General features: G+C 41.8%; 1 protein-coding gene across 1 annotated transcript; it reads left to right on the top strand.

The window, feature by feature from the left end:
• Positions 1–16,121: 16,121 nt before the first annotated feature.
• Itprid1 (ITPR interacting domain containing 1) lies at positions 16,122–71,738 on the top strand. The gene is made up of 14 exons (XM_090332277.1): positions 16,122–16,314; positions 17,469–17,517; positions 17,801–17,844; positions 28,181–28,232; positions 29,878–29,964; positions 31,759–31,961; positions 35,568–36,127; positions 37,983–38,040; positions 62,190–62,287; positions 63,384–64,547; positions 67,547–67,674; positions 69,161–69,272; positions 69,566–69,817; positions 70,672–71,738. Exons 1-14 carry the CDS (start codon positions 16,152–16,154, stop codon positions 70,717–70,719), a joined length of 3,018 nt encoding a protein of 1,005 aa, XP_090188403.1. The 5' UTR covers positions 16,122–16,151; the 3' UTR covers positions 70,720–71,738.
• The last annotated feature ends 351 nt before the right edge of the window (positions 71,739–72,089 follow it).

The following is a 72,089-nucleotide window of genomic DNA, read 5'->3' as shown; positions in this document are numbered from 1 at the left end:
AGAGATGGAGACACTTGGAGTTGGTGAAGGATAATGGGAACAAGTCTTTTCCTTCTACCTTCGAGGATACATCTGTGCTCTGTGTCACACTAAAGTGGGCGCTCTGAGGTCTCCCCTGACTTCCTTAGTGCCTGTAAGTTTTCTCTGGCATGTGAATAGCTTGTTCAGTTTGGGGTTGATAAATGACCAGGGCATCTTACACAGTGCCATCTTGCTCCTTCCTTCTGTTTTCTTAAAATATCTTGTTCAGCTTTCAGTAGAGAGCTATGCTCTCTATTCCAGGAACTAATAACAGTTCCTTTGCTTTCAGAAGTAGTTTGTTCTTAAACCTTTGGAAAGTTTACCAGCAAAAAAGTCTGACCCAAGACTTCTCTGTATGAAAGATTTTAATTACAAATTCAAGCTTCTCTAATAGATATAAAACTACTGGGTTGCTGTATTATTTTTTTTCTTCTGATAGCTTTTTGCAATAGCATTTTCTAAGAAATTTGTATTGAATTTATTTTTAAAATCAAACTATTTGGGCAAAATGTTCAATAATATAACTAACATTTTAAAAAAATCTATTAAATCTAATGTGAAATCTCTACTCTTATAAGCTCTCCGAAAATACCTGGCCATTATGTGTTGAAAGAGTGCTTTAGCCTCAGTTTCCTTCTTTATCTTCTGAGACACTGGAAGATCTTTTTCCCCCTCAGATATCAGTGCTAAGTTCTATTTTTAATTTTTTACTCCTTGCATTTGAGTTTTGATTATGTTGGTTTAGTCATCCTGAAGCTCACTTGTATTCTTCTGTGCTCTGTCCAGTTTACTGCTAAACCCATCTGAGAATTCTTCAATGACGAAACTATTCGTGTTCTTCCATGATTTTCACTGGATTATGTAGCATATTTGCTACAGATATTTTCAGATTCTTGCCTGATGATTCTGCCATCTGGTCCACGTCTTGTTCCAGTTGCATTGCCAGTTTTCTTGCTTAATGATGGGTTTCATTTTTGTGTCCTGTAATCTTCTATTAAATTATAAATGTTGCATGCAAAATAAAAAAAGAGGAAAACCTGGAGTAGATAATCTGTATGCTCTGAAAAAGAAGCATGCTTTTTCCCATCTTGCCATTTATACAGTGTTGACTCAACATAGTCTGTATATTGCTGTGTCTGGGGATTTGTGTTAGGTTTTTGTGTTTTTGTTTTTGTTTTGTGTTTGGTTTACTACTGGCTTAAAAGGATTGGAAGGTAAGATCAAAATATCCTCTTTCCTAAGAGTTTGAGGCCAGGAGTTTGGCCTAATGGTAGTGTCATTGCCTAGCATACATGAAGGCTGGGATTCAGTTACTCGGTACCACATACATAGAAAAAGCCCAAAATGTTGCTGTGGCTCAAGTGGTAGAGCTCTAAACTTGAGAAAGCCCAAGGATAGTGCTCAGGCCCTGAGTTCAAGCTAGGGCTGGCAAAAAAAGAAGAGTTTGGAGTTAAATGGTTATAGGGCTTATATCATCTTTTTTTGCCTTTATTCTTAAGAAGGCTGCATCCATTAGCATCTCAATTCTTCTTGAAATCTGGTCATAGATGGCTGCTACCTTTTATTCAAAGTATATCCTAGAAAATGGATGGATTGACTCTCTCATTCAATCGACATCTTAGCAACTTCCAGTAGGTTCTGAATGGGTGGGCCTAACACTTTTCTTAATATTTTGTTCTTCCCACAGATTAGAGTAGACCTACACCTTTCAGAGAAGCAGATCACTTACCTTGTCTCCAACCCTTCCTGAGAGCCATCATTAAAGACCTACAGAAAGCAATTACAGGTGGTAGCTCAGCAGCTTACCATTGCTCCCTTTTTCTGTTGATTTTGTTTACATATTTTGTGCAGCTTGTTCATTCATGCAACTTATTTCTTTATGCTTTTCCTACCACTTATATACAGCACCTTGTTATTCAGAAGCATATTTTAATATATTTTGTTTTAGTTGTTCTTAAATTTTTTTTGAAAGAGTAGACCGAGTGCAGAGTTTCACCCCTGTAATCCAGCTATGTGGGAGGCTGAGTTCAAAAGGATCTTGGTTCAAGGTCAGCCCAGGAAAAGCTAGCAAGATACCAGGTCTGTCAATAAACTGGGAATGGTGGCATGCACCTGCAGGCCCAGCTATGCTGGAGGACATTGACTGATGTTAGAATTGCAGCCCCAGGTAAAAATGCAAAAACATGAGGTTCTAGCTGGAAAGTTACAAATGCAGAAACTGACTGAGAGCATGGCTCAAGTGGAAAATCTTCTACCAACAAGTACAACTTCTGAGGACAAATCTTAATATCACCAAAAGAAACAACTAAATACAAAGGTCTCTCTAAATTATAGGCATCCTCTTCTACGTCTCTCATAATTTTTGTTTGTTTTGAAGGATATCAGAATATTTCATTTGGAATTTGTTTTGGTTATTAATGTGAGGTAGAGATGTTTTCCTTAATGCCCATATAAGTGTCATCCTGTCCTCAGACAAAAAGACTTAAAATTTTATCTTTGTCATATTTTATATTAATTGTGGACTTAAACCTGATTTCTTGCTGACAGGCTTTCCTAGGAAAGATAATTATCCTCTATGTATGAGGTTAATACATACCTACATCCATTTTCCAAAAGGATAAAATATGTTCCTAAAATACACAAGATTTGTATTCATTCTCTTTTTTTTCCTATCAATTTGCCAATTATGGGAGAATTGTTTTAAAATCTCTCATTGGGGTTGAAATTCCCTATTTTTACTCTGCTTCCACCTTCTGTTTTGCTTCATGTGTTCAGGAAATATGCACTAAGTGAATGCAGAACTCTGGTTCTTCACTCTTTCAGAACGTGTTCGTGTAAGTATGCTCTAAGATGTATGCATAAAGGCACACTCACCTAACGAGGTGTTTCTTGTTGAGCAGTGACAGGGATGCAGGCTATATTCCTGTAATATGATGTATAGAGCTGTCATTTTTAATACATCCTACCTAGAACTCAATTTCGCCTTAAATTAATATTGATACAGCCAGTTTTGAAAACAGTTCTCTGGGGTGTATTTTTCTTCATATTCAGCCTTATCCTGCTGTTATTTTTTTCATGAGTTTTGTCTTATGTAAATGCTACCAGCTGTACTTGAAAAAATTTCCATCTGAGCTTGTCATTTACTATATGAACAAAGCTCATGTATATTTATTATTATTATTATTATAAACATATAATGACGCCTGTTACTGTCTTCTTGTGAAGTTTTCGTTTTCTTCAGCCGGACCTTTCCCCATTTCTTCCCTATATTTGCGTGCGTGCGTGTGTGCGTGCGTGTGTGTGTGTGTGTGCGTGTGTGTGTGTGTGTGTTGTATTTAATTTTGTTATTCTATCTTTTCAAGTTTTCCTTGCATTTGAAAGGTTGAAATAAGTAAATATGTTTCTATCTTTCTAATGGATAACTTTAGTTTAAAACAGTTCACTTAAAAAATTTCTAAACTCATTTGGACCATTCTTACCCCTTTCAAAACATAAATGTCCAATTTCAGGGATAATAGTAAAATATTAAGCACCACTGGCAATCTTCATAATAATAAGGTAATAGTAAAAGGATGGTCTAAAGTAATATGAACATTTTGAGTTTAGTATTTGAAAATTTAGGTGAAATAAAATCAAGATGAGCGGGGGGGAGAAGGGGAGGGAAATGGGGACCATGAGAAAGGGTATCAATGTTTGTGAAGTCATGCACCTTCTATCTAGTGAATATAATGTAACCCTTCTATTAATTACAATAAAAAAGATAAAGAAAAATGCTTGGAAAAAATACACTGTAACAAAACTAGTAATAGCGCTATAATTAAGCAGCGTTATAACTAAGAAAAATGGAGTTGATCATTGTAAGATTTCCAAGTCTAAATATGGACATAATACTTTTAAGCATTTCAGAAGTAAACCCCCAAAACTTAAACCCGGTCTGAAAGTAGAAAAAGAGGGATCCCTTCCCAAAACAAGTTATGAGGCGAATACCTTGCTATTAAAAGCTGACAAAGACATTGTAAAAAAAGATAAATGCTTGCCACTTATTGACCAGAAATTTTTATAAACTCTAAGCAAAACATTAGCACATTAAAATCTAATGGGCTTATTAAAGGGATGGTACAACATGACCTAGCTGATTTTATTTTAGGACTGCCAGATCTGTTTGACATTGGGAAAACTGGCTACACTAAAATCATAAAATAGAACTATAATCAGGTAGGTAGGTAAGAAAAATGTTTCATATGGATTAACATGTTCTTATGATTTTTGAAACACTTTGCAAGCTAGAAATAAAAAAATCTCAGATTGGATAATATTTTCAGTATCTTGTTCATGATAAAACATAAATGCTCCCCATGTTCTTTGAAATGAGACAATGCTGTCTACTCTTTGTTTATCCTTTGTGCTTATAAAACAGATACCCCATGACCCCCAAATATCTTATTAATTCTATACTACATACCTCAAAGCCATCTCCAAGGCCATCCAGCAAGAATCCTCTTTTTGGAAACTTCCAAACCTAAAAAACACACCTAGACTGAGACTTCACATGGACATACATATGGACACTGATGCATGTGTGGTTAGTATCATCTTGGCTTAAAGTCTCTGTGCCATGCTCCAAGCCCTTTCTTAGTGGACCATCCCTGCCTGGTTCCCTGCTCTGGTCTTGTTGACATCCACTGTCTCCTGCAACAAACAGCAAACTGACTTTGAATATGCTCTTACAGATGGATGAGCATCGCTCGTGCCACCCTGGGAAACACTGGCTGGAAGAAGGTGCTGAGGGCTCCTGACAAATGATCAGAGGTGCAAAGGTATGCTAAACAAGGAAGCAACTGCAACTACAACTTACTTCTTTGCTTTTAACTGTGTTCTGTAACTGAGTTGGTGGCTTTCAGTTGTAAATTTTACTAACATAAAGCAAGCTTGTATTTAACAAATGATGTTTCTTTTTTTTTTTTTGCCAGTCCTGGGCCTTGAACTCAGGGCCTGAGCACTGTCCTTGGGCTTTCTCAAGGCCAGAGCTCTACCACTTGAGCCACAGCACCACTTCAGGTTTTTTCTATGAATATGGTGTGGAGGAATTGAACCTGGGTCTTTGTGCATGCTAGGCAAGCACTCTACCACTGCGCCAAACTCCCCACCCCACAAATGATGTTTCTATTCAACAAATGATGGGGATTTTTTTTTTTGCTGGTCATGGGGCTTGAACTCTGGGCTAGTGCTCTAGAATCACAGAACCTATGATGGGGATTTTTAAAGGCAGAATCTCATTGTTGGAAGACACACCCTAACATGACTCAAGTCCACCTAACTTAGTGTAGGAATAGCCTTAACAATAGATCTCTGCTACCTCCCACCTTTGGATTTTCTCTAGGACATGCTTTGTTTTCCCAATGTAATCATTAAAGTAAAATGTTGTCATACCATTCAAGTTTCATATGGCTAAGATTTCCTCCCTTCTCTCTCTTTCTTGAAAATTTTATGGTTAGAATAGGGTGTGGAAAGATGGAGAATTCTCTGATTAATGAGGAGCAGAGCACACTGGTGGAAATTAAAGCCATTTTGTACAACTACTTAAAGATAACAATAATTTTTTAATGCCTCTGCAAATAATACAGGTAGAAAAAGTGTGTGTAGACATGGCAGCTGCTGTGAATCATAGTCTCTTCTCACTCTCAGCTATTTGTTGTTGCTGTTTTCTTGGACAGAGCACTTTCTCATCACAAAGGGACTGAAATAGGGCACAAGTTTTATGGTGGAACAATGTAAATCTAAGCCTGAGGCACATTTACCTAGTCACCATAAAATCATAAAATGAATTACTTAACTAGCTCTCTTGTTCTCTATGTATATATGCTATGACTTTATTTTAGCATATAATACCTACTTTCTTAAAGCCAGTTTTAGGTACACAAGAAAATCTAGTGGAGAGCACAGAGTTGCCATGTCTGCTTGCCTCTGTACACGTGTGGCTCTCCTACAATTCACACACCTACATTAACTCATCATCATTATCATCATCATCATCACCACCACCACCACCACCCAGAGTTCATACCTCTCATTCGGGTTCTTTCTTGATTCGGTACACTCTCTGGGACTCAACAAATACATAACATCGTGTATCAAGCATCACAGTATCACACAGAAGAGTTTCTGTGTCCTAAAACACTCACTCTGTGTGCCCTCAATTCATCTTTCCCTGTCCCCTAAGACCCTGTCAACTACTGACATCTTCCTGTTTGATATTTACATTTTTTACTGGATGGAAGTTTTTTTCCCCCTAGAATGCCACAGTTTTAATCTTGTATTTAGCCTTGTCAGCCTTTCATTTAACATTATGCGCTCAAAGCCCCTCCATATTCATGGCTTGGTGGCTCATATTGTTTTAGTTCTGTATATTAGTATTGATTGCCTGGATGACCCACAGTTTATCCATTCACTGAATGAAGGGCATCTTGGTTGTTTCTAAGGCTCTTTGAACAATATGTTAGTAACTATATTAATAACTATATCAGTTATAAACATCCATATGTAATTTTTTGTCTGGACACTAGTTTTCAGCTCCCTTTGGTAAATATCAAGAAACATAATGGTGGAATCCTATGATAGGAGATCATTTAATGTTGTGAGAAACTGCTAAAGTGTCTTTTGATTTTGTAAGAAACTGCCAGGCTGTCCTCTAAAGTGGCTGGGCCATTTTGCAGGTCAACAGAGAGCAAGCTAAAGATCCTATGCTTAGGTTTTTGTCATCATGAAAATGTTTTTGATAATCATGTGGTAGATGTATGGCACAATGTTCTGGTCTGTATCTCTGTGGTGATATGTAATGTTTAACATCAAATGCTTGTTTTTCATCCAAATGTCTTTCTGGTGGACTTTTTCTTAAAGTTTATAGGAGATTTGTTAGTCTGTTTATTGAGCTTTCAGAGTTCTTTGATATTTTGGATGACAGTCTTTTATCAGCCATATCTTTGGCAAGTGTTTTCTCCCAATCTGTGGCATCTCTTCAGTCTCTTGACAGTATCTGTCTCAGAACATAGATTTAAATTGCAATGAAATCTAGGTTGCAAACTTCTTTCAAGGACTGTCTTTGGTATATCATACATAAAACCAGCACTAAATCTGGAACATCTAAGTTTTCTTAGTTGTTATTCCATATAAATTTTGTGGTTTTTGCATTTACATTTAAAGGTAGAAAGTTCGTTCTTTTGCATGTGGGTGTTCAATTTTCCTAGCACCATTGGTTGAGAAGACATCTTTCCTCCATTGGATATTCCTTGTTTCTTGTTTTAAAAAAGTCAACCAATTATACCATCTATCTATGGGCTATTTCCTCCAATTGATCACTTTTACTTCCAGTACAACAGAGAGGTAGGAGAAGAAATTTCTTCCATGCTTGTTGTCTTGGTGAAACAATTTCTCATCACTGAGTATGATCTTACCAGTAGGGATTTTGTTGATCAAACTGAGAATTACTAATTGACCAATGAAGTCTGAAAGATACAAATTATGATAAGGAATTGTGATAAATCCCAACCATCAGATAAGATGACTTGTGATTTCCTTAAGTCAACATTAGAGAACATGCTAGTCACAAAGCCATGTGACATGGAGTTGGGAGTGTGGCCTATTGGTAGAGTGGTAGAGTGCTTTCCTAGCATGCGTGAAGCCCTGGCTTCAATTCCTTGGTACCACATACACAGAAAAAGAAGGAAGTGATACTATGGCTCAAATGTAAAGGGCTAGCCTTGAGAAAGCTCAAAGACAGTGCTCAGGCCCTGAGTTCAAGCCCCAAGACTGGCAAAAAAAGCTATGTCTTAGCAGTCTTTTATTAAAATTTTGTTCACTTTTAAAACTCCCTTTATCTGGAAAGTTTACCTATCCATTTCCCCCACATCAGAAACCAGAACCAGATTTTTCCCTTCCAAGAAGCCTTTGCACATTCCCTAATGACTAATTTTCTTCTTTAATATTTCAGAACAGCAGTTGTTTTGTGCTTCTGTTCAAATGCTCCCCGTGTAGTTTCTAAGTACTGATTCTCATCATCAGTGATAAATGCAAAAAGTGATACTCGGATACTCAAATATTTAATTGAATTAAATTGGTAGATGCTATTATTTAATTTTCACCAGTTAATTTATACAGTTTAATTTATGACCAACTTATGGATAATGCTGTGCCTGGCATAATAAAGACTTTAAATTCTAGAAAGTCTCAATTTCCATCAACGGAGAACACAGAATCTAAGGTCATTAGACAGAGTCACTGGTTGAGTCATTAGACTGTCACTGTGGACCTCTTAAGACGATCTTTATCTTAGATTAAGTTCTGCTGATAAATGAATGATTAAATCATGCCCCTTGCCTTTGAGGATCTCACATAGTTGGTGGCAGAAAACTGGGGTACAGTGAGTCATCTGACCAGAGTCCAAAGAGTACTGTAGCCTCGTTGTTCACAGGTTGCTATGAGAGCCAGAAGAAGCTGAGAAGGTGGGGAGTGAGAAGGACAGTGGGTCCTGCAGAACAAGTTTTGTTATAGTTCAGCCAAACAGGGAAGAGAAGAATAGGGCTTACAGAGGGCTCTGCCAGGAGGCGGAGGCTGAGGGGGGAAGGTGTCTTGGGGGCTGAGAGGGGAAGGTGTCTAGAGGGGTGGGGCTGAGAAGAGGTGCTCTTCTGTGGATATTCATCATTGGCGTGTGAAATGGGTTGCACACCGAGGAACTCGAATTTCAGTGATGCTGCTCTAATAGATGTGTTCTAAATGTATCCTCATCCCTTTGCTCCTCCTTGTCAGGATGGGGCAGTAAAGGAGAAGAGCAGACACCATGGGAAAAAGAGGGGAACCATTTGCAGGAGAAAAATGTGTTTAAAACCCAAAGGGACTGGAATAGAGCTACCAGGCACGGGGGAGTCGGTGAAGGTCACAGGAGTCGGTGGTAAAGGTCACAGGAGTGGGTGGCAAAGGCAGGTCATTGAGCATGAGAGATTTTGTTTCCAGAAGCAGGTTAGTTTGCTATCAGGGAAAGCATCTGCTAAAATAAAAGAAGGAACAAAAGAGGTTTTCTTCACCAAGGAGCTCCTGACCCTTGTGAGGCCAGGCTTGAAGCCATTTCCAGTTTCCTGGAAGCCGTTTATTCCTAATACTTCTCCAGCAGACAAGAAAGCTCCAAGTTCAGAAGTCAGCTTTGGGTCCTGGCTTGGGCATGAGCTAGCACCCAGTGGCAAGAGAAGCTCTAGTCCCATATTTCATGGTGGGAGGAAGCCACCCCCGAACAAGTCATCACAGACGGCATGTTCCTCCCTGAAGTGTTCACAGAACACACTCTTCCCTGGGTCTGCCTCTACTTCACTGACTCACTTAGAAACTTTTCTAGGAGTTTGTGGAACTTCGATACTTGGACAGGAAGGGAGAGCAGAAGGGCATTCCTGGCTTGACGTCCGTGCTTCTGTATCTGAGTCTTCCAAATCAATGAGTAATTGGAACAATGGTTCATTCTTCCTATTTTTATAATTGTGATGAAGATAACTTTAAAGTATTTTAAAATGTGAGCTTTCATGTCTAAATATTAAATAGTCTATGCAGAAGTTGGAAATAGAATAATGAACCACTGGAATGATCTCAGCTCATCCAATTCTCTCATATTATGCAGAAGGAACTTACATTCCCAGAGAACTTGCAGCTGCATGCTTAGTGTTGAACGGCCAACTGATAACTATTTGTTGATTAATTAAACTTGAAACTACATGTTGTTATGTTTCCCTAGTGATAGATAAACATCTTTAATTTGCTTATTAACTGTTTGAAAAGGTCATAAGAGAAGGTACTTATCACCTCTTTTTTTTTTAAGATGGCATTTATCTTTAGGTAGACTTATACAGCTAAGAATATTGTGTGGTGGGGCTGGGAGTTTGGCCTAGTGGTAGAGTGCTTGCCTAGCATGTATGAGGACCTGGGTTTGATTCCCCAGTACCACAGACACAGAAAAAAGCCAGAAATGGTTCTAGGGCTCAAGTGGTAGAGCACTAGCCTTGAGAAAGCCCAAGGACAGTGCTCAAGCCCCAAGGACTGGCAAGAAAAAAAAGAATATTGTGGGGTTGGAGGCTGGGAATTTGCCCTAGTGGTAGAGTGCTTGCCTAGCATGAAGACCCACGTTCAATTCTTTTTTTTTTTTTTTTGCCAGTCCTGAGCTGGAGCTCAGGGCCTGAGCACTGTCCTTGGACTTTCTAAAGGCTAGAGCTCTACCGCTTGAGCCTCAGCACCACTTCTGGTTTTTTTTTTTTCTATGTATGTGGTACCAAGGAATCAAACCTGGGTCTTCGTGCATGCTAGGCAAGCACTCAACCACTAGGCCAAACTCCCGGCCTATATGCATACATATATATATATATATATATATATATATATATATATATTGCCAGTTCTGGGGCCCACATTCAATTCTTGAGTACCACATACATAGAAAATAAAAGCCTGAAATGGTGCTGAGACTCAAGTGGTAGAGCTCTAGACTTGAGAAAGGACAAGGACACCACTCAGGCCTTGAGTTTAAGCCCCAGGACTGGCAAAAAAAATATTGTGTGTATGTCTGTGCATGGGTATACATGAATGTGTATGTATGAATGTGTGTTGTATATAATGTACATATATATATATAAACATGTGTATGTGTGTACAAGTGTGTATATATTTGTGTGTTTTTATGTCTATAGTCTTATCATTTTTAATGAACCAACCATGCATTATTCCTTGGGGATATAATAATTTGTTTAACTGCTAAATACTAATCTACCCTTATTATTTCATAGCCAGATTTGTTTGATATTTCTAAGTTCCTTTTTGACATTCATTTATGCAGTCACTCATTCAACAGATATACATTGAATCCCTTTGACATGCCCACATGAAATAGGAGCTAGGATCTCTCTCTCTCTGGAGAAAATCTCAAGGTGGTTAAGTGGAAATGTAAACACAGACTTATAAAACAATGTAAAGATACCCTACTAGTGTGTTACACTGTACTGTGGGATTTTAGAGAAGAAAATAAAGACAAACATAGACAGCAGGAACATGGAGATAGAGGGGTGGAGAGAGCTAAGGACTGAGGCACAGAACACAGAGAATTCAGAAAAGAAAGGAATAGGCCAGCCAAAGAGTTTATCACGCTAATGTGAGATCAGAGAAAAGCAGGCTTCTGGGGCCAGGAATTTAGCCTAGTGGTAGAGTGCTTATCTAGCATGCATAAAGGCTTGGGTCCGATTCCTCGGTATCACATGCATAGGAAAAAAGCCAGAAATGGTGCTGTGGCTTACGTGGTAGAGCTCTAGCCTTGAGAAAGCCCAAGGGCAGTACTCAGGCCCTGAGTTCAAGGACCAGGACTAGCAAAACAAACAAACAAACAAAAAACAGGCTTGGAAGAAAATGAGGGAGGGGTAACATTGTTCATAAATGTTCTCATTACCTGACCTATATAACTAAAACCCCTCTATACAGTACCTTTTCAATAAAATTTAAATTAAAAAAAAGGAAAAAGAAAAAAAAACAGGCTTCTGACAAGCAGCACACTGACCTAAAGGGGTTATGGAAGGAAAAGTGAAAAGTGTGAATGTGACGCTGGAAGAAGCCTCTTTGGAGTTCTGTTTCACATCAGGTTGATGGCAGGTGGTAGATTTGTTCAGTCCAGGAAAAGTGGTAAATCAGGTCAAAGGAAGCAAGATGACTGCCACAGCATGGTGGAGGGCACAACGGTGCTCCTCTGCCCTCCAGTGCTCCTAGCCTGCTGCCCTTCCTCCCAGACCCAGGCTCTTAGTTAAGATGAGTGATACTGAGTCATTGTTTTTCAAGCATGGGCTCTGGAGATTTTCTTGATAGGCCTCTGGGAGAGCAGTGGTTGTTAGTTGAGTAGATGGATCTGTCTGTAGGCTTCTCTGCATAGGAAGTCACTGTGTAGAGGGTGGAGGGGAAAAAGGCAAATCTGGCCTCTCTAAGATCTTACGAAAGCTTGAAGAGTGAGCAAGGCTCTGATGGGGGAAAATCTAGAGAGAACACGAAGATCCTTGTGGAGCTAGAATGACTTTAGGTCATTCCTCCATTACAAAGTCATCTTTGTGACCCAAGATTCATCAACAGAGATGACCAAAGCCAGCTCTGCTGTTCATAATTGTGCCCTGGAAATTAAGCCCAGATTTGAAGACATCAATAAGAACCTCTCATTAGCCTGAGAGAGATTTCATTCTCCTCGTCACAGAGATGCTCTATTCATACACTCCTCAAACATGTCTCTTATCCAAGCTAAAGAATCTTGTGGCAACAGGGGATATACACAAACCAGATATCAGCTCTGTCTTTTATAAGAAAACCTTGCACAAAATGTTGACTTCTTCACTTAAAAGTTTTTGGTAGAGTAATGACAAGAGGCAACCAAGAAAAAAGAAGAAGAAAGAACACTGGTGGTTGGTTGTTTTGTACACAGTTTCTATTGATTCTTCACAATTTTGAAGCAATTATTTTATACCTATTTGCAGATTTGAGGGACTAGATTATCAGAGAAATCTGAAATTTCCCTCTAAAATACTAGAAGTCTCAGAACAGAGATGAACATCCAGGGTTGACTTGCAATCATTTGTTCTTTTAATTGTGTTAAGAAGTTATTTATTTTGTCTTTCATTTATTCCTCCTCTAGTTTATTCTCTATTGTCATTGTTTCCAGTTTCAGTGCCCTTGGTCTCGTATATAAGTTTATCTGACTTGAGGAAGGAAAGGGGAATCACAGAAATGATAAGACACAGGGTTAAGCAATGCAGCAGCGATACTCAGTAGACACCACGTTGAGAATGAACTTTATAACTTGGCGGGGAAGGGAGCTGGGGTGGACAAGGAGAGAAAGTGGGAGAAAACAAGGAGTGTAACAGTATTTGAAAAGAAATGTACTCATTAGCTTACTTATGTGAGTGTAACTCCTCTGAACATCACCTTTATAATAAAATAAAATAAAAAGAATCAATTGATCATTTTTTTTCACTGTTAGCTGAAGGCTTCCCAGAGGGAAAAAAAGAACACGTATGGTTGAAATTACTCAGATTAAAATTTAAATAGAATTAATTTAATACAGTGAATTGTTTTGTTTAGTTTTAAAAATTTAAAAGCCATTCTTTGCTATATTTTTAGGTCCAACACTGGGACTTGAACTCTGTACCTGCCGATTTCATTCATTAGCTAGCAATATGCTGACTGAGCCACACCTCCAATCCTAAAATTTGAAAACTTAATAGAATTTGAGTCTGCTTCTTGTTGTCTAATACATTGGTGAGTATATATAGATATATAAATATATGCATATTTATATAGAGAGAGTTCTTTGGCATCTTTAAAAGCTAAATATGACACAATCAATTTTCTCTACTAGTGGGGTTCCTTATGTACTTAGGAATTCTGGATAGTAGAGGTGCCAAAATAGAAGGAATCTGAGAAAAGAGCCAGGGCATTCAGCTGCAGAGTACAGCATGACCTGACCAAGCATGAGGCTTCTGCCCTGTGTATCCACGACTTGTGTCCCTTTCCAACAAGCTCTTCTAGGGTCACAGGAGTGGGTGGTGAAGGTCATGTGAGTGGGGGCAAAGGCAGGTCCTTGAACATGAGAGACTTTGTTTCCAGAAGCAGATGGGTTTGCTAAGTGGGAAAAGCAGCTGCTAAAATAAAAGAAGGAACAAAAAAAGGTTTTCTTTAGCAAGGAGCCCCTCATCCTTGTCCTAGCCCAGCATTCCCACCTTCTTTGGCAGATGATTTCCTGATATAAAACCAAAAAAAGCTGGGCTGGGAGTTTGGCCTAGCGGTTAAAGTGCTTGCCTAGCATGCATGAAGACCCGGGTTCGATTCCTCGGTACCACATACATAGAAAAAAGCCAGAAGTGGTGCTGAGGCTCAAGTGGTAGAGCTCTAGCCTTGAGAAAGTCCAAGGACAGTGCTCAGGCCCTGAGCTCAAGCCCAGGACTGGAAAAAAAAAAAAGAAAAAAAAAACAAAAAAAGCAAAGCTGGCAGAGAGCAGATCTTCACTGGCTCATAAGGCTGGCAGCTGGGGTCAAATCTGCCATTGTAGAGTGGAGGGTTGGGGTGCATAATCCAAGTAGCATTCATCTCAACACAGAGCTTCTGGTAGTGTGAGGGTGGGAGGCCGTAGTTGTGTGGATGCTTGATGTCTCGGGTATCTGTATTAATGTTGCAAACAGCATTTGAGAACTGTCAGCTGTGTCTTGTAACAAAACAAAACTCCACTGAACTAAACAGGAACTGGCATTAGCTGAGCTCAGTGAAGGAGTAAGAGCATTTGAGGGACATTGTTTTTCTATAATACGTCTTTTCAATCCTTTAATGAATCTGATATTTCATGGAGGTTGTTAAGAATAAGCTTTCCTTCTTATGAATTTTTGTCCTGATTTATACTCAAATGATGGAGGCGCAGCTAAAGAGAATTTCCTTAAACAAAAGACCTAAAGCCCGTGCAAATAGAAACAACTAAAATTTCAGGGCCGTCCTAACATATTATTTTGTATAGTGTTAGCATTTGTAGAGTCTGTAGGTCAAGCTACGGTATTATTTTGTCTTGATATCATCAAAATGTTTACAATTTTCTAGCCCCAAAAGGAACTTCCTAAAATGAACACATTAACATTTACTATTAATATAAATATCAACTGCCTGCATTTTTCAGTAATAAAAACTTTTTACTTTTATGTAAATTTTCTTTTTAAATGTGAAATTAAATTATCATTATGGCCATTGATTTTTGTAGTTATGAATAAAGGCAAGAATATATGTACATTTATACTTGAATTGAATGACAGATTTTGAATCTATAAATGTAAGACAAATATATCTAAAAGCATTGCCTATATTTGAAAGAGAATATTCAGGTATTTACAATAAGCCTAAATGCTTTGCCTCTTTTAGGTGCTGATTAGAAATGATGGCACCTAACAGGTGGCTTTGCCTAAATGCATGCAGGCTAGAAACTCCACTAAAGTAGGTGTTTGGCTCTTTGACTGTTTCTCTAAATTTGAAGAATAAACTAATTCCAATTGCAACACATACCAAGGAAAAATTTTAGTCAGAAAGTGTGGGTTGGAACCCAGGCTTGGCTATTTTAATTTCTTTACATGTTAGTTTAAAACCTACTATGTGAAAAATTCAGTAAAATACCAGAAACATACAAATCAGCATTCGTTCTTCAGGTGTTTAGTCTGGGGAAATGAGACATTTACACTGCTGTTATCAGTCTCATAAGGAAATTAGTAAAGGCCAGAAAAGATCATGAGAACAGCTGATATTTCATGTGCCACGGCTGTATGATATTCACGAATACTCTAACTGTTCCAACTACACTATGGGGGAGATAGTAAAGCCACAGTAGTGTACTTGGGGTCCAGGGCCTGCTTTTGAGTCCACTCAGATGTATGATGACACACATCTTGACCTCTCTGATTTTTCATTTACCACCAATCATACAGTTCTATTTATTCATTGAAAATTAATTATGGAATGGATGAAGAGAATTCAGCATCAACTCTATCACATAAGTGAGGCTAATGGTTATTAAAATACAAAACAGTATGTCCCCAATTAGAGGATCAGGGGCTGTTGAGAGGTTATATAATTTACACAAGCTCACACAATAAGTTGCAGAGATTAAGACTCTTGTGGAAAGCTTCCATTTCCTTCATCATTTGAGGTGTTTAAAAATATATTTATAGGAATAAATGCTGGGTAAATTTGAGAGGTATTTAATGTGTGAGTCACCAAATCCAATTTATTGCTTTGCCATTTATATTTCAGACCATCAAATTAAGTCTATCACATCCTTAACTTAGCCAGATTAGACCCTGGTCTCCAGCTGCTTGTTGGTGGAGAGAAAAACCTTCCACCCACACAGAGAACAGGAATCCATTCAGGTGGGTGAGCCAGGCCTCCGTGAGACAGTGAGGCTGCATTGCTCATTTATGAAACGGAGATTCTGAGTTGCTCATGTGATTCCAAGCATCCTCAGCTCTCACCGAGCCAAGTGTAAAAGCAGAGCTCACAGTGTCTGATTCGCTGGTATGATGTAAGTCACTTTGCAGACTTCCTCTCCAATGATGGCGGAGAAATCACAAGGCTCTGACAGCCCTCAAGAAGGCCAGGAAAAGAGCAAGAGACAGATCCTGAGGCACACCAAGACAGCGTGGGTGCCACTTGATGGACAGTTGGCTCTTGGCTCTGAGGAGGACAGTCAGATGGTCAGCGTTCCCATGCTGGGTGAGAAGAGATCCTGGAACTCTCTGAAAAATGCCCTACTATGGGTGGCAAGTATGCATAGTTTTGGCTAGGGTGGAGGTTTTTGCAACAAGGATTTAGGTTGAAAGATACCAATGTTCCTGGCACAAGGCTGGATGGTTCATGAAAGGTCACTTTCCATTCCCACAGACACTCAGAACCCAGACCTTCCAACACAATGACAAGTAAGGGATGGGTTCTGGTCTTTTCCAAGATCTTAAGACGTGAGACCCTTGAAGCCACATGAGGCTTCTTTTAGAACACTGTTTTATTGAAAGATGTTTTTGGTCTTGCATGAAACATTGATCATGAGTAAGAAAGTCTCCCCATCCCTCAATGGATAGGGATTAGATGGCTTTCTTTTGCCCACTCTGCTCTACTTGACTTCATCCTTTCCTGGTATCTTGACTGGAGAATCTAGGCTCCTGGCCTAGCTGGTTCCCCTGACAGTGCGTTGGGGCTAGCCCCATTGCTTCATAAAGCTCACGAACATCTCCCAGGCTGGACAGAAGCCATCAGAACCAGAGTAAGCATCTTCTAGGAAATGCTGCTTTTGTCCTTCCTGTCCTGCTGACAATTTGCTCAGCCAGTGCAAGATCCACCTTAAAAGACTGGAGCATTGCTAATACAAAACGCCCTTGGCAATGGGGGAATGCAGTGCAGTTTGTCCCTGGAATGAATGCAAATATGGTTTCTAACCTGGCAGAGAACTCCTTGCAAATAAACAACCCTGGCTGGCTGCCTTAGGTAAATGTTGGGATTCAATAAGGAGAGACTCTGGGGTGATTTACATCCAACAAGAGAAAGATAAAACTCTCATATGCTTTTCTACCCTTTGTATTCACACCAGGTAATTTACAATTATCCTGTATCTCTCTCTCTCTCTTCACTGATTTGCTCCCCGCCCCCCTCCCCCTCCCTTTCCTTCCAAAGTTGCACTTTTTTTGGTATTTGCACTCTGTTTCCAGGAGAAGCTGATTGTGGAAAGCAGCAGCCTGTGCCATCAGGCTGAAGATGAATTTACTTATAGAAACATGTGACTGACTATAGGAGCTAAGAGGGTGACAGGGTGGTAGCTTGGAGTCTGATGGCTGCCTGGGCTTTGACTAATGGGTCTGTCTCTTCTTCATTTGCAGAAGATTTCAAACAGGAGAACATCCAGCAGTGGCTGGACTCTGGATTCTTGTAAGTGTTTCTCTGTGCCTTACCTATTTCTCTTACAAAGATCCACGGAAACCGTGGCAAATAGAGGTGTTCATGTTAACTAGAGACCGAGGGAATTACCTTACCATTGCAAAACCTAGATACACATCTCACAGTACAAAATAGATTTCTGCTCCAGCCCTGTCTATTTCTTGGCTCCCAAAAGTCCTCTCAACAAAAATCTAACTCTACATTTGTACTTATAAGTTCAGTTTAAAAAAGCGAGTACATTGGGTGACTCAAAATATTTTTGTTTCTCTTATAGTGTCTCTGTAAATGAACATTTCCAGCAAGTCATCGACCCCACTGGTAAGACCAGAGAGCCCAGAAGAGCTCTGCTCTATGGCACAGAATAGAGTTATGTGTGCTGAGTAGATTTATGTGTGTTGAGTACAGTGACTTAGTCTGACTTAGAACCAGTCTTCCTCAAGGAAGGGTTAGCAGAGGCTCCCAGAAGTGGGTAAAACTTCACCTCTTTCATTTGTATGCTTGGGACTTGGAGCTTTCCCCCAGAAACAGGTTACGGCCAAAGTCAAGGGTCTTCTTACTGCTCAATGTTCTCAACATATAGCAGAAACTCTCTAGCTCCTATGAAGGCATTTACAAAGCTAGAATAATGGAAATGAAATGATTTAAATTCCCTCATACAATGCAATGTTGTACTTGAATAGAGTTTCTAAATCTAGTTTCTAGTGTTCAGTCTCAGAATTGCACATCTTCTCTCTAATGATATATTTGTTCTAACGATATATTTGAACAAATGACTGAATCCTAAAGCAAACAGTGCAAGCCTTTCTGGGGAGAAAAATGTATCATCTCAGCTGTCTCACTGAGATTTGGTGAGAATAGCATAGAATGGAAAATAAATTTAAGGACAATTTTCAGGGATTCCATCTTCATTCATTGAAATGCCATTCTCCATAGAACTGAAGATTCCTTAATTATAAAATGCACTAGTTTTATAAGTAGGACTCCAGTAGATAAAAATCAGACCTGGTGATGGCCAGTGAAAGGCAGCATAGACTACAAGATACCTATTTAAGACCCAGTGTAACCTCAGCTTTATCCATAGACCTGGCAAGCCTGGATTTTTAAACAAGGCTATGTTCTGAGATTCTAAGGAGACATTTGGTGGTGGTGGGTTTACCCTCAGCCCAATTTCCTCATTCATCACCTTGTAGAGAAATAACAAGCACCTGATTTTTATCTGGGTGATCCAGGACCTCCATAGAAAGAGGCTCAATGCCCTGAAGTGGGTTCAAATACAGTGACTTCAGGTTCCTTTTTCTTATGATTGATTGCCAAGGGACTATCTTGGCCTTTTATTGTGACTCATGGACTTTAATTCCCTTCTGTGGCCTATTTTTTAAAATTTGCCTAATATTTTACACCTGGTTCACCATTCTCATGCTAGGTAAATCTCCTAAGCGTTGGTGGCAGAACCAGCCTCAGAGTCTAGTTTCATGAATAAATCTTGCAAGGAGGGAAATGAGGTTCAGAAAGGCTAAGTCATGCCAGGAATGTGGCCTAGTGGTAGAGTGCTTGCCTAGCATGCACAAAGCCCTGGATTCAATTCCTTGTTACCACATCGGAAGAAAAATCCAGAAGTGGTGCTGTGACTCAAGTGGTAGAGTGCTAGCCTTGAGAAAGCTCCAAGACAGTGTCCAAGTCCTGAGACCAAGCCACACACACACACAAAAAGAAGAAACAAAGGCTAAGTCTCTTGCCCAATGCAATCATGTTAGTAGATAAGGGAGCTGAGACTGGTGTTCAGGTGTGTCTGGATATACAGCCACCCATCATAGCAAACTGTTATGTTCGATGTTATCCCTTAACACGAATGGAAACTCAGAAAGGAAAGCTTGTACCAGCCTCCCTGGTAGAAAAGCCTGAGCATGAGCTAGGGGTGAGCTCCAGTCTCTTCTCTCTCTGTCATCTCACCGGTGAATACCTGCTTTCTGGGACCATGACATAATATTTCTGTGCTTACCCTTCTCAATTTAGGAAAATCCCAGTTTTCAATGTCAATCAAGTGTGTATGGAAATGCAAAATGGTCACATCTGGGTTCCTTAAAAAGATAACCTCAAGTTGGCTAGCAGATCCAAACTTGATAAATCATGAACACCACAGTACGGCACACTGCTTACAGTTAACAACATTGTATTATTTACATGGAATTTGCTAAGAGAATAGATCTTAAATATTCCTGCATCAGAAAAAGTAATTTTGTAAGTTGATGACTATGTTAATTAGCTTGATCATGATAATCATTTTGTAATGTATATCAGAACATGTTGTATACCTTGAACAGATAAAAATTTTATTTGCCAATTATACCTCACTAAAGCTGAAAAAACATTAAATCATCCATGTAGAAAGCCATGGTAGTTATGAAACTTTGATTTCAGAAATTCAAAATGAGCAGAACTCTAAGGCTAGGAATGGTGGGGCTCAGACAGTGAAGCACAGGTCTAGCACAGGTCCTGAGTTCAAGCCCGGGGCCCCTAAAGAAACAAGTAACAACCCAAACTCTTAGAAAATTGTTGACTGAGAAACCAGTACTTTCCAACTAGAGATTTCTCTGCTTACTGTGCTTTCTTGAGGCTTTCTAGGTCCTTCACTGCATACATTTTGGACTCAAACGTGATAATAATATAAAAACTATCATTAGTAATGATTACTTATCAAATGCTTATTATATGTAAAAATTCATTGGATGATAACATCATTAAGTATGGTAGAAACTGATATCTAGAATTTGTCTAAAACCACAAGCCAATACTAACTGGAAACATAGCTTGAATTCAATTGTGTCTGTTTTCTAAGTCCATGCTTTTTTTCTACCAGAAGCTCGTGCCCTTCTCATGACAGTGTGCTGATGTGAACCAGCTCCCAGAACACTATCTCTATCCCTTCCTTACTTCTGTGAGCCATGCATGGGTGGCAGGAAAGAACTTTCTGTAACTTTAAGGTTTTGCTGTGGGGACATGCTATTGTCTCCATCTTGGTCATGCAAAACACCTTTCCCTTCTATTTCTGGGGGCCATGGAAGGTTGTAAGTTCTTTTCTGAAAGAGATGTTGCCCACGACAGGTTCCACGCAATCCTTTTTGTGTTGCCACATAGGCAAGCTAAATCAACACTTATTGACCATTCCCCTCTTTTGAATCTCCAGGATCCACCATTGCTGCCTGTGAAGCCTTATAGTGCTACTTCTTGCAGAATTTGTGGAAATATTCTTGTATACCCTTCCTGTCAGATCCCACATTGAAGCTGAACATAAGAAATCCCTCAGAGAAGGCCAAATGTGGTAGCACATGCCTTTAATTCTCTGGACACAGAGATTGATGATACCATCACTTAAGGCTGGTCTGATTAAAATGTTAGTGAGACCTTGATCTCATCAAGTAAGACTGCAACCATGGCACACAGCTGTAATGCCAACTACACAAGAGGTATAAGTTGAGGCCTTCAATCCGCATCCGCAAAAATGCAACAACACTCTATTCTGGAATATAACCCAAAATAACAGAAATGGAAGCCTAGCTCAAGTGTTAACAATTACAGGACCATTCGTTCGAACCCTTGCATTTCTACAAAGATTAAAATAAAATTTAAATTAAAAAGCAGAGCTGATAGAGAGTATCTTGTTTGTGGAAAACTCATGACCACCACCAGATAACTAACCACTTAGACATCAGCACTCTCTTGATTGTGATTGTACATTGTCATTATAATAATGTTTCAAGTGGGCAGCCCTCATTCCGTTTTGTCTCTTTTTATCATGGTAGTAGTAGGGTTTGACTCGGCTTAAATGTTTGCTAGGTGGACACTGTGACACTTGAACCATGCTCTCAGTCCTTTTGCTTTTCATTTGTGCTTCCGGCAGAGTCTCGTTCTTTACTGGCCAGGTTGGATTTGCAGCACAATTCTCCTTTTGGGTAGCTGAGATTACAGGTGTGTTCCCTCATGCCTCTGGGACAAGTTTAACAACACATGCAAGCGTCACTGCGCGTACAAAAGTTATAACCAGATCCTACAGCAGAAGGCTAGCTCTGGCAGAGTTACACATGAAGCTGCTTGCTCCTTGGTTAATTAATTTGTCCTTTTTGATATTTAAATATTTCTTCTCCATTCCTCAGAGAGGTCCCCAGAGGAGTACAATGAGTTCTTTCTAGAAGGAATTCGCTAAATGATTAAGAATGTAGAAAATCAATTTCTACATTCTGCGGTCTATATTATTAAAAAAGGTCAGAATAAATCCAACTAAACATAGCGCTCCCTTGAAGCTTATCCAAGCAAAGTACTTGTAGCAAAGCACCATTGTGAGCAAAGGTTCAGAAGAGGAGATGCGGAATGGGAGACTGGTTCTCAGAAGTGGCATTCTGACCTTTGTGACCATCTCGCTTTGATAATCGCATACTACCTACACTGCATTCCTGCAAGACCTCCCTCACCATCTCCTCATTTCCCATTCTTGATTCTTCATCCATTCTCTTTTGTGTTAAAGTCTTTTGTTTCTATCATCTCCTTCCCCAGTGCCAGGTCCTCCAGGAGTTTCTTGCTTATGTGGACTCTGGAATGTACTTTCTCTTCTAAGTAGCACACGTGGCTCAAGCTGGGGGATCTGAAGCTTCTCCCCAACACAGTGACATAGTTACAGCCCACAGAAGGTGGAAGCTGTCACTGAGTTCCTGATGGCCTCCGAGCTGGCTAGCAGAAGGAACCTAATGTGTTCAGACAATGTGATCTGATTGGGAGAGGTGCTTGGAGAACGGAGGCGTGAGCTGGTTGGTGAAAGAGGAAACTGAGGCAAAGCCAAAAAATTCAGTTTGGTGGGAGTTGTAAGAGTTTAAACAAAAGCACAGACATGAGATGAAAACTCAATGTGTGCAGGAAAGTATCCAGAAAGTAACCTGACTGGAGATGTCTGGATATGTGTCTGTTGTCTAAGATGTAGTCTGCTTGTAAAGGTCTGATCTGAAGGACCAGGTCCAGTGTAGTAGGAAGCAGAGTCGTAGATGAGTCACCTCAGATTTGAGTTTGAATGGCAGTCCTCACAGGGTGTCTGAGAAGAGTGTGATGCAGAGGCTACGTCTCCATTGGGGATGTGGGTCCTGGTGCTGAGAACTGGAGCTGAGGCTGGCTGTAGGTGCAGGGCAGGTAAAGTCATTACTACTGCTACCTGCACTGTGGCAGAGAGGAGGCAAGGGCGGACCTTAGAGGAGTCTCTAGGACACAGAAGCAGGGTGCTCACATTGGTGAGAATTATTGTGGCCCTTAGCTTGAGCTGGCAAGGGCTGGCCCTGGGGTAGGTATGGAAGGGGGAACAAAAGTCCACAGCACCTAGAAAACAAATATTATGGGAGAGGGAGAGGAGCAAAGCTTCCCAGGTAGTTTTGAAGTTTTGAGCATGAGTTTCAGGCTGGAAATAAGCCTTATGTTTTCTAAGAATGTGAGTTAACAATTTGCCAATGGAACGAACACATACACTGTTCATTGTCTTTACTCAGTGCCCTGGTCATGCAGGAGTTAAATGTTCAGAAAGCAGCAGAATGCTATTATTTCAGAGCCTTGTGAAATGTAACTTGATTAGTCTATTGGACGAAATTCCAAGGAACCAAATGTCTTCCATGAATCAGTCAGAAATGCTTAGGAAAACCAAAATAAAAAATGCTTTTGAAGCCAATAAAGGTGCTAATTAGTGCCTTCTGCATATCTAACTACATCTTCTCCAATAGTGCATTCTGTGGGGTTAAGCACGGGGTTGAGTGTGGGATCTGCCATCTCAGATGGTGGAAGTCCACCTGGCCAGGCGAGGGCTTCCGGCTGAGAACACAGAACAGAAATGCAGTGCATCTTTCTGTCCTCATTTTCATCCCTCCACCCCCACCACAAACCAATCCTTAGAAAACTTGACAACAAGACTTGATTTTCCTCCTCCCTCCCTCCCTCCCTCCCTCCCTCCCTCCCTCCCTCCCTCCCCCCCCCCCTCTCTCTCTCTCTCTCTCTCTCTCTCTCTCTCTCTCTCTTTCTCTTCCCATTTCTCTCTCAAGACAGGAAATCTGGTATTGAAATCCAAGAAGAATATTCTAGAGGGAAAAAACAAGGGAAGAAATGTCCAGTCAGTTAGAGAATGCAGCATGGAGCTAGGCATCCATTATCAGGGCTTGCACAGTGGATTCATATCCCTTAAGAGTGGATCCTCCAGCCTGGGACTGCTCCATGCCTGGCACCTACACAAGCTTCTAGAAGCTCAGAGTCACAGCAGAGGTGTATGTCCCATACCTCAGATTGTTGCTCCAATCAGAGGTGACAGATTCAAGGGATCAGAGGTAACAGACTCAGGTTAGGTAACAGACTCAGAGGCTTCTGGGAGCCAGGCAGGTAATTGCTAATGAGTGAAAGCAAACCACACAGAGACTGGAACATTGGTGAGTACAGAGTCCTCAGCAGATCTGCCCTGAGAATACCCAAGGAAGGCTGTGGGCTTTCTAAGCTTTAAAGTGAAATAGAAGCCCTCATCTCTGTAGACCTGGCTCATTATGAGTCACCCACCTGGGCTGGTCCACTCACCTCCTATTGAGAATGGGTCAGGGGGCTGGGAGTGTGGCCTAGTGGTAGAGTGTTTGCCCAGCATGCATGAAGCCCTGAGTTTAATTCCTTGGTACCACATAAACAGAAAAGTGGTGATGTGGCTCAAGTGGTAGAGCACTAGTCTTGAGAAAGCCCAAGGACAGTGCCCAGGCCCTGAGTTCAAGCCCCAGGACTGGCAAAAAAGAAAGAAAAGAAGGAAGGAAGGAAAGAAAGATAGAAAGAAAGAAAGAAAGAAAGAAAGAAAGAAAGAAAGAAAGAAAGAAAGAAAGAAAGAAGGAAGGAAGGAAAGACAGGATAGCCAGGAAAGCAGTGTCTGACCCTGACTTGCTCACCTAAGGCTTCAGGAAGCTTATAAACTTACAAAACTAGGAAATAATCCTTTCAACAAATAAGGACTAACCAGTGCAAATGCAGCCACCAAATAATCAACCTCAGTTTCAAGAGGCCTTGCAGCCTCCATGGTGATTAACCTTAGATGCAGAGGCTATGCAGGTAGTGTTGATGCCAGGACCTAGGGAGCCCTGGGAAAATAGAAAGCAGGCCAGAAACCTTGTTAATTTTAGTAGTTTTATCACAATTTTAAAATCCAGGCTTAACTTGTAAGCTTAAAACCTCATGTTAGTTTGCTTTTTTTCTTGTTGTTGGTGTTGGTCCTGGAGCTTGAGTTAAGGGCCTGGGCACTGTCCCTGACCATTGTAGCTCAAGGCTAGCACTCTACCACCTGAGTCACAGCTCCACTTCTGCCTTTTTCTTTTCTTTTTTTTGTAGTTTATTGGATATAAGATTCCCATGAACTTTCCTGCTCTGGCTGACTTCGAACAGGATTTTCAGATTTCACTCTCCTGCATAACTAGGATTACAGGTGTGGGCCATTGGTGCTGAGCTGGGATTTTTGTTTGTTTGTTCTGTGAGGAGCCCTCATCTGCTAATTGTGGGCCTAGCCAGGAGCTTGCTGCATGGTAGAGGACCAGAAGGCCCTTCACTTAGCTGCAGCTAAAGTTTCAAGACGTCCTGGGGTACCATCACACAGGACAAACCCACTGTGACCAAACCAGGTCTGTTAGGCTGTTCCTTACAGATGGTGCTGGCTTTGGAACTTCCTTTCCTCTTACAGGGAGGAGGCCCTTTGTTTCCTAGCAACCAGATGGCACCTCACCAAAGAGGTAGGAGAGAGGGGAGGGGCCTAGAGAAGGCCCACTAGTTGTGTGTGGGAACACAATCCATGAGGAAACTCTGGGAAAAGGTACAAGACCCTGAATTACTAGGTTTTCGGGGTTTTGGGGTTTTATTTTTTTCCCTTTCCCTAGATTATTTTTTTCATTTTTTGTTTATTTTTTCCATATATTTTTATTGTAATTAATAGAAGGGTTACATTACATTCCCTATATGGAAGGTGCATTACTTCACATACATTGATACCCTTTCTCATGTCGTGGTCCCCATTTCCCTCTCCCCCACCCCCACCCGCATCCTGTTTTCCCCTCTTTCATATCCAATTTCAACTAACCAAATATGCATATATCTAATATATCAGATAACAAAGTGAAATACTGTAACAATATGAGATAATCAAGGGACAGCAAAAGAGATGAGAGATAACATAGTACATTAAGGACAACAATCACTCATTATATGGCTTTTGTTTCTATATCCTAGAGGTCCTTTCATTTAGCGTCATACTGTATTATTTTATTTTTCTGGATGAATTGATTTTTCCCACCCAGGGCTTGGGTTTGTGAAAACCCAGCAAGGCTGAGCTAATACTTCTCATCTGTATCTGAAAATGGGCCATTTTCTCTCTGACAGTTGGAGCCATCCACGATGGTCACAGGGCCTCAACTTTGGCTGGCCACACATATTCATCTTTGTTTTCCAAGAAGCCGTTAATGGCCTATCTAAATTTCTGCTGTATCTGTGCCATGAGGTGGCAAATGGGCTTTCTCAAATGTGACACTCAGTCAGCTGGCAGTGGTTGTGTGAGTCTGAGAAGCTCTGACTAGGATTTCATGAACAAGTGTTTCTTGATGGATTAGTAATGCCTGCCCAGATGTGATGCTTGTGTCTGTGCAATGGAGTTTGCCCAGATGTGATGCTTGTGTCTGTGCAATGGATTAGTAATGCCTGTCTAGATAAGAAACTTGTTTCTTGACTAAATGCTAGTGTTCAGACTCTGAGTCCCGGAGGTTCCAATCATGTCCTTTAGAATGTTTCATAAAATGTATTTTTTCCCTAGTTACTGCCTTCCAAAATCTAGACATATACCTCAAATTTGCTGTTTTTTTCACTAAGAATCACTCATTAAGTTTGTGACAAATGGCCTTGCTTGTATGTGATCATTTCAATCAGATACTCATGGCTTTCCTGAGGGAGTATCTCTAGGATCAATGAAAAAGCTATGTTATTGATTAGTGATATCTGCAGTCTGATTGGGAGTTTGGTGCAGAGACCATAGCTGTTCTCTCTCTCCACATAGCCTTTAAAATTGACTCTCATTTTGGGCCCCATCTTACTCAAATGGTGATAGAGTTCCATTTGTTTTATAAGGCAGATTTACTGTATTCGTGCTTATATTGCCCCCCATTATAATTAGACATTCTAGTCTCTGTTAAAAATACTTTATTCATTCACATCTCAACAATATTCCACTAGCTTTTATTTTCCTAGACTAGTTCTCTATTTCCATTTATCAGGGTAACTGGGCCTTTAAAACTCCTAAAATTACAAATATTGCCGAACTAGGTATGACAGTAAATGCTTATAATATAAGCACTAAGGAAATACAGGCAGGAAGATTATGAGTTTGAGCCAGCTGAGACTACATAGCAAGACCTTATTTCAAAGCGAAACAAACAAAAATAGGGCTGGGCAGGTAGCTCATCAATACAGTACTTGCCTACCAGTTGTAATGTCCTGGATTTAATCCCCAACACCATCACACACACACACACACACACACACACACACACACACACACACACAAAGTGAAAGAACTATGGAAATTCCTATCTCCATTACCCAAATTTGAAACTGACAGTCAAGTCCACAGATACCTTGCAGTTTTCCGTGGACACCCTACCCAGGCAGGAATCTTGTTTCTAAACTAATGTCCTTTATTACATGTTCAGCATTATTCACACATTTCAGTCGTTTCACTTTGTTTGCCGACAGTTTCTCCCAAGTTATATAAAACCTCATCTTCTAGAAAAGCAAGAGGGAAACGCTTCCCAGCTTTATGAATTCTCACTACTAGTAGCCAGGACAGACAGAAAGGAGAAAATAGCAAGGAGAAGGAAGTTTGCACACATTCTGAATCTTTCCTCTTGTAGAAATCAGCCACACCCTGTCACAACACAGGTCTGATACTGTAGTGACCCTCTGGCCTCCAAACCAGAATGCTGGATTCTTGGTGTCATCTTTCTCATCATGTTTGACTGCTCTAAAACCTTCTGTGGTTTTCCACATCCTAACACATACATTTAAACTTCCTTATCTGGTTTTCAAATAAACCACAAAACATTCTGTTGACAGTGTGGTGTTTTGTAAAGAAATAAGGCAACAACAAACTAAAATAAGCTGTGCATTTTATTCTCCACAAGAAATTTATTTAATCTGAATCTGTTTTCCTCTTAGAAGTGGGAAACATACCTATTTCATGGATTTCCTGTCAAGGATGGAAAGGCTGTACATGTACTGGGTTGAGACATTCCCTTGAACAGTTAGTGTTCAACAAATACTATTATTACAGTAATCAATGCTAGAGGCAGTAATAATTCCTTCTAATGGGGACTTTTGATTATATGGGGCCAAGATCATCACTAACCTCTTACTCTCTGTTTCTTTATGTAAGACATAAGATCATAAGTTAAATGGCTTTGGGGTGGATTCAAGGATACCAGTTGGTGACAAATGCTGAGTCTTCAGTGCTTTGTTGGACTTTTCTGCCTGGACTGGCTGCAAATCATGCTCTCAGATTTCAGCCTCCCGAGTATCTGGGATTTCAGGTGTGAGCCACTGGCACTGGCTTTCTAATACTTTTTTATTGTTGTAGGTTCTTTGCATGAAGAAGTAATGGTTCAGATGACTGTGAAAGACTACATGAGGTAGGTAGAAGAATCAAACTATTTACTCCGATACTCTGCAGCCACATCTGAAGTAAAGTTTCTTACTGATGCCATAGATCTTGGGGACTCACAAACCACAGGGCCTAGAACACTTGTTTTCACTTGCATTTGTGAGAAATAGTTTTCTTAAATGTCATAAACATGCTAGCAAGTGAAATGAACGACTGCTGGCTCTCTGGGGATTTAATAAAAGCTTATGTATCAATGACTTTCTACTATCATGCAACAGTTCCTCAAAGCTGCATTTTAATTTTCAAGTTGCCAATGTGGTTAGATATCATTTTGCTCCTGGAGGAGAACACATGTAATTCCTCAAGTTCCTTGGAAAACGCAGTGAGTCCCCTGGTAAAGCAGAGTGGTCTCAGAGTGGGGTGGATTTTTGGAAATCCTCCAGGCATTTTTGATACTCACTATTACATCAGACATTCTAGTGGACCAGGCTTTGAGGTGAGACACTCTGTACTTGCACCTTCGTCATCCTTGAATTTTTAGGAATATCCCAGCTGGCTGAAACCAAATATGCCTCTGTCTCCTCTTTGCTGCTACCAATTCACACCCTAAGTGCTATATTTGTGATTAGCACCCCCCGCCCCATTAAAGGATTGGTTTACTACTCCTGGAGCAGGAAGGGACCATAGAAATCTCCTACACAACTCTTGTATGTTCTCAAACAGGAAAATGAGAAGTGGATTCATGGCCAGATCATGGTTTAGCCATGGCCACCATGCACGGAATCTTCTGGATGTGAGGCTAGCTGCAGGGTAGCTGAGTCCTACAAAAACAAGATATGACCTTCAAATTGCAAACAAAAACTAAATTATGGGGGGAGTCTAACAAAAGGTGAGGGAGGCCCTAAGCACAGGGATCTTTTCTGCTCACATTCTTTTAATGACAAGCAACAGTTGGACAAAAATGCAAATTCTAAGGACTCTTTCTAAATGTGAGGAGGGTAAAGGCAAATTCTATAACTTCATTTCTTTGGGAATGGTAACTGCACTTGATTCTTTGATAAATTCGAATTGTTATTCTAATTGTTTACCAAGCATCTATTCTACTCGATGATCTCTAGTAAAGCTGAGCTGTAGGAAACTGAATTATTAAGGCTCATTCTCTTTGGAAGTGCCTGGCCTATTGGCTAGTGATCCTCTTTTTGGTGGTGGAGGGGTTTGTTGCTGTTGGATCTGGGTGGGCACAGGAAACCTGGGGTCAGCATCTCAAGGCTTGGCAATCATTTCATATGAGACTCTCCAACAAGGAATCACTCCAGCTGCTGGTTGCTCTTCCTTTGTCATAATTTTAACTTTTCCCCTCCAAGTTGAAGCCCAGCAAAGCTAGGTTTCTGAAGTTTCCCCCCAATGATTTGCTGTCAAGAGAGAATCATTCTGTCACCTTTATAATGAACACGAGCCCATCCCTAACACTTAACATTTCCCCACATGGCTCTGAAGCAAGAAACAGCCCTCGAGCTGCAGGCTCTCTCCATCAAAGCTGTGGCCATTTGTGGGGCTGTTGGTAACTAGAAAGTAGTGGACATGTTGGACTCTGGAAGGAAGAGAGTGTCACTGGCCTTCTGGAGAGCCAGCATCAATGCATCTCATCTCTGCTCTCTCCTCTTCTCCTGCAGATCTCTGCACCAGCTCTCAGAGACACCCAGCTTGTCCAGAGGGACCAGTTTCAATTCTTGCCATTCGACCACAAGTGTGCCACAAAGGTGTGTGACTTAAGGCTCTTGCTTCCATAGGGGTGATTCTGTATAAAGTGGATGCCACTACATGATAAGTAAACACTTGACAAAAACTCCTGGAATGATTGGTTGCAAGAGCAGACAAGAAAACATTTCTCAGCTCTAATACATAAGAACTATATGACAATTAAATAAAATTGGAGTCAGGCTTTATACCTGTCAAGGGAAAATTGGCAGACTAATTATTAGTTAGTCTGATGGAATTCCATCAGTGATACACTTTCTTATCTATTGGAAATACACACACCTCATCTCTGCCACTTACAGAGATCTTCATATCATATTTTAAATTTTTTATTTCAGTTTTTAAGTAATGTCCTCAAAGATACACGGGGTGTGTTACAATTTTTTTAATCAAGTGAAGTCTGCAAAGCATGTGTGTACGTACCTTTAAACATGTTTGCAAGGACACCTATAGACTGACAAGGAGAGGGTTAAGAATGGGAATGGAGGACTAAGAAGAGAGAGAAGCATTTGCAATGCATTTTTAAAAATTCATATATTTTAAATGTTTTTGCACAACTAATTAAGTATAAATTAAAACTTAATGGTATTTTCATAGTAATATGGAAATATTTGATAACAAACCAATAGATAATTATATTATTTGCCATATGACTAATCTTCAGTCTGTCAAAACAGGGACTATTGATGTCAATTTTTGTGCATTATGCCCAGCATTATAGCTCAGAACATGACAGATGTTCAATAAATATTTGTCTAACTAGGTTGAACAAAAGTTTGTAAAATGAGGTTGATAGGATAATAGATTAAATCTTCCATGTACAATTTAGATTCCTCCCTAGAGTTCCCCCCTCCCTTGTTTCAATTTTATATTAAGTTGTCCATGTCAATATGGTATTCTCCTGTTAGCTTCAGTGATTAGGCTATCTGAGCCACACCAGATAAGGTCCTCACAGAGGGTTCCATCCTACCTGTTCTTCCTTGATTGAATCAGGTGACAAAGAACCAGATCAATGCCCTTCCCATTGTTAGAGAATGAGAACATGAAAGTAGCAGTCTGAGTGCCTGGGCCTTCCCTTAGCAATATAAATCATTATAGAGAAATGAGCTAAGCCATCTCAAATAAACTCATTACTGTTGCCTATAAGGTAGAGGCTAGCTTGGTAAAATCCATACCAAAAAATTCATAGAACCTAGAAATTTTCAAAGCTCAAATCTAAGAGACACTTACTAATTGAAAGGTAACTTGATAGACATAAATACAGCTTTCTTGATTTTGGTGCTAAAGCAGACCACGACAATTTGATTAGAGGCATTTCATATTTTACAGAAAGTTCAAAGGATAAAGGAGAATACAAAAAGTATTTTAATATCACATAGAAACTTTAAAAATTATTATTTGGAAATTTGAATCTTTGTGGTCTGGATTCAATAATATCCTTGACAAATTTGTATAGCCACAAACCTATACTCTTTTAAAATATTCTTCTTTGAGTCTCCTGTTCACAGTTCTTTTTTCCTTTCTTCCCCTCTTGCAACCAATTATTTCTTGGTGGTGTTTTTTATTTATATTCCTCCATCTTCCAACTTTATGTTTGCTCTCTTGGAAAGGAAAAATCAGATGGACACATTCACAGAATTGTTGGTTGAGCCCCCTTGGGTGGGGTGACAGACTGTCCTCTAGATGACTATATAAGAGTTCAATTTCTTTGTCCAAGTTCATTCCTCTTTGGAAGATTGGATGACTAGGAAAAGAAATATGCTGCTATTGGATGAAATTATCTATTTTTGTCCAAGCATTCCTGAATGGCTGGAATTTGGGGAAAAAGATCCCGTGGACATTCTCTTGGATCTGGGATTTGGTGCTAATGAGCCAGACATCTGCACACAGATCCCAGCCAGATTCCTCACTTGTGGCTCAGCTGCCAAAGGAATCAACATTGGAGTATTCCTTGAGGCTCAGAAGCAACGGATGGATGTGGAGAACCCTAGTTTGTATGGTAAGTGAGGACCACAGGGCACTAACACTTCAGGCTAGCAATGAGTAGCCAGGCACCCCTCAAGCTGGACCAGTGGGCTATGTGTGTGGTAGCGGCTGACCCTCTGCTGCAGTGTCTTGGGATGTTCTGATGTGTGGCTGCTGTGATTGACTGTAGGTCTGGGATCAGGTCCCATTCACTCTCCAGGTTCTTCCTGAAGGACTTGCCTCAGCCCCACCCCCCCACCAACCTGCAGCATCACTAGTTTCAATGTCTAGTTGCTCATAATGAAACATCTCAGGTCTGCTAAGATTCCATTGGCCCAAACAAATCACATAATCTCAGAGGAGTAGAAAGAAGGGAGAATGAAGAAACCTGGTAAAACTACCAAACAGTGTGCACTGTTTCCAATGGCCACACATTCAACTAGGACCTGATAGGCCTCTCAGAGTCACCAAGAGAGAGTTTATGGGAAGGCAGTTAGGCCTACACCATATCTGCAGGCCTGTGGATTTACTATGACTGATTCTTTCTTTCTTCCTTCCTTTCTTCCTTTCTTCCTTTCTTCCTTTCTTTCTTTCTTTCTTTCTTTCTTTCTTTCTCTCTTTCTCTCTTTCTCTCTTTCTTTCTTTCTTTCTTTCTTTCTTTCTTTCTTTCTTTCTTTCTTTCTTTCTTTCTTTCTTTCTTTCTTTCTTTCTTTCTTTTTATGAGTCATAGGGCTTGAACTCAGCCTGGGCGCTGTCCCTGAGCTCTTCAGCTCAAGGCTACCACCCTACCCCTGGACCTGGGTGTTGTCCCTGAGTTCTTCGGCTCAAGGCTAATGCCCTACCCTGAGCCAAGCCCCACTTCCAATTTTCCAGAGATTGATTGGAGATAAGAGTCTCGGGTGCCTGGGTTGGCTTTGAACCTTGATCCTCAGATCTCAGCCTTATGAGTAGCTAGGATTACAGGTGTGAGCCACTATGCCTGGCCACTATGCCTGATTCTTATAGCAAGTATGCAGATTTGCTGTCCAGGGACTCCATTTTCTGGGCTCTTTCCAAGGATGCCTTTGGGATTATCTATTGTGCCCCCCCCCCAAATTGGGGCAAAGATGATTTGGAACTGAGTAGTTTTTATTTAATGTGCAAATGTGCATATTCAGCTCTGAGGTGGAGGGAGGTAGCAGCATTCCCCAAATCACTGAAACAAAGAACCCCTGTGATCTGCAAGGTACATCTCTAGGGAAGAATCTGGGAAGTGGCAGATGAGGAAAAGACAAAGTTATTTTTCTGAAATCAAGTGTTATCAATAAGTAAGATTCCTGGGTTGAAACATGGAGGGAGATTCCTCAAGATTACCTGGACCAGACACTCCAGCTGGATTTAATCTCTGAGTTTCTGTCTCTTCATTTGCAGGTAGGTGAGATCATACTTCAAATCTCAGTGGTGAGGTTCAAAAGGAGAGAGTAACCCAAAGGTGAGGCAATGTCATTGCTTCACCTCTCAGAAGCAACTGATGTTGGTCCTTGTTGTCTCCCTAATCAATGTAGAGATTCCAAAGAGCTAGTGACACTATGTTTGTAGACTCCAGGCCTAAAGTCTAGGAGTTCTACATTAGGTCTAACCACTCATCCACCACATGTTGAATAGAGACATGGTGAAAGGCAGAGAGAGGAGATTTGTTCCATGGCAACCATAGAAGACAGCACCTCAGCACATATTTAGACAACTTTGGGAGGGTAGACATTGGCCTCATCTTAAATAGAGAGAACATGGTGGGTGGGGTAGGAGAAGTATGCAGAGTTTAAACAGTCTCAAGTCACAGACAGGGTCTGTCTGATCCCTGTCTCAGCCTTTGTCCTTGGGAGAGCTGAAGAGGTTATTGCTTCTACTTGAGAGGAAACACAGGTTTACCTTTTGCCTTAGAAAAAGGACAGGAGGGGCCCAAGCGCCTTACATCAAGAGATGTTTATTGGTGAATCTAATGTTTTCTGAGTGAACACAAAGAGATTGCAAAGTGACTGCAAGAGGAAAGGACTCCGTTGAAAGAACACATACACAAAGAATGAGCTGAGAGTCCAGCTTGTAGTTAATTCATAGGCTGCCTGCACCAGGAGCTGGAGGCGATCCCATCAGCACCAGGCCTCCCTCCTTTCCTCTACGTAACACTCCAGCACACTTTCAGAGTCAAGAAAGCTGAGAAGGTCAGATGTAAAACAGGCAATAACAAAGTTAGTTGGCTGTTCAAAAGACAGAATGGGAAATGATGTCGCATTCAAAGTCAATATAAAAGACTTAAACTGGAGGGTAAGAATCAATTAGTCCATCATTCAGTTTACCCACAGGCAGAAATAGAACAGTCATCTGAGACTGTTGTGCTTTGAGAATTGACTGAACCAATTAAATTGATAGGTTTTTGTCTTAGACTAACTGCAAAAAACCTGTGCTGGGAGGGAGAGGAGACAATCATAAAAGCTATATTGTAATTCAGCCATGCCCCCCAGCTCACAAAACAGATTTGCACTCAAATAGGCTTTATTAGAGGGGGGGGATGTAATCAGAATTATTGTGAAGCATCAAACCCTATAGTTCCTAGAGGTCTTGAAAGGATCACACAGTCCTCTGAGAAAAATGCATCACATTTATGGAGTAGAAGGATGATGGGTAAAGAACTCCTCCACACAGGTGGAAGACACAGGTCAGTCCAAAGATGTGCCAGGGAGGAGCCAGAGGGATGGATGGCAAGGATGATGTAAATGACAGATGGAAGGTGGCACCCTGTCACCTCTGTCACTCTGGCCTCGGAAGAGCTGTGTAACCCTGTGTTCAGGCACCTGTGTGCATCTCCCAGTGTGCTGGAGATGAAGATGATGGAGGTTGTGGGAGTGATAGTGATAATGGTATCTTCACACACAGCTAAGGGCAGGGGAGATACTGTGGTGCTTTGACTATAAAATGTGAAACGATCCAACAGGCTCTTCTGGTGACTGCTATGTCCTGAACTGGCAGTGCTATTTAGGGAGGTAGTAGGCACCTTAAGAGGTAGGTCCTGCCTAAGTGGTAGCATTCCTTTGGAGGTTATTCCCTTCTTCTTTCTCCTGTCTGCCATGAAACAAGTAACTTCCCATTACTTGTTTTCTCTGCCTCAACCAAGCCCAGGGTTATGGACTGAAACCTCTGCAACAATGAGCTCAAATGAATCCTTCTTCCTTTAAATTGCTTTCCTCAGGTATGCAGTCACAGGGATGAACAGAAATACTCAAGCTACTTTACTTTGAAACTTCGTGGTTGCTGCTTCTCCATTCAATGAAATACATCCAAGCTTAAAAGATCCCCACACACCCAGAGTTTCTAATGCATTGACACATAAAAACCGGGGTTGTGTATGAATCTACACAGTTGCTCAAATTCTCCTCCCAAGGTGTTACTCTGCCCCTGGCACAGTATAGGAAATCATCTTGATAAGGACAAAGACATTACCCAGAAATCTTTATCAAGGACTTAGCTTCCTTCTGCTCCTGAAAATCCAAGGAACTCCCTCTTTTTTTCTTTTCCTTTCTTTTTTTTACCAGCCTTTATAGCACCTCACTGGTGCATCTCTGTTGAAAGGCACAGTCTAAAACCAGGATGTTTGTGTGTTCCTCAGGCCGGTTCCGACAGCTGGAAATCTTGGACCATGTGACCAGTGCTTTCTCTTCTTTGCTGCATGATGTTAACGAACTACAGAGCAACTCAGGAGAGAAAGCTGGAGGGCAGGGATTGCAGAAGACTTCAGGAAGGGGCGCTCAAGAGCCTCAAAAACGAATGAGCCAACTTTTAAGAAGAGCTTCTAGGCAGGACACCAGGAGGATCTGCAAAGGAGAGGCCCCTGAAACATTTAGGATGGAGACTAGATTTCCTAGCTCCTCCACCGAACTGTGGAATAATGGAACAGAGTTATCAGTGGCCTCCATCAGCCACAGCCAAGACCACAAGCCTCCTTCAACAGAGCATCATTCTGTCCAAATTGGCGATGCCTGGACTCCATGTCGCCCTCCACAAGCCACCCTGGAGCCTGGCTCTTCCATGCTGGCCAGGCACCCTTCCTGGATACCTCAGGGGTCAGTCAGGGCCAGAACTCGGAAGGACAACTGGATTCATGCAAGCAAGCTCAAGAACTCACCTCATCTTGCGAGCAAAGGACCAGACTCCTTTGAAATGGAGGAGGTCAGTATTCTTTTCTTGTGGAAGTATCTGCTCTGTCTGTCCCCTTCACGACGTCGTTGACCTGGGGCCAATATTCAGACACCAATCCAATATGACAAATAGAAAGAGATTTACAATAGAGCAAAACCTAGATACATAAGGCCATATAGTATGACACTAAATGAAAGGATCTCTAGGATATAGAAACATAAGCCATATAATGAATGATTGTCCTTAAGGTACTCTGTTTTCATCTCTTTTGCTGTCCCTTGGTTATCTCATATTGTTACAGTATCTCATTTTGTTACCTGATATATCGGATATAATTGTATTTGGTTATTTGAAATTGGATAGGGAAGGGGGGAAAACAAGATGAGGGGGGTGAAGGGAGGGAAATGGGGACCAAACAATGTGAAAGGGTATCAATATATGTGAATTAATGCACCTTCTATCTGGCAAATATTATGTAACCCTTCTATTAACTACAATAAAAAATATTTGGGAAAAAAAGAAAGGGAGTCAGCATTCTTTACCCTTGCAACATTTTTTTTGGAAAATTCCAGAAGTTAGAGAATTGCTACATAAACAAAGGTGCCTTCAAAATGCAGACTGTGCTGCATCACTAATGATGGTGTTTGCTTTAGGGTATGGTGGAGTAGCTCAGCTCCCCTCCATAATGTCCATAAAATGTTCAATGGTACAGCTATATCCTGAATAAGCATATCAAGAAGACCCTCATAAGAAATACTGAAGCCAGGCCCTGGTGGCTCACACCTGTAATCCTAGCTATTCAGGAGGCTGAGATCTGAGGATCATGGTTCAAAGCCAGCCCAGGCAGGAAAGTCAGTGAAACTTATCTGAAAATTGGAAGTGGCACTGTGGCTCAAGGGTAGAGTACTAGCTAGTTGATAGCACCTAGGCCCAGAATTCAAGTCCCACAACCGGCAAAAAGAAACGAAGGAAGGAAGGATGGAAGGAAGGAAGGAAGGAAGGAAGGAAGGAAGGAAGGAAGGAAGGAAGGAAAAAAGAGCAAAAGAAATACTGGCATAATTTTTTCCAAAATGTTAGCTTCTAACTTTTCTAAATCTCTTAAACTTTTTCCATATGACTTGTTTCTATAGTAAGATCTGTTAATACATTTAAGCAGCATGAAAACTTGGCCTTAACAATAGTTTTATTCTTCTTAATTGATTACTATTTATTCATTTACTTAAAAAAAACTTTCAACTTTCTCTGGCAGTCTAGAAAATTATGTATTTTTAAGCACTATGTGATAACTGACTTTTCTAAATGATTCTTCCCAAGTGTATTGAGCCATCATAACAAACTTTCTCCAAATATATTTAACATTGTTTTCCAACAATAAATTAAGTAAAAATAAATTAAATAAAAAATAAATTTAATGGGCCGGGAGTTTGGCATAGTGGTAGAATGCTTACCTAGCATGCAAAAAGACCCGGTTCGATTCCTCGGTACCACATACATAGAAAAAAGCCATAAGTCGTGCCGAGGCTCAAGTGGTAGAGCTCTGGCTTTGAGAAAGTCCAAGGACAGTGCTCAGGCTCTGAGCTCAAGCCCAGGACTGGCAAAAAAAAAATACATAAAATAAATTTAACTCAAAGGTCTGTTTTCCAGGAAAAAACCTTGGGTCCTGTACCCAGGTGTGACCTTCCTCTCTTGACCTTGTTAATTCTTTGAATTTTCATTGTGGGGTCTTGTTCCCACTACCAGCAGAGACAAGCTACTTGACAAAAGTAGCTTTGCAGTCTTATCCCTCTTGCCATTTACTGCCTATGGACACTCCTTATATGTTGACTGAATGAGGGAACTTTTTATAAAGAAATCTCTAATGAGTTGATATGCTTTGGAACCATAGGTGCAGAGCTTAGAAGAGGAGGTGGGAAACACCCTCAACCTGACCTCAAGAACAGCAGGTAGGAGCCCTTCACAAGGTGATACTTCATTTGCAATCTTTCAGAAAAAGAGCAAAACAATCGCTGTCTATCTTTCTTAGTCCCTTCACAGCTTCATTCCTCTCCACAAAGGATCATCCATTGGCACATCATTGGTGATGGTTAAAACCTAGACCCAAGCAAATGTATGTGGAAATTTTAAAATACCAGAAAACTCTTCTTTATCTTCAGGACTGGTGGGGTGAGTGACTTGTCTAACAGCAATGCATTTGCTCTGACTATATCAGAGCCAGAGGATTTCACACTGGATTGAGAGGAACTAGAAAAAGTTCTTCCCTCCCCTCCTGCCGAGGACACCATATCGCAGAAGTCCTAGTGTTTTCCTGGTCCTCCATCTGTCCTAGGGAGATGAGTGTAGAAAAGTGTTAAATTCTCTACTAGTTCTTTCATACTACATTTTACATGACCCTGATTGCAAACTTGGTCTAAACAAGTTGCAAAAATGAAGTTTTACAAATTCCCTCCTAAAACGGTGCATCATTGTTGTCATCCCAGGCAAGGAGAAGAGCCTTCCTTGGCCCCCCCTCTACCCCTCACCCCCACTTCTATCTCCCACCTTTCACCTCCCATGCAATTAGCTCCATGATTCAGCGTTTCCTAGATCCTTTATGGAGCTGGAAATAGGCAGAGATGAGTCAAGCAAAACAGAGCAGACGAAGCTAGCGCCTTTCCTGGAAGAAGATATGCAAATTTTTAATTTAATTTAGCATGGTATCAAACATGTCTTTTCCATTACAAAGTGTATGTATGGGCCTCATTTTGCTAAATGCTGTTTGGAAATTATGCATTAGTAATTATAGGGTCCTGCTGATTACATAAATTGTTATCTTGCTCTTCTAAGTAATTACCACATAACCTGCGTTGAGGTTTAGAAGACAAAAATAAGCAGCTGTTTCCCATCTAATTGAATGCTTCTCAGTGAAGCCAGAGTCCCCTTGTCAGTAGGAACAGCCTTCCTTGACATTCAATTAAGAAGCCTATGATATTGTGTAAACTATCCCAGTCATTCCAAAAAGAAATATTTGGGAATTTATGCAAATGGAGATTGTGGCCTAAGACAGGTGATAGCTTGCATAATGGATAAAATCTAGACAACAAGTGCAATGTGATTACTTTTCAAAACATTGTGTGTGTGTTGGGGAAGGGTGGCAGTATATGCTTGTAATCCCAGCAGAGTGGGGAACATTATGGGTTCAGAGCCAGCTAGCAATACCACACCTCAAAATATAGTCCAAAGTGCTCCTCACCTAAGAAAAATAAGACTGAGAACAAATCAGTAAAAGTAATGGGGAAAGGATAATTGTATACAAGTCACTGATTTGAGGCCTAAAAGAGATACTTTATAAGACACACACACACACACACACACACACACACACACACACACACACACGAGAACCCCCAGGGCTCATCATGCCATTTTGCTGTCCAGCTCAGGATAATAGTAATCTGGAAACCCAAACTGGGGGGAGGTGATGACAAGCCATTACCTTGTCATGTACCCAAAGGGAGCAGGTGAAGAAGAAATAGGCCACAGTCTTGCTGTGGGCTCCTATGCCAACCTCTGAGGGAAGATGGAAAGGTAAATTTTGAACCTCAAGAAGTTAAGAGGCCTTCAGAGAGATCATTCAGAGAGCGGCTTCACACTATGGAAAAACACCCATGCATTGTGAGAGGTCCTCTTCTATATAACTTAATTCATGCCCTGAGGGAGGCCCTATTTGGCAGGGGTGGGGGGCTGTATTGGAATTCTAACTCAGTGCCTTGTGTTTGCTAGACAAATGCTCTAGTACTTAAGCCATGCCCCGAGACCTTTTGACTTGATTTGTTCTTCAGAGATGGTCTTGCTATTTGTTTTTTTGCCACAACCCGCCTCAAACTATGATCCTCCTGTCTTCCAGCTGGGATTGCAGAAGTGTATCACATGCTCAGTCCTGGGGCACTATTCTTCTTGTATGTGTTAGATGAAAAACTTGAATTGCAGAGAGCTCTAGTTGCACAGATAGTAAAAGGTGTTGTCTTACTTCCGATTAAGATCACTGAGCTCATCATGTGTGCATCTTCAAGATGGGTTACTATCATCAGAAGAATAACTCTAAACTTTCATGTTTACCCCTTAGATATTCCTGGAGACTTAATAAGAGTAGATTGTAGTTTTGCTCAGAGTAGATTCAGGGAAGGAAATGTGAATCTATTATATTCTGTCCTCCAGTGAGTTTTCTTCCATGTTAGTTACCCCAGATACTGGATTCTGATATTCTCACTGTCCTGATCCCATTTTGATGTCATTTCCAAGGGTCCGAATACAAACTAACACGCCTTTCTCCTTCCTTAAGCAGACAAAGTATTCCATCCAGCTCATCTTCCTCCTTCCTTTTGTGTCTGTTAGTCTCAGAACATGACAACCTTACTGGTCTTGCCTGGAAAAACTGTAATGACATTCTTTTGGTTCCCTCTCTTCTGTAAAATTGTGCCAGACTGGAGGATAAAGCCTTTGTCTTATTTACCTTAGGTCCCTGCACCTTGCCCTACGCCACTCTGGAAACCCCACTGCAGGAGCTCCCTACATGCAGGGACACACACGCACACACACACACACACACACACACACACACACACACACACAAATACAGATCAAATCACACATGGCATGGTACAGCCTGGGGAGTGCATTCATAGTTTCATGTTTACTGTGCTCTACTGCTCATCTAAAGTCCCAAACCAAGTTAAATGCAACACTGCAAGATCAGACATATTATATATATATAGATAGATATATAGATATATATGACATTATATAGCATGTATTGTAACATATGACACGGCATATTTGGTTATGTTCCTGGCTCGGGTTTCAGTAGAACTATCCCTTGATGGCTGTGGGGGTTTGTTTCAGCACCTCCTGGTAGGTGCCAAACTCACAGAGGCTTAAGTGCCTTGTAGAAAATGGTATAGGATTTTCATACAACCTCCAGACTTGCTCTGGTAGATTTGAAATCTGCTCCAGATTACCTACCATAACAAATGCACTGTAAATGGTATGCAAATAGTTGTGCTGTTTTTATCCGTGAGTCGCATTTTTTTATGCACAGTTAGTTGGATCTGCAGATGCACAACCTGTGATTAGAGAGGGTGGGCTGTATTTGCAAATAAGAAATGTATCCAGTTGTGTATTCCTTCCAGATATATGGCTTAGTGCCTGGTATTTGCAGATACAGTGAATGCTAGGTAACATTGATTTGGGTATTCCATGTAACAAACTCTGACCTTGCTCCCAGAAAGCCGATTTATCTGAATAGACATGGAATCTGTGGAGTAGCTTCAGAGTCAGATCAACTACAATTCTCATTGGGGAGGCATTAAATGTTTGTGTGTTAGTCATTGACACAGGATCCAGAGCAGTTTCAGTTACATTACTTGGTACAATGACCACAGTACAGTTTCCCTTTTAGAGATTAGAGCTCAATGGATTAACTGACTTGCCTAAATTTACACAGCTGGCAAAGAGAAGACCAAAAATTCAAGCCAGAATCTTTTGAATTCAAACCTAGTCCACCCTTTCATTCTGAATTCATATATTCAGCAGATATTTAATGAATTCTCATTTAATACAAGTGGGAGGAAGAGATGATTTTTTTTGCCAGTCCTGGGCTTAAGCTCAGGGCCTGAGCAATGTCCTTGGATTTTTCTCAAGGCTAAAGCTGTACCACTTGAGCCTCAGCACCACTTCCGGCTTTTTCTAAGTATGTGGTACCAAGGAATCGAACCCGCTCTACCACTAGGCCAAACTCCCGGCCCCAAGGAAGAGATCTCTTATCAAGAAAAACCAATCACTGTTGAATGATGATGAAGAGAAAGATGCTCATAGCCAGGAAAGAGCTGTCCCTGGTCTGTGAGCCTGAAGCTTTCTTCCCAATTCTTGGCATTGGGTAGAGAGCTTATCTTCCTGCCAGCCAAGGCTTCAGGGACTAGTGGACCTTCCCTTGGAGGCAGATTCTATGATGACCACACCCATTACATAGATGAGGAAAATGAGGTAGAGACCAAAGCTTCCCATAGCCACAGTGCAGAGCAGTGGACTGTTCTCAATTCTGGCTGCCTTGCGAATGACCTTGAGAGAGAAAAGCCTTACCTTGACACAGACAATAGCTCTGGCCACAAACTCTGCGGATTCACCTTAACCCTAACACAGAAAAGCTGCTCCATGGTACAACTGCTAAAAATAAATAACAGAAACCAAGGCCACAATTCTCAGAAAATACTGCATCCCCTTTGTTCACTCCCTCAGTGGTCCCACAGGGGGGTGGCAACATGGAGGCAGAAGAGAACTCTGCTGTGGCTGGGGGACCGAGGCTCCTCTCTTCTGCTGCGATTAGGTGTTAGTGGGGTTATTTCTTTCCAGGGAATCAGCGCATATATCTGGAAGAGAGACAGGCAAGGTGAAGGGGGGAACTAGTCCCCAGTGATGGCCTGCTCTCAAGACAGACCAAGACCAGAGCACTGGTAGACAAGCTTCGGGGGCCCTGTTCTCTGGCTCCTTCACATGACTCCAGCCTCTGGCCTCAATTTGAGTCTAATTTTGCTTTATTTCCTGCACACCTCATGGAAGCCAACCCCCATTTTTCTGCTTTGTATCTTCTTTATATTTTCCCACCATCTAGTGTCTGGCTGTTTAACAGCAGCAGGCTTTGTGGTAAGGGCTGTTTTTTTTTTTATTTCATTTCATTTATTTTATTTTATTTTATTTGCATTTCTTTTTTTTCTTTCCTTGGCAGTAGGCATAGACTTAATTTTAAAAGAAGCACTCAAACTCCAACAGCCCTAAATGACTTCCACGCAAAGCGGGGTGTTTTCTAGCCTTGTTTTTTAAAATATGGCCATTTTTTTATTAGGCAATTTTATCATTGTTATAAATAAGTAATTGTACTGGGGAGAAGGGATAATCCTTATTTAATTAAATTCGTCTACACTCCCAGGTTGGCGGCAACAAGACATATGCGAGGCTAATGCCGGCTGCCTGCCTCTTTGCCTGTGCAATTAAAAATTCACTCTACAGTGGCACTGGCAGTTTAGTGTTGCTTTTGGCATTTACAAATTCTTTTATTTTGTGACTTTTTTTTTACCATACACATATGCTGGAGCAGATGTTGCTTATTTGTTGTTTATTCAAATCTGTAGGCTCTGGCAGCTAACTCCATTGTTCTGTAATGAAGCTTTATTCGCTGTCCTGTATTAGGACCCAGCGCCTGCACCAGAGGCTGCCCGTCCCGTAGGATGCCTGCCCGTCCGTTATTGCTCTTGTAGTTGGCTGTGTTTGGCTGGGGGTTCACCCTGGGGGGAGGCAGAGCAACAAAGGGCTGATGGTCACCAGCCAGATGAATAGAGAGGGACAGGCAGGAAGGTCATGTAACTGTTCTCTGCACTCTGTTTCCCTGCCCCTTGGTCTCCTCTGCTACGGGGTTGGTGTATGAGACTGGTGAGCATTTTCTTCCTGCTCTTTCTGGACAATTCCTCCCCTTATTTATTCCATTCACAAGCAGGGCATTTGCTGCCTCTACTCTCCTTCTCCTCTCCATTTCCCAGTGTGTCACAGATTCTTCCATGACCCCACTTGGCTCAGCAAGCCCTGCCTCGTCCACTCATGTCTTGCGTGGATCTTACCTTCCTGGTATGTTGTCTCAGCCAGACCTGGGGGTTTTGGTTGCCTCTGCTTTGGGGGCAGCTACCATTCCTCAAGTGGAGAATGTCACGTCCACAGTGACCATAATAAAGACCTGCTGATCCCTGGGGCTCCCATGCCAATTTGGAGCTGTTTGCCTTCTGGAAAGCCCTGGCTCGGCCAGGAGGCGATCAATCAGAGATGTAACCACCTCCATCTGGCACGATATGACATGGAGCCTCACTATTAACACATTTGTGATTCGTCTTGTCCCAAGGAGTAGCGCCAACTTCACCCTCGCCCCCCCAACCCCGGCATCTGGGAACATTGGAGCTTCCCAGCGTGCAGCCTTAACACAGTGCCTCCTGCGACACTGCCAGTGACAATTCTTTTAATTATCAGCCCCCTTCCCCCCCCACTCCACAGACATTTTGGCTCCATGGCAATATTCTGCAGCCGGCAACCAGTGCTGCTCTTGATGGCTGAGAGTAGTCCAGAAGCAGGAGGTTCCTTGCTACCCTCTTAGGATGAAAAGGATAATTTCTTGACACTGGGCTGTCACCAACAGCACCCCCACTTGTTTGGGGGGCACTGACTTCCATGTTTTTATCTGATTTCTCTGCATTGTCTATGTAGTGACCTAAGTCTGTATAGGATTGAGTCTGACCTCTTTCTCAACCATCCCAGCCCTCTTGACCCGCTGTGTCCCCTCCACCACTCCAGTCCCCTGACAGCCGTGTCCCTTCCACCTCCCTCAGCCCTCCTGACCCACTACATTCCCTGCACTGTCCAGGCCTCAGGAGGGCCAGGCCACTCTGTATCACCACTCCCAAGCTCCCCACCTTTCCTTCTGAAGCTTTGTTACTCCCTTCAAGTAGACCCCACTCTGATGCCACTTTTCTGATGTCAAAGGCCATTAAGGCCCATGGTGTTGGCTTGATCACTGCCCCTTGGAATCTCCTCCCCAGGACCTCCTATCTCACTGTGCCCCAGGTAGGGATCCACTTCCCCAGAGGCCTTGGCCCCTTTTTGCCCTATGTTATATCTATGTGCAAAGCCTTTGTCCCTAAGTCATCTCTTCTGTGAGGGACATCTGGTTGGCCTCATTATAGCTTGGGGCCAGCACAGGGCTCCGAAGTCTGTGCACCATGTGCCAATCACTCACTGTGTGCCAAGCACTACAGAGCACCTCACATTCATGGGACACAGATGAGGAGACTGACCTACAGACAGGAGATGGAACCTGGAGAGTAAATAACTGAGGTAGAACCCATGCATCTCTCTGACCCTGAGGCTTTTATTCCTGCTTAGCTCCCCTCTCTTTCCCTAGCCATAATAAGGTGATAATAATAATGAGGATGATGGCGGTGGTATTACTTTGTAGGATAAAAATAAGATACCACCTTAAATAAATATTGTTCTAGGCCAAAGATAATTGAAGATACCACCCGAAAGTAAAAGTAGGCAGAACTACACTTAGAATTTAAACACCACTGTATCTCTAAAGGAATATTAAAATCTGGTTTAACTGACCCAAATTGAAAAAGAGAACAGTAAAAATTTGTGATTCAACTACTATAGGTTGAGTTTATTCAAATGCAAGCTTCATAGCAATTATCGTTGCTATGGTAATTAGGTTGTTTGTTTTAACATTTATATTGTTACATTATTTATAATAAGGATGGTGATAAATAACAATTGAGAAAATTAATGATGATAAGAATTGTTATTCTAAACCACATTCACTCTGTGGAATTCTCCTACTTACAGATGAGTGTGGGGATTCATTGCTAGGCCTCACAGAAGTTAAATTTTTATGTTTGACATGAGAATAATTTATATCAGTAATGCCACCTAGACGCCTTTGTTTTAGCCTGGATTGTTCTGGAAATGAGTCCATAAACCGCTTCCTGGCCTTGCTGAGCCTGAGGTGTTTGTGAGGGTGTGGCCTGAAGTCTGTGTTAGCCTCTGATGGGAAGGGAGCATGCTCAGTGAAGGAGGAGCCCACACTTCAGGAAGCAGGATAGAGTTGACACTCTAGGGCTCCTTGTCATGCTAGCACAAAAATAGTTCACGGTGAGCATTTCCCCAAGAAATACTGCCAATTGGTTGAGGAGTCTGCCCTTGTCCTGAGGCCCCTGGCAGCTGGGAGGGAGTGGGAAAGGCAGCCTCCCAAGTACTCCCCTAGGTCTTCTCTGGGGCTCTGTGGAAAGAACATGCCAAGGCTTGACCTGTGGCAAGCATTCTTTCTAAAGAGCACAATGCTCCAGAATGGATGAAAAAATGAGGCATCTCCGTGAGTTAGTGCCTGGTGACAGAAAAGGCCTTGGGCACTGGAGTCCTGACTCATAGCTGCTTTTGTCCTGGCTGTTCTGGCCTGGACCTTGGCATGCTCCCTCCCTCTCTGCTCTAGGCTTGGTTTCCCTTCTGTGAATGACTCGAGCCAGAGCAGCTGAGGGTTTGCTTGGTTTCCTCAACCAATTCTGCCAGCTGCTGGTACCTACGGATCTCCATGTCGACACCGGATGTGGTCTGTTTGATGGACAGTGGGCATGTGGGTTTAACCTTGGTCACAGATCGATACCTTAACCATTAAGATTAGTTTTGATAAATCTAATATGATATAGGCTTGCAGAAATTCTATTTTCATTAAATGACTTTCTCTTAAATATTTGCAGTGTTGGTCTATGGAGATTTTTCACAAAGCTCTATTTTATCCTGATTATTCCTATTAAATGAATGGACAAATTAATCCCATAAATTTTTGCTCTTGAGAAGAAGGACTGTTTAAAAGCCAGTGTTTGGTATCTGGGAACTCCGGAGATCCTGACCTAGATAGCCTGACATCATACTAAGTGTGGAATCTAACACCTTCTAGAACATCCAGAATTGCAAGTTCAGTGGGAGTCAAAGATCAGCAAAGATATCTGTCTGTGCTAAAATCCAGCAAAGCCAAGCCTACAATGAAGGTAGGTAGGGGCCTGGGTGAGTGGGGATTCTAGATGCTCAACAGCCACAGGTTTAAATAAAAACTAAAGACATGCAGGCCAGACTTTGCAATGATAATGTGATCCAGTACCACAGATTCCTGTTCCCCTGACCATTCTCTTGCGTTTGTTGGTAACTCTTTCTACATATTTCAACTCTCACAATGTGTTGTGCTTCTCATGCATAAAGTCATAAAGTCACCTAGGCCTAACCATGTTAATTTACAATTTGAATTCCCCCTCTGCTGTGCTCTCATTTTTCCTCTCTGGAGTAGATGAAGTTGCCTCCTTTGGGTGTCCCTTTGTCTTTTTCTCAGGTTCGATTTACTCTGTCCCACAGTGCACACGTGTTCCTTTTCCTTTAGGGACTTCTCTCAGGTTATTTTGTTTTTGTTTCTGTTTTTCATTTTGGTTGTTGCTGTTGGTCATGGCGTTTGAACTCAGGGCCTGGGCTATCCACCCTGAGCTCTTTTGCTCAAGGGCAGTGTTATACTACTTTGAGCCACAACATCACTTTCAGTTTTCTAGTGGTTAATCGGAGATAAGTCTCAAGACTTTCTTGCCTAGTGGGCTTTAAACCCTGATCCTTAGGTCTCAGCCTCCTAGGATTACAGGTGTGTGCAACTAGCACCTGCTTTTTTGTTGTTGTTGTTAAGAATATCCTCTTACAAATCCATTAAAGAAAGCAAAATGGAAAAAATACAGCTCTGTTCACACTGTGACTTTGTTCCCCACCAGCTGTTGTGTAACTGTAAAGCATGCCTTACCCTCTTTTGCATAGGTGATCACCATCAACTTGGAAATTTGGGGAGGTTGAGTTTTGAAGCCTTGGAACTTCTCTGTCTGAATAGTTGCCTTCACTTCAGTGAAGAAGTGTGCAAAAAAACATTGCTTTAGAAACTGGGTGCCTGAGAAGTTTTTCATCCAAGAGGAAACATACTTGATGCCTGTCTCAGAATCATGTTGTAGGTACATACCTATTTTCTCCAGTAATCTGAAGGCTTCATTCCATTGTCTTCTTGCTTCCAGTGCTATGCTAAGACATCTAAAGCCATATAGCAAGGACCATCCCTTTCTCTCTCTCTGACCAAATCTCTTGATGCCTTTATATTTCTAAACTTTCACCATGATGTACTGAACCTACATTCACCAATTGAATTGGTTACTTAGGGCCTACTTCAAACACAAATTCATAGCATGTAATCATAAATTATTTTTTAGTAATTTTCTTTTTTTTTTCTTTTTTTTTTGCCAGTCCTGGGCTTGAGCTCAGGGTCTGAGCACTGTCCTTGGACTTTCTCAAGGCTAGAGCTCTACCCCTTGAGTCTCAGCACCACTTCTGGCTTTTTTCTATGTATGTGGTACCAAGGATTCGAACCCAGGTCTTCATGCATGCTAGGCAAGCACTTTAACCACTAGGCCAAACTCCCGGCCCCTTTTTAGTAATTTTCTAACACTGGTTTTTACTCTTCTTCTAGAAAGTTTGGATATTGGTACTTATGGATGGACTAATCTGCTACTTTTCTCTCAGTTTCTGTTTAACTTTCATTTCTAGAATACTTGTTAAGTTTATTATCTAATTCTTCTATTGGATTCTGCCAAATTATTAGGATCTGAAGTGTCCCTTGAGTTTCCATGCTTTGGTATCTTGCTCACAGTCTGTAGAACTACTAGGAGGTGTTAGAGCTTGAGCAAGGTTGGGGTGTGGTGAAAGGAAATCAGGTCTCTGGGTGTTAAGGTCTCTCTCTTTGCTTCTGGACTTCCATGTTGTACTACGATGACAAAGCCCAACGCCACAGGATCACATGATTAAGAATTAACACATGGTAAATTGTGAGCCAAATGAATCTTTTCCTATTTCAGTTCTTATCTCAGGTATTTTGTTACAGCATCATTAAACCGATTTACACAGATTAATTTTGGGTGGTTTTTTTTTTTTAAGTATACATTTATATGAGATTTATGTTTTCAGAATGCTTCTGCTGCATAGCTTCCAATTCTTAGGTGACAGTAATGATGACTTCCTTCTCTTTTTGGAGATGTCAATGATAGTTCACACATATGTATGCACATCTGTAAATTTTTCATTCCCTGTGTAATTCTTATTTTTGTCTCATTTTGCTCCACATAGGCTTATTGTGGTCTTTATCTTCCCTGCTGGATGTTTCTTAAGTACTCAGATTGTTAATTGTACCCTCACAACTAAGAGTAAGACTATAAATGTCATTAGAAGTTCTGGACAGGTGGGGTTTGCTGAATTTACGTTTAACTGTAGGGAAGCCTGGAATACCTCACTGCAAGGGGAACCCTGGTGGTAATATATTTAGATCATTTTTCTTGGATTGCTTAGAAGGCATAGAGAACATTCTTCTAATCTTTTGCCTAGAATAACAATCTGTTGAGAGTCTGGGAAGCTGGTCAAGAAAAGCTTAGAGCTCTTGGCTTTGAGTCTTCCGTGCTCGTCTACCCAGCATCATCTCAAGGCCATGCCCTCTACTGTTTTTCCAGAGCCACTGAATTAACTTCCATTGTTTTAGCAGATAGGAGGTGGGGACCACTCAGCATATTATTGGCTTGGAAGAAGAGTTGCACTCTGCTTCCCCAACAGCTCTTCTTCAATTCTGGCATCTCAGTGCCTCTAGTTATGGGAGTGGTTGCTAGCCAGGGTCTATGGCTGCTTCTTGATTTTATTGTTTTTCATGGTTCAGTTCCCCCCAGGGTTTCATGGCTCTTAAAACAGGCATTTTCCTCTTCCATTGAGCATTATAATATATTCTTTCATTGTCATTTAATTTTAGAACAAATTTATTAAGATATAATTTATATGCCATAAAATTCAACTTTAGCTCCTCAGCTCTCAGCCTCCTAAGTAGCTAGGAGTGTAGATATGAGTCATTGGTACTTAACAATTCTTGTTGAATTCACTCTTTTTCCTGTCAGTTCTGTCATGTTAGATATTTTTTAGTTGTACTTTAATTGTACTGACTTCCTAATTAATTTACTCTTTATCATTATGAAATATTCTTCTTTGTCTTTAGTAACAAATTTCTTAATATTTTTCTTAATAACATAAGAAATATATGGAAATATAGTGGTTGATTTTCTTTAGTTACTATCATATACTTTTTTATTATTTTTGCTTTTTTGGGGGGGGTAATGGTAGTGGGATTTAAACTCATGGCCTTGAGCTTTCCCAGATTACTTGCAATATTGAAACTCTACCATTTGAGACACAACTTCAGCCTTGCTTTTTGGTGGTTTAAGGGTGAAATTTATTGTTTGTTTTGAGGTGAAATGTTGTAGACTTTTTTTTGCTTGACTGATTTTGAACTACTATCCTCTGGTTTTCAGTCTCTTGAGTAGCCTGTGCCCAGAATTTAATGTTAGACCCATTTCTTTTTTGGAATCTGAAGTCCCATTCTAGGAGGGAACATTGTGGTTTTACCCACACTGCCAATATCTTTTTTTTTGCCAGTCCTGGTGCTTGAACTCAGGGTCTGAGCACTGTCCTTGGGCTTTCCTCATGTCTAGCTTTCTACCATATGAGCCGCTGCACCACTTCTGCCTTTTCTGCATATAGGGTACCAAGAAATCAATCCCAGGGTTTCCTACATGCTAGGTGAGCACTATACCACTTGGCCATGCTCCAAGCCCCACTTTATTATTATTATTATTCAAAAGACCAGAGCCTACTTTTATTTATTTCAAGAAACGAAATATTTGCCTTTTTAGTTATATAAAAAATCACATTTTAAGTTAATGATATGTGTTTGAGAGTTTATTCTGTGACACAACATTCGGTAATTATTAAGTCTTTCTTTCTTCACAGCTAGAATTCACTGAAGGTACCATTCAAATAGCAAAATCTTCCGTTGTCTTTCTGATAGCTTTTTTTTTCAGCTTCTAGTTTTTGCTGTTTGGCTTCCAATCTTTTCCTCTAGTACATTTTTACTCCTTCCAATTCACTGTGGGCCAACTGTGAGTTCACTGTTCATCAGTCTCTCCAAGACAAGGGCATGTGCAGGAGCAGAAAGGCCAGGTCCCTGAGCTGGAAGTTCTGATCTCTCCCGGCAGCAGAGCCTCCAGCACCAGGCCCTCTGCCACCCTCACTGCTACCCTAAGCTCCACCCCCACCATGCTGGGAAAACACAATATCTTTTGATTTTAGTATTTGTTTAATCTATTTCAGTGTAATGTTACTATTGATAAGAAATTTTGCTTAGAGTATATGTCCAATATTCTATTCCTCCATTACTGATTTTTTTGTGTTAAATAGGTATTTTTTGTTAATTTACCTATAATAATGTTTTGTTTTTTAATAAACAATTTTCTAAGTTCTTAGTGATGGCCCTGGGAATTTATTGTCTTGGCTAAAAAATAATCTAGCAAGAGCTGGGAGCTTGGCCTACTGGTAGAGTGCTTGCCTAGCAGGCTTGAAGACTTGGGTTCAATTCCTCAGTACCACATACACAGAAAAAGCCAGAAATGGTGCTGTTGCTCATGTGGTAGAAAGCTAGACTTGAGGAAAGCCCAAAGGCAGTGCTCAGACCCTGAGTTCAAGCCCCAGGACTTGCAAAAAAAAATAACTAGCTAGAATTGGTGTCAAAATTTTCCATAGTATGTATATAACTCACTACCCTGTAGCTTTGATCCTGTTATTTGTGATGTCATTTTCATATAAATTACATTATCGTACATATGATTCCATCAACAGTCTTGTAATTATTGCATCAAGCCGCCTCTTAAACAAAGTAAGAGAACAAAGAAATTTTAAGTCACACTATATGTCTTTAAATTTACTTTATATGTTTGTCTTTATGACTGTTGATTATCTTTGTATGGGGCTGAGTTACTGTTTAGTGGATTTTTTTTTGTTTTGTGTTTTGTTTTGTTTTTTGTTTTTTTGTTAATGTTGTGTTGCTTCCTTGTGAAGGACTCCATTACTTTGCCTTATAGAGCAATTCTTCTAGCAATAAGTTCTCTCACTTTTTGTCATCTGGGAATTCTTGAACTGTATTTCATTTTCGATGAATCACTTTTCTGGGTGCAGAATTCTTGATTGGCTTTGAAACTTTATATTCAAATGTCAGCCCACAGCCTTTTAGCCCTTATGGTCTCTGATGAAAAGTCAGCTGTTAATCTCATTGGCTGTGTGAACTGAGTCATCTTTCTCTTGTTTTAATAAGATTTTTTTCTGTGTCTCTTGGAAATCTTACTGTTCATGGATCACCACAGGCATCTGTCTGAGTACATTTTACCTGGTGTTCCTTAGTATTTGGATGTCTACTTTATTTTTCATAAAAATCTGAGAAATGAGGGCATTACTCTTGAACTATTCTTTTTATTTATTTATCTTTTGCCACTCATGGGGCTTGAACTCAGGGCCTGGGCACTGTCCTTGGACACTTTTTCCTCAAGGTTAGTGCTCTGCCACTTGAGATACAGCACCACTTCGAGCTTTTTCTGTTTATGTGGTACCGAGGAATCGAACCCATGGCTTCATGCATGCTAGGTAGCACTCTAACACTAGGCTATGCTCCCAGCCCTTGAACTATTCTTTATTGCTGCTTCTTTCCTCTTGCACATGTCATCATTTTATACATCTGTTGCATTTGATAGTGTCCTACACAGCTCAGTTCATTTTCTTCAATTCTTTTCTAACTGGTTTTACAGCTGGATAATTTCATTTGGCTTATTTATGAAGTTTCAGATTCTTTCATCTGCCAGCTCACATCTGATCTTGTAGCCCTGTGCTGCAATTTTCATTTCAGTTAACACAGTTTCAACTCCAAAGTGTGACTGTGGGCTCTCATTGTAATGTCTATATCTTAAGTGTTCTGCATTTGATGAGACTTTGCTCTTATATCTTTCTCTAATTCTTTAGAGATAGTTTCCTCTAATTCCTTGAACACAATCCTGGCTGATCAGTTGTATCTGTATGACAGTCTTAACTGTTTTTTTTTGCTTTGCTGTGTCAAGACCGTACTTTCATTTCTTTGCATGTCTTATTGTACACTGTGTATTGAAAATAACATGAACAGATATTCTCCTAGGGTTTATTGTTCTGTTGTTGGTTTTCTGATATTTTTTACTGTTTCTCTTTTTGCTTGTCTTAAAGTCAAAGATTAGCTCACAGAGTCTGTATTTTTTTCATGTTTATCCCTGGAAAACTGTTCAGATAACTTACTGGGCTGCAAATAATTTGTAGAATAAGGTATCTTCAACAAATAAGTCTCCCTCTCTTTGATAAGTAGTGCTATATATTTATTAGAGCATACTGAGATAGCCTGACAATTCACACACCTTAGACTTCATTTCCTGTGTATGAAGAGCCTCTGGCCATCCTTGTATGTGACCTATGTCTTCTCACATCTTTCCTAGACCTGCACAAAACCCTGCAAAGAAAGAAAAACTACAGGTGTTCATTCTACCCAGAGTCAGTCTATTATGCTTATTTTATTATAGATTAATTTATTTAGCTATATTTTAATTAGAACCTACATTTGTTATACCAATCTATCAGTCTATCAGATCATTTCTGCACAAATTTTTCTCTTCCTTATAGAGCTTATGATAGAAAAGCAGTGGAAGAAAAGATAGTCTTGTTGAAGGTCTTTCTCCTTTTCAATCTCCCCATGATCAGCACTCTGATTTACTTCAGCTGGAGCCAGATCTAGCAAGTATGTCTCTGTCTGTGCTGTCTATCCCACCCACACTGGGGCCCTTCTGAATTCCGTAACTGTAATGGACAGTAAAGAATCTCAATTGTACTCCGGCCATATTTGTATAATGTAACAATACTCAATGGTAGTTGTGTCAACTTGGTCACAATACATATTTTGGCATTTTCTTTTTCGTTTTCTCATCTTTTCTTTTTGTGGATCATGGAGCTTAAAGTTGGCCTGGGCACTATCCCTGAGCTCTTTAGCTCAAGGTTCTTACCCTACCCTTGAGCCAAGCCCTACTTCCCATTTTCTAGAGGTTAATTGGAGATAAGGTTCTCAGGTCCTTTTGTGCCCAGGCTAGCTTTGAACCTCCATCCTCAGATCTCAGTCTCCTGAGTAACTAGGATTACAGGTGTGAGCTACATTTCGACATTTTCTTACTCCTGTTTTCTATCTCTTATCTTATTCTCTTATAGTCATCTACACAAAGCTTATACACTCAGGATTATCTATATTTCTCAGATGTTCGGAGCAGTTGGTCTCAGAGCAGTTCAGGGGAAATGCTGGGGAAAGAATTTCGGACATAGACATTTATTATCATCAGAGAAATCATTGACATGCTCATGACTTTTCAGGAAGCTGTGACCACCCTGAGAAGAAGTAGGAAAGGCCCTCAGATCCACAACAGGGAGGCAGAAGGAAGGACAGCAGGGAGGAATGGAGGAGGACAGAGGGAGGAGTAGGGAGAACAGACAGAAGAAGTAATGGGACAGAAGCCCCTTATGCCCCTTGACCTTCAGGAAACCATATACCTCCTTGGTACTCATCATTGTGAGTACTCATCACTGGCTCAGATCAAAGGTATTAACACCTTCCCAAACTTAAGATCATCTTTTCTAGTTGTGTCTTCTTCAGTCATAATCTCATTGGTTTCCCACACACACTCAGTAAACCAAGTACATGATTTTACTTCACAAAATCACGGCTGGTCATGAGAAGCCCAAACAGCCTGGATTTCCATTATTCATTTAATAGAGGACCCCTCCCATGTCCTTCTTCTGACATACAGCACTACTAAGAGTCTATGAAGCCCAGTGCCAGGTGTCCAGCATCCATGTTCCTCAGGCCTTTGATTGAAAACGAATCTTTGTTCATCCTCAGCCTGATCCCAAGACAAAAATCCCTCTAAGAATTCCTTCTTAGAAAAGGTATGGTTGGTGTTAGAAAATGTTTTGATCTAAGAAAGGAAAAAGGAGTCAAGAAAGGCCAGAGATGCTTTTAGATACTTCTTTTCCTCCAGTGAATTACAATGCATATCCATCACGGTGTTACAATGTATAGCCTTCACTGGTTATGACATAACCTTCATTGGGGTACAACACATGTTTCATGGGGTCCCAGCATATATCCTCCACCAGGTTACAACACATATCCTTCGCTGTAGTGATACATATATTCCTACACTTAACAGGTTCCTATCCTATTCTTTGCTTAAACCATATTTTGTAAAGCTGAGTTTGATTGGTAAGTCTATGACACCAGAGAATTTTCTCTTTAATCTCAACCTTCACTTCACCCTGGGCACACAGCAAACACTCATCCTGGGCATATGGCAAAGACATTTGTACTGAGGGAACAATGATCATGTAGGTTTGTGAATAAAGTCTGTTCTTTTTGTAACATTTAAAAATAGAGTAAGCTAGTTTTATGATGCCCTTGTCTGCTTCTGTCTTTATAAGGTCATTTTTGTAAGTGTTTATACAAAGGCAAGTGATCTTGTTACCAGACTTTCAGGGCAGCACCCAGGTTGGGGGTGGGGGGGGTCCCAGAAAATCATGTCCTCTGGGGACCTGACAAGAGCTTCAGATTTAAAAGGAGGAAGAATTTATAGATAAAGTTAATCAAAACGGATAAAACTGAAGTCTGGCCAATTATTATCTCAGTTCTGTTCTAGAGTCTTATTAAGGAAATCACCTATTACTCTCCACAGCTGGGGAAGGAGAGAGGAAGTTGATATTGGGTACCTAGAAAACAGCTACTGTTTAGGGGTCTGTCTGAGCCAATCCACATCTGCTTTGCAGTGTTTACTCTCAGGCCTGTGGCCTTCAGGGTCAGTTCAGTTCCCTGGAGGTATTTTGCCTGCTAAGGGCAATCTCACCATGGAGTCACATATTCAGTCTGCTATTCCTGAGGACTTTTCAGTACCACTCCAGGGGCCCAGAATAGAAATTTGTGAGAGCTGTCAATTTCCCATATGCTGACTCTATGTCCCCCCCCCCAAATCTTTGGGATATCTCAGTAATCTTAATATCTTCAGCCTTGAAGGCAATACTAGTGGTATTGGTGGTAGAGGGAGATTCCTTTGGTTGATATAAGCTCATCTTGAAAAATCAACAAGCTGAGAAGGGACCTGACCCAAAGTTTAAGGCAAAGGAGACAGAGAAGACATGAAGGCAGAAATGCCAAGTTTATCTTGGTATTACTCGGTGTTAGTCACTCATGGGGCATCTGCTTTTGATTCTTTGCTCAAGGGTCAGAGCTTTTAGTAAACACAATTCAGCTACCTCAGGTGTTAATAAGAAAGTTGTATACATGTAGGGTGTGTGTGTGTGTGTGTGTGTGTGTGTGTGTGTGTGTGTGTGTGTGTGTATGTGTGTGTTTGCAAATCATCAGTAAACTTCATTAAAACTTTTCTTAGTATGAAGCTAAATCTAATGTTTCTGCAGTGTTAAAAGGAAACCAAAATGATTCTAAACTCAAAGAACAGACAGAAGTTCAAGTGGGTTGTAATCTTGGCAAAAACATGTTCTGCCAGGAAATAAAAAAGAATTTGGTCTCAAAATCTGTTACAGTGCAGGCTTCTTCTGGTTTTCCTTTTGTAAGAGCAAAGTCCAGAAAAAAAGAATCATAACATCATCTCACACATGAAATCCACTTTCTGGGTCTGACCGTATTTAAATTACTTATCTGAAATTAGGCCAAGGCTATAAAAATGTTCCTTCTGAAAAACCAATCGGGACACATGAGGTCCACACTCAACCCACCTGTGTTTGTGGAATGAACAAACAGAATACTTTTTGTAGCACATTGGCAGTTATTGATTTATAATTGGTTGATTTATCTCAGGGATTCGTGGGTTTTCAAGTCTCCTAAAGATGATGTGTTGAGAACAATGTTCTGGAGTTCTTTCTATTGCTATGAATTCAAGGAAAAGGTGGTCCTAGAAGTTCTCCTCACCATGTGTTTTATCCTTAATCTGTAACTTGTCCAGCAGATGAGTTCCCCAAAGGTTGGACAGTGTCTTTGAACTCCTGGTCCACCCAGAGTGTAGCACCACCAGTCAGCAAATGTCAGTGGTGACACGAATGACTGAAAATATATAAAACAATGTTGGTCTGTATTTAACATGATCATGTAGATGATGCAGAAAAACAAAAACTACCATGGAAGACAATCTTTGGAGAATCATCAAAATGCAGGTGAATGGGGAAGAGATGATGGATTCAATATGACAGATTTGGAAAGCAGTGCTCCATTTCTTTGCCCATCTTAATTAAAGCTTAGATGAAGCCCTAAAGATTTGGACTTCCTTTTTATTAGAATTACAGTGGAAAATCCTGATCCGCTATTCAAAGGGATTGATTCTTCTTCTTGTGTGAGCATTTGTTCCAGTCACTTGCCAATCAACTGGTTAATTTGAGCAAGGACAAAGTTTGTTACCAGTCAACTTCAAAGAAAAAATATCACCCAACAATGTAAAGTATTGTAGTAAAATCAGTGCAGGAATTAAAAGCTGCAAAGAAACTGACAATACAAATTTTGAAATCTACCTGTTGTCTCTGGTAATGGTAGAATGGCTGTTGATTTTGACCAGGAAATGTCTGTTCCTCTGTTTTTAAATAGGAGAAAAGTACCAGATCTAAATTAAAATGTGTAATGACATTATTCTTCTGGGAAAATGAATGTAGATTTATTACTCAAAATTGGATCTTTCCTCTGTCTTTTTGCATCAGAATGTCTAGTACAGACATATCCATGCAGACATGGATATGTGTGCTTAAACAACACAATCTTTATAGACTCCTATAATTCGTCTGTTTCAGACATGTTTAATTGGGTTAAATCTCAAATGTGTTTCTTCCCTTGGTCCTGCACTGACTAATTATTTCCTGATTTCTTCCATGCCACTGGACTGCAGGCACTCTGGCCTCTCCTCCTCCCTCTGCACACAACCATAGTATTGGGGGATGGAACCCATATTCATGGGGGAGTCTTCCAAAGAGCACACTCTAAAAAGACCTTTCCAATAAGGTTTAGGTCCCTGTGTTGATATGACAGTCTTTAAGGGTCCTAAGATGATGCCTACAGGGCTATGTGAATTACTCTGCACTTAAAATGCAATGATCAATTCATGGGCCAATCCCTCCTAGCTATCTCTCTAGCCAGACGCCTGGAGAGAGCAGAGCTGCAGTGGTTCCCTTTTAAAGTAGAAATTGGACACATCAAGAATGGTTTATGATTGCAACTTGACCTTAGAAGCAATATCTCAAATAGGTAATGGCTCAGGAAGTAGAACAGCTTCTCCCCTTGAAGAAGGGATGAGAATTGAACTCCTGCCTACCCAAGGATGAGATCCTGTTTCAGTGTATAAAAAAATTGTGAATCAGCCAGGTGCTGGTAGCTCATATCTGGAATAATAGCTACTCAGGAGGCTGAGATCTGAGGATCATGGTTCAAAGCCAGCCTGGGCAGGAAAGTCTGTGAGACTCTTACCTGCAATTAACCATCAGGAAACTAGAAATAGCGCTGTGGTTCAAGTGCTGGAGCCCTCCTAGCCCTGAGCTGAAGAGCTCAGGTATGGCGCCCAGGCCCAGAGTTCAAGCCCCATGATGAAAAAAAAAATTGTGATTCCATGGTATAAAGTAAAGTATCCCAAATTTTTTAGACAGAACAAATAAATTTAAAAGTAACTATTACTGTATTTAAAATTCTAGTCTGTGTAATAGAAAGCTGAATGAAAATGAAAATAAAAGTGTCAACAAATTCTGGTTAGTTGAGGAATGATAGATTCTGTTTAATTATTGACATTGGTGGTTGTAATTTGAGACATGCTAGAATTCTTGACATACCATATGCTTTTTGAATAATCAAGGGAGGGAAAAAACAATTAAGAAAAATCTTGTCCACTTTGCAAAAAAAAAAAAGTAAACATGGTAAAATTAACTCAATGTACATATGTGAACTAAGAAACCCGAGGAGCTGGCGGGGATGAGAGAGACAGGGAAGAGAAAGGATGGTGGGCTTTCACAACAAGCCTGTAAACTGCATTTCAGGAGAGCTGATTTCAAACTCCAAGGAGACCTGTCCTGACATCCCTGGCCTGCAAGGGCTGAGTTAAAGGGGCTAGAAGATCCAGCTTGCTGAGTACAAGAGAGCTGTTGTCTGACAAAAAAGGAGTTTGACATCTTGTATGCAAGGAGCAGATCAGCAAATGGCACTGTTGTACATATGGCTCTCTGCAAGAAGCATTGGCTAAAATGTTCTGTGAAGAATTCAAAATGGTCCCGAAGAGCATTTAGAAAGAACAGTGTGGGGAAATACCCTGACTGCACAGGAATAATTCCTTACCACCAGCCAGTACAGTCAATAGTTAGGTGACAACAGTAAAGAATGTTCTAGAAGATATTCATTTCTTTGCCTGGGGACTTGGAGACTGGCTCATAAAGAAGCTTTGTTGCTCTATAACACAAGTGAAAATTTCTACATGCCCTGGGGAAACATCCAGCAGCATCCAGAGGAGGCAAATAGCTGCCTTGTGTCAGCCAGACTCAGAACTCAACACCTAGGCTTCTATCCTTGAGAGAAGAGATAGGAACTTGGCAACAGAACAGGTATGAAGACAGTTCACTCCAGACAGCCACCTCTCTTCTGTATGAGGCCACAGCCTGCCCCTCCCCTCCCCGCAGGCCTCTTCTCCCATTCCCCGACCTGAGTTCCAATCCCATGGGATTTCTCCCTCCAGGACTCTGATCCTGGACCATTTTAGGTAGAAATCAGGAGCTCCTGCTCTCAATTCAGGCCACAGATACAGCCTTTTGGGTTCATGTCCTCCTTCAGCCATCTCCAGGTCCTCGGCAGGGCCCTGGCTCCCAGGCTCTGTGTCTGGTGTAATGCTGCCATCTGGTGTCAGTTAACATGCAGTGCCTGAGGCCTAGGCCTTCTGCGAGGCAGGAAGACTTTCCAAATATGTGACCTGAGCCAGCCAGCAGGAGAGCTGACCTCTCAGGCCAGCCACAGGGGCAAGAGTGGTCCTCCCAGGCCTCAGGAGGAGAGTGGCCCTCTCAGGCAATCACATAGAACCCAGAGGAACCTGTGAAGACAGCTGAGTAGAGAAGTTGATTTCTAGTGAACACCGATAGGAACACATGTTATACTATATCTTCATATTACATATTCATAATGATTACTACTAATCAGTGTGGTCATTAGTAATGATCTCAATAGTGATTGAGTTTTAATAGCTAGTAATGATGGTGCAAAGGAAAGCATATATAGTTCTATAAGCTTTTGTATGTGTAGAAAGTCTTCATGCGATCCAGGATGACCCTCATCATGACCTGCAATTGGCATAGTGTCACCATGTCCACCCCCTGGGGAGGGCGTGGGAAGCAACGTGTACTCAACTGCACACCTGGCTCCAGGTCTATTGGATGATGGAGTTAGGGTCCAACGTGGTGCCAGTATCACAGACTATGAAGACATCAGGGTCCTAAGCATTGGGCACACAGAATAAGGGCATCAGTTATCAGGTCCAGGATGAAATCATGGACAGGATAGGAGGAGACAGGAGGAAGAGGAGGAGGAGCAGGAGAAGGAGGAGGAAGAGGGCTTCCTTTAACTGTTTTGAAACAAGGGTAGGCCAATAGCAGAACATTTGTTCATAAGATTTAGCTGAAAGGAAAAGAGAGGACAGTCAATGACACAACTTGGGAATAGTAAGCACCTCAGGAAAGAACCCCAGACAGGAACTACTTCCAATTGGACTAGCCCTGGCCTGGCCTGGCTAGCTTCAGGAACCAAGTGGGAAAGCCTGAGTGTGGTGCCAGTTTCTTTCTCTCCCCCACCTCCATGCCATAATGCTCTACGCAAGGTACAGTCCCACCATGCGTCTTGAATTGTCTGCTGTCTACTGTCAAGAAAACCAACTTTTCACATACTCTGTCTAGTTGTTAGTTAGTTTGAGTCAGGGAAAATATATTCCCTCTTACTCTAGTTGGCCAAACAGAAGTCTCATCGTAAGTATATCACTTAGCAAACATTTCCCATGTATCTGCCTTAATGATGCAAAAAAAATAAAAACAGAGCAGAAACATATGAGAGACCTCTATCTCCAAAATAACCAGGCATAGCGCAAGTGGTAGAGAGCCAGCCAGAAGCAAGAAAGATAAGCAAGTGTGCGGCTCTTAGTTCAATCCTAGCATCCATTTCAAGCAAAATAACCCAGATACCAGTTACCTACACATATTCACCAACAATCAATCTGGTTTTGGCCAGCCTCACAACCAGTCTTTTCTTGCAGAACAATGAAAGGCCTTCCATCTGGCCCCTGTATTCTTTTTTTCATATATTTTTATTGTAATTAATAGAAGGGTTACATTATATTCACCAGATAGAAGGTGCATTACTTCACATACATTGATACCCTTTCTCATGTCTTGGTCCCCATTTCCCTCCCCTCACCCCCACCCTCATCTTGTTTTCCCCCCTTTCCTATCCAATTTCAAATAACCAAATACGCTTATATCCAATATATCAGATAACAGGGTGAAATATTGTAATAATATGAGATAACCAAGGGACAGCAAAAGAGATGAGAGATAACATAGTACATTAAGGACAACAATCACTCATTATATGGCTTTTGTTTTTATATCCTAGAGGTCCTTTCATTTAGTGTCATACTGTATTGGCCCCTGTATTCTTAAAAGTGCTTCTTCTCATCCTTCCACTTCCCAGATACTTCCTTTCCTGGCTTGTACTGTCTTCTCTGGATGAATTTCTTGTGGAGAAAGAGCAAATTTCCCACTCTAATCTTTATCAGAGTCACCACCTACTAGCTACCTATGAGCCACAGCTTACCATGATTAAGCATACAACTGACAGAAGAAGCTTCCAGGAGAGTTCAGGTGTTGCTATTCACAAGGACACACATGTCCTGACTTAACTGTGTAGGGTTGCTGTGCACTGCAGTCTCTCCTACTAACAGTGACAATGACAGACCCAAACAATATGAGTGTGAACTTGCCATATGACTGGGTCTAGATGAAGCTTCAAAAAACTTAACTTGGAGGGAGGGAAATGGGGACAAAAACATGAGAAGGGGTATCAGTGTGTGAGAAGTATCTGGCAAATAGAACTGTAACCCCTCTATACATTAGAATTTTTAAAAAGCTTAACTTAAACCAAGCAAAGGGGAGTGCCCAGGTATGGTCTTTGTTTTCTTGGGGTAGCATGTAAGGGTTATGCAATTCCTGGATTGTCTTCTTTAATAAATATTCAACTCAAAACCGTATTATTTTAAGAGATGTAGTGCCTCTGGATTGCATATGTTGACCTTGGTATCAGGAAACCAGATTTGTGCTTACATGAGCTCTAAGAATAGAGGAAAAGATGTCCTTAGAATTTCTTCATCCATTTGTGCTAGGCATTGACAGAGAGGCAGCATTGGAAAGCTGGGCTTCAGCCCTGTTGAAAGCACATTTGCTCTTGACTAACCTCAAAGGCTCTTCCCTCCCACAGGCACTGGAATAGACAGAGCAAACAGCTGCCAGTCTGATAGCAGTGGGTTTCTGGAGGAACCACTGGAGCCCCCAACTCTCCAGGTAAAAAAGAGTGAAGCAAGGCCCTAAGCACTCTTTCCCCATGCTGCACTGAAGCCCCCTCCCGCCCATTTTGTTTGTTTGTTTGTTTTTACCTTTGCCTTTATGTTCTTTAGGTAGTGTAAGTACATTAGTTCTTGAACATTGTCATCCCTTCCCATGATTTTCCCCTACTTTCCTCTCCTGCCCCAAGTTGTAAAGTTCATTTCCAACCTAGTTTTCTGTGAACATCAATGCTACCGTGGGTCACCCTTGTCATTTGTCCCATCATCTTTTTTCCCCCTTCCCATCCCTGATTCACAAAGACAAATAGATGTATATACAGTACACCAGGTACCAAAGTCAGATACAACAACAGGATAAACCATAAGGAAACAAAGAAACAGAAATAACTTCATGTAGTATGTTGAGAACAATCACCACAAAAATAAATCTTTTTCCTCTATCCTATAGTTCATTTTATTTAGGCTCATCCTATCTGGCCATGTGCACATAGTTTTGAGCTATTGCGCTCCTCTGCTAGAATTCTAGATGCTAATTATTACAAATTAGGGAAACCATGGGGTCGATGTTCCTTTAGGTCCAGCTTGCTTCATTTAATATTTTTTCCTATCTTTCCATTTCCTTACAAATAGGGCAAAACCATCCTTTCTGATGGCAGTATAGAATTTCATTGTGTATGAATACCACATCTTGATCCACTCATCTACTGAGGGGCATCTTGGTTGGTTCCATATCTTAGCAATGGTAAATAAGGTTGCAGTGAACATAGTTGTGCTGGTAGATTTAGTGTGGCCTTGAATGTGGAAATTTGGATAAATTGGGCCCAGTTTTTAAAGTGTCCACCACTGTGGGAAAGATATGAAGGCCCATAGCTACATCCCTAAAGGACAGAGAGGTGACAGAAGCACAGAGACCATGTATTACAACTCTCTTCTCCTTGCTTCCTTGTTTTCTTTGATTTTTCTAAATAAGGAAGGTGAGCTATGTAGACGTGATTTAATGCCTATTTTGTCATCTTTATCCCGTGACTTCAGAGTCACTGATAATGGTACTTCACCTTCCAGCCTTCCTCACTCCTTTGTCACTGTGTCTCCTGTGACTCCTCTTGCAGAGCAGCCAGGGTCCTGCTGAGGATAGATATGGGAAGCCAAGAGATCTGAGCCATGGTTCTGCATCCTTCCAGAACTTCCAGGAAGAATCAGATATCTCTGATTCCATGAGCCTGGTGGGCAGATCCTTCTCAAGCCAAGACTACCGTGTCTTGGGAGAAAAGACCTCTGCATTTGTGGTGGAGGAAGAGTCTCTGCTTGGGGCCTCGGAGGGACCACCAGAGCTCTGGACTCCAGATATAGACTCCAAGAATCCCACAGTGGGAGAAGACCCAGAGGAAGATGTCAAATATGAGGACGATGAAGGCCTGGCCATTTCCACAAATCCTGGCCTTCTGGAGTCCCTGGTGGCTGAAGTTACAGAGAAGAAGGGTAGGGGTGGGTCTGTGGGGCCTGAGAGGGCAAGAGAGGTGCCTAGGAAGTGGAGGTACCAGGATCGTCAAAAGTCACCTGGAATGGACCCTTCTCAAGTCAGGGTCCCACATGTGGAGTCTGGGTTCCCAGGAGCCGTGGAGAGCAGCAAGCTTTGCTCTGACTCCAGCGAGAAGCCACCACACCACATCCTCAGTCACAGAGGAGTGACAGCCCGCCCAGCTGACTTTGTTCATAGGGTAAAGTGCAGTCCCTACCACCACGCTCTCTCTGAGGCAGATGCAGGTGGCCTCGGGCCTGTCACAAACCCACTGTGCTGCAGTCTGGAGTCAGGTCCTCGGAATGCAGTGGCGGAGGGGATGGACTGCAGAGGCGAAGCTTTAGAACAAACTCTGTGTGACCCCATCACTGTGACAGAAGCAAGAAGGGGCACTCAAGTGGTGCAGGTCCGTGATGCATCTGTTCAGACTTCCACAAGCAGATCCTGGCCGCATCCCTGCTGTTTATCCCACCGGAACAAGCTCTGTGCTCATAGGCGCCGCACCCTCACCAAATCTTCCTCTCTGGACACAGATTTCCCCAGGGCCTGCACATCAAGCTTCTGCCACACCACCCCAGTCTGCTGCTGCCTCTGCGGCCCACACCATCCCTACAGCCCTGGGAACAGGCACTGCCTCAGCCCTGCACCCTCCACCAGCTTACAGGGTCTGAGCTCACAGACAGGGCTCTCAGAAGCCCAGTTCATAAAGACCTCGGAAGTCCTTCCAGACACCACCAGACGGGAGCTAAGATCTGTAAGTGTTTCTTCTTCAAGAACAGGAAGACAGCATCACCCACACCGCCCACACTCACTCCCAAACCATATCACCAGTACCTCCATGTTTAGCACAGATAAAGCTCTGGGGGATATTAATTGATTTGGTGTTGCTCTGATCATTAGTTTTATTGATTTATTATTGCACCAGTTTTGAATCTAGAGCTTTTCAGGAAAAAACAGAGGACATTGTCTACCTTTGCTAGTCTTGTTTAAAAGTATTCACTGGGTTACTGAGAGCCCCGTGATCCAGCTTCCTTAGCTTTTGAGCAGCATTTAATGAGTCCATCCAGTTTCTCTCTTCAGTATTTCTAAATGGGAGAAGTAAATCTGGTCATTTATTTTAAAAGTGTGTTCTGTGGGTACAATCTGGTTTCTACTTGTGTGGAAATCATTTATGTTATGATTGATGATAAGGAGAAATAACACTTATCAACAGAATCTAGAAGTCCATTGCCCCACATTGTGTTTGAGCTATGATTGCTTTATTTTTATGGGGCATGGCTGCTCCATACATTGTACAGCTCATCAGACCCTTGCTCTGACAGGCCAGGGCATATGAGCTTTGGATGTCCCTAGCAACTTGGAGGAGCTGATTCCAAGCAGCAGTTTGACGCCTGGGGACACAGATGCAGGTAGATGGGACCGCAACTGGCAGAAGGAAGCAGGTAGACAGGCAAGCATGACAGGCAGCCTCAGGGAACTCAGGTGCCAGGACCTAGAGCTAGGTATAGTAAGGAGATTGCTTAGACTAGAAACAGAGAATCAGTGCTGCCCAGTCCTCCTTGTTTGTGTCCAGAGAGTGCCTGAAGTGTACATGTTCAGTCCCAGGTGTGTGGGACTAGCAAGGACATGGCCCTGGTTGAGTTCTAAAGCCCAGTCTCTCATACACATACACACATATACAATGCACATTCACATATATTCCAGGAGACATTGAAACTAAAAGCAATTTTGACTAAGGAAAGTATCTCCTCAGTTTATTCGGGGGTTTGGAAATAATACAGAAAAGCACACAGCCATTTCTGTGGCCTTGTAGGTTATCTAAAATGATGGTCTGTTGTGATTAAATCTTCATGTGTGAGGCCAGGTACCAATGGCTTATGCCTGTAATCCTAACTACTCAGGAGGATGAGAGCTGAGATCATACTTTAAAGCCAGTTCTGGGCAGAAAAATCCATGGGACTTTTGTCTCTAATTCATCACCCAAAAGCCAGAAGTATAACTATGGCTCAGAGTGGTAGGGCACTCATCTTGAATATAAAAGCTCAGGGAAAGTACCCTGAGCTTGTGTTCAAGTCCTAGAACAAGCAAAAAAAGTATATAAATATAAATATGAATTAGTCAAGATTTTATTATAAGTTGTCCATTGCAAATCATTGCTGGTGCCATTACATTTATTTTTGAAAATGAGTTCTTTGGAATAAGTTACGCATTTAAAATTCATTTGGAAAAGACAAAAGTATTTCCAGAAAAAGAAAAATAAGAAACAACATTTCTGATTTTTTGAATATTCTTCTATAATATTTATGATTTAAGCATCGCAAGAAGAAGAAATACACAATTTCACAAAGTTACTGTGAACCAATTCAAGAGTAAAATGCTCCTACTCTGTCAAAGTTGAGATTTGCTTTTTTAGATTAAAGTCAGTGGACTTGCATTGCAGTCTGGGTTTAACCCAGACTGTACGTGAGGAGGAAAAAAAATGTCCCAAGCTATTCTCTTCCTTTTCTGTAACAGGTTTTCTTTATTTCTGAAAGGGTTTAGCAGAAGTTCGCTTGTCTAGAGCTGAACTCTATTGTTTAGAGTTTCCAAATGGCCAGAAGATGGCAGCATTTGGGAACGCTCCACTTTTCACCAGCCTGAATCTCCCTGCCTGGGGCCTTCCAATCACAAAGGGTCACACCCAAAGTGTCTGAAGGGGCATTAGAAAGGCAATGCTGAGCCCTCCCCCGCCCCACACCTATTTGAGCTCACAATTGTTTGGAAATGCCCTAACCTTGGTGACCTTCTAGGAATCTGCTTGAACCAGGCAGGACAGAGTCAATGCCACTAGGCCAGTGGTGAGTTTCTGAGCAACAAGTTCAATACTATGGTTCAACCTTCCCACGGGAACTAGGAAGTGATCCTGGCCAGACAGCACAGTTCAAAGCAATGGCTCTCAGTCTTTGAGGATGACATGTGTGAGTTAGATGTCCCCATCATAAGCCCATCATAGTTCCAGCTGTAAGTCCGCAGTCAGCATCAGGGGATACAGCATTCTACAACTACTGCTGGCAGGGCAGGAGGCTACCACAAGGCTGTGGTCACCACAAAGACACGGTCATCACAGGGACACGGTCACCACGGGGACATGGCCACCAGTGGGACAGTGCTTGTGCTGCTAAGAGTCATGCTTAAATAGGTCAGGCTGTCTGTCGTGCAGAGGTTCCCCAGATCCCCAGACTGGATAGTAGGAACATGCTCATGCTAGGAAACCAAGGCAAAGCACAGCCAGGAGAGAGTTCCAGGCCACCACGTGACCCACGTCAGCAGTGACGGGAGCAGGCAGGGCAGCTCGGGAGAGGCCAGGAGGCCTCACCTTTGCTTGTCCTCCTCCAGGTGGGTGGTTAGCCAGGTGGATTTAATAGCAGATTTTACCCTCCAGAGACTATGGCTAGACAGGACTCAGGCTAATACAAAGGACAAACTCCAGCCAACCCAATGCATTCCCCGAAAGCAGGCCCAGCTTTGCCAGCCCTGGCCACACCCTCACATTCTTGCCTCACTTGTGTCCTCCTTCCTGTCCAAAGCCTCAAGTCTCTGGACATGACTATTACTAAGTGCCACCCAGCCACCTCCACCTTCCGGACTCGGCCAAGTTTGCCTTGGGGCTAGGTGTCCCTGCCTATCCCTCTGACTTCACAGTCAGGCTTCCTTGGAAACAGACATTGGAATGTAGACACCCTCCCCTTCTCAGCTCTTTCTGCTTATCCTCAGTGCACTTTGCACGGGCTAGAAGTCATGACAACTGTATGCCAGAGTTTCCGGGAGTGCCTAGAGGAAGCTGGACGGTACCTAGCAGGACAGCAGGCACTTTTTTCCAAGGACATGTCGAAAGAGGAAAGGTAATTATCTAAGGGAGCTGTAAAACCAAGGAAGGGAATTGGGGTGGCGCAGGCCTGGGGAGCAGCCTGGCTAATGAGAAATCAGCAAGCTTTTGCTTAGCTTTCTTATCTTATGTTTGCTTTCTCTGGGAGAGCCTGGAGAGCCATTTACCAGATGGGGGTTAGTTCAGATGGTCAGAGGAGGAGTTATCTGATGGGGAGAGGCCGTGTCCACAGGATGGGTTTAATCTATGGGAACAGAGATCAAGCAAGGGTCCATGTGCAAGTTATTATATTCACATGAGTTGAAAATATATCTCAAGCTGAACATAATGGCTCACACCTGCAAGCCCAGATTTGCCACTCAAGAAGACAAAGATCTGGAAGATCCTGGTTTGGAGCCACACTGGGCAAAATTGTTAGGAAGACTGACTCCATCTTGGCCCACAAGCTGAGTATGGAAGTTTGTCACACATTTTCCTGGTAGCTGTCATCCAGCTACCCGGGAGGCACAAATAGGAGAAGTGTGGTCCAGGCCAGCTTGGGGAAAAAAAAAGAACTTATTTTAAAAATGACTCAAACAAACACAAGGAAGTGGCTCAAGTGATAGAGCACCAACCAACCAAGAGCCAAACCCAGTACCATGGCAGAAGATGCAAAAGTAGATGTATTATCACATACACAGCCTGGTGCTAAGGGTTGGAAAAAGAGTGCTATGGTTCTTTTTTTTTTCTCTTGAACTCAGTGCCCAGGCCCTGTGCCTAAGCTTTAATTCAGGGGTGGCATTCTGCCACTTGAGCCACTGCTCCACTTCCAGCTTTTGGGTAGTTACCTGGAGATAAGTCTCATGGACTTTTCTGTGTAGGCAATAGTCTCATGGGCTTTTCTGTGTGGGCTGGCTTCTAACTGTGGTCCTCAGATCTCGGCCTCCTGAATAGTTAGAACTACAGATGTGAGCCACGGATCCTAAGCTGTGGGTTCTAGGGTTATTAATGGAGAGGGAGAATATATTCCACCGCTTGATGATGAAAAGTTACACAATTTGATAAATGTATTACAAATTATTGAATTAAAACAGGTAAATGTGATAGTGTAATAGAGTAGCTCTAAAAATAAAAAAAATAAGAGAGGTAAGCTGGAGATGTAGTTGAATAGTAGAGCTCTTGAGAAGGAAGGAAAGAAGGAAGGAAGGAAGGAAGGAAGGAAGGAAGGAAGGAAGGAAGGAAGGGAGGGAGGGAGGGAGGGAGGGAGGGAAGGAAGGAAAGAAGGGTGGAGAGGAGGGAGGGAAGGTGGGAGGGAGGGAGGGAGGCAGGGAGGCAGGGAAGGAGGGGGAAGGAGGGGGGGAGGGAGGGAGGGAAGGAGGGTAGACATATGCATGCAACTGAATGGAATAAAAAGGATGACATTTTCTGTGAAAACATGGATGACAGACCTGCACTGCAGGCAGCATAGTGCAGCAGTGTGCCCAGGCTGAGGCTCCTTTGTTGTTTTCTGTTGTCCCTTCCAGGGAGGAGGTGCAACACCTGCACACACTGCGGGAGGCACTGAGACAACAGGTGGCAGAGCTGGAGTTTCAGCTTGGAGACCTCACCGGACAAATCAGAGAAGAGATCCTACTGGTAGGGGAAGAGGATGAGAGTTAGGCTTTGCCCAGCCCAGCCTAGGAGCAGGGATTAAGTGAGAAACCCAATGGTGCTGTCATTTCCATCATTCTAGGGCACGTGTCCATGCTTAGATAGCAAGCGTGGACATTTAATCTGCTCGCACCCACACAGCTGCCTGGAGGTCTCTCAAGGCAGAGCAGTGGTTCTTCCTGGAAAGGAGGGATACTTCATCTTCCCTCGAGCCTGGGGTGCCTTTGGGTGCAAACATAACACTGTCTTCTCACCTCTGTCTATTTTTCTCTCTGCAGTTAGACTGCCTCACAAGAGAGCCCCTTGGACTCCATACAAATCCACCACAACATGACTGGACAGAAGACAGAACTGTCCAGAGTCTGTGTGCTCACACCCACCCTGCCAGTCCTCCTCTATCAGGGGAGACCCAGCTGCTTGCAGCCTGTGCTCTGCCAGGCCTGGTGACCAGCACCAGACCATTTGTCCCATCACCTGCTCGGGTAGCATCAGCTCCAGCCCCTGCTTCCACTTGCTCTTCTGGAGGAAGGGTACAAATGCTTCTTCTAAATCAGTGGCAGGATGAGGAGGGGGGTTGGTCTGAAAGGCCATAGATGACCCAGAACAGCTGTTACAAGGAAATCTAAAATTTCCTTAAGGAAATTCAGCTACTAACCAATGCTTTATCAGAGATTCTTTCTGCAACCCCCCGCCACTGTTATAATTAAAAGCAGTAGAACTCAAAATATTTTAATCTTCATTGACTGTAAAGTAATTAGTCACATTGTCTGTCTCTGGCAGTATACAAGGTATACAAAGGTGACCAGAATGATACATAGTCTCTGATCCACTGGAGTTTATAATAATGTGGGAAAAACAGTATAAACACACATGCACATTTAACAGTGAGACCCAGGAAGGGCTCTGGAAAACAGGAATGGGTTTCATGAACAAGAGCAGAGCAAGGGTCTGACTCGGATCAACGAAGCACCTACTGTGTGCCAGGGACCCTGCTCATATTGGAGCCTCAGTGAACCAAAACAGACAGAAGGCCACCTTGTTGAGAGTTAAAAGAACAACAAAAAATGAGACAATTTCAATCCCAGCATTGTGGGGGAGCAATCAGTATGGGGTACACCTCAAAGGGAAGCTGAAGGAGGGCTTCAGTTGTGCACCTGCTTGGGGAACCTGGATAGTAAGGAAGGGGCACAAAGGGTGCAGAAGGGCTGTGACTGGGCCATGTTTCTGAGCAGTGCACCTGGCCCAAGCCACGCCATGACCAGAAGTCTGTGAGGCTGGATTCTTTTCCCAAATGTGATGGAAAACCTTTGTATGCTTTAGATGGGGTGGCCATAAGATTCAGAACTCAGGGTCTCAAACTCTTTCTTGGCTGTTTTGTTCACAGCTGGGGCCCTGCCACTTGGATACCCCCAAGGATCCAGAGAACCAGTGAGAAACCCTAGAACCACCACTCTACCCCCTCCCCTGAAGATTTCCTCCAAAAATGTCTGCACATTCTGGGATGATGGCAGCTCCCCAACCACATTCACACTGAGAGAACACTTTGGCCTCTTCCATCTGGAGTCCTAGACTCCTTCTCAAGGTTGATTTTGTTCCCTGCATAGTCCATTTCTTTATTCAAAGCTGAAATTGAGGAATGAGGGAAACTGGTTGGAGACAGACCACTTGAAACTCAAGTCACACATTTTCTTGGCTTTGTTATGCAGGAGCAAAAACAAGTTGCCTGGTGAAGACAGAAGGTGAAATCTTGAAGGCCGCTCTGAACCAGAGCACATGCACTGACCATGTAGATTTGTGTAAAGAAAGGATTTTCTTTTTCTTTTTTTTTTCTTTTTTGCTAGTCCTGGGCCTTGAACTCAGGGCCTTGGGCTTTCTCAAGGCTAGAGCTCTACCACCTGAGCCACCGCACCACTTCTGGCTTTTTCTGTGTATGTGGTATTGAGAAATCGAACCCCGCATGCTAGGCAAGCACTCTACCACTAGGCCAGACTCCCAGTCCCATAAAGAAATGAATTTTTAACCCACAGAAAAACACTCCCCATTCGATTTTGTGTATTTAACAGATTTCCCTTGCACATATTTTTTTTAATGTTTGGCCTGCATAGCTAGAGCTTATTTTCCCTTTAAAAGGAAATGATTTTTCTAAAGAGAAAAAACAAGAGGCTTTCTAATGACACAAAAATTCTGTCCCTTACAACGGGCAGCCCTTTGTTGAGGACACAATCTGTTTCCGTGTTGTCATCCAGTCTAATTAAAGAGGATGTGTGAGAAGGGTGTAAGTTTGTGTCAAGGGTAAAAGTCCTTTCTCGTGGAGCCAGAAGCTTCAGTGTTCTCATGTAGGAGGATGGGTTGCACGCCCAATTTCACATTGTGGTTCAAGCAGCAAATAATCACCACCATTGCAAGGTATACTAGATATTCAAAAATATTACAAATTGCCTTTCTTGAAAATTGTAGAGCAAAATGTGTAGCTAACAGTTAGACGGAAAATTTCTCTAACCCAAACTCAGCCTCTCTTACAGTTTAATTTTAAAACATTAACAGACCAGGAGGTTTGGAATGGGATCTTCCCTCCCTTAGCCTGTACTCAGTTAAGGAAGAACCTATGTCATCAAGAATCATTTCCAATTGTAAGAACTAAACTAAAGAATTTTCCTTGTGTTTTCATTCGCTTACAGAAGGCTGTGTCAGCCTTCACTGTTAATGACCTCACATAGCATTCCTTGTCTGATTCTGTCACCAGAAACATGTAACGGGGAAAACGCCATTATATGACCATTCTACATGTATATCCCTTTCTTA

This window comes from Megascapheus bottae, chromosome 5 (assembly GCF_031878675.1).
Source record: "Megascapheus bottae isolate mThoBot1 chromosome 5, mThoBot2.hap1, whole genome shotgun sequence".
NCBI classification, from domain to species: Eukaryota; Metazoa; Chordata; class Mammalia; order Rodentia; family Geomyidae; genus Megascapheus; species Megascapheus bottae.
The sequence above is the reverse complement of the archived record's forward strand: the minus strand, read 5'-3'. Positions and strand labels throughout refer to the sequence as shown.

Coding starts and splice junctions, on each gene's coding strand:
- Itprid1 (XM_090332277.1), top strand. CDS start 16,152: ATGATGGCGGAGAAATCACAAGGCTCTGACAGCCCTCAAGAAGGCCAG. Junction 28,233..29,877: donor ACTGTGAAAGACTACATGAG/GTAGGTAGAAGA, acceptor CTTCTCCTGCAG/ATCTCTGCACCAGCTCTCAG. Junction 64,548..67,546: donor CCAGACGGGAGCTAAGATCT/GTAAGTGTTTCT, acceptor GCTTATCCTCAG/TGCACTTTGCACGGGCTAGA.